General features: G+C 33.9%; 3 protein-coding genes and 1 long non-coding RNA gene across 6 annotated transcripts; 1 reads left to right on the forward strand and 3 right to left on the reverse strand.

Annotated features, from left to right (window-relative positions):
• Positions 1–20,556: 20,556 nt before the first annotated feature.
• On the reverse strand, positions 20,557–23,601 carry LOC103494910 (bet1-like SNARE 1-1). Its single transcript, XM_008456289.3, has 6 exons — positions 23,298–23,601; positions 23,009–23,113; positions 21,668–21,818; positions 21,123–21,179; positions 20,990–21,049; positions 20,557–20,898 (listed from the first exon to the last, which is right to left on the reverse strand). Exons 2-6 carry the CDS (start codon positions 23,020–23,022, stop codon positions 20,809–20,811), a joined length of 372 nt encoding a protein of 123 aa, XP_008454511.1. The 5' UTR covers positions 23,023–23,113; positions 23,298–23,601; the 3' UTR covers positions 20,557–20,808.
• Positions 23,602–45,045: 21,444 nt separating this feature from the next.
• LOC127148877 (TNF receptor-associated factor homolog 1a-like) lies at positions 45,046–47,242 on the forward strand. Of its 3 annotated transcripts, none has more exons than XR_007820075.1 (6): positions 45,046–45,273; positions 46,031–46,142; positions 46,524–46,592; positions 46,672–46,801; positions 46,969–47,080; positions 47,153–47,230. XR_007820075.1 is itself a non-coding variant. In XM_051083273.1 (5 exons), exons 2-5 carry the CDS (start codon positions 46,115–46,117, stop codon positions 46,979–46,981), a joined length of 240 nt encoding a protein of 79 aa, XP_050939230.1. In that variant the 5' UTR covers positions 45,046–45,273; positions 46,031–46,114; the 3' UTR covers positions 46,982–47,081. The 3 variants fall into 3 exon arrangements, 1 of the variants encoding a protein (XP_050939230.1); XR_007820074.1 differs by having other exon boundaries at positions 45,047–45,273; positions 46,969–47,039; positions 47,153–47,242; XM_051083273.1 differs by lacking the exon at positions 47,153–47,230 and having other exon boundaries at positions 46,969–47,081.
• Positions 47,243–50,467: 3,225 nt separating this feature from the next.
• Positions 50,468–52,934, reverse strand: LOC103494908 (uncharacterized). The gene is made up of 5 exons (XM_051083353.1): positions 52,673–52,934; positions 52,468–52,549; positions 51,909–52,372; positions 50,756–51,005; positions 50,468–50,643 (listed from the first exon to the last, which is right to left on the reverse strand). The coding sequence occupies exons 1-5, from the start codon at positions 52,898–52,900 to the stop codon at positions 50,624–50,626; spliced, it is 1,044 nt and encodes a 347-aa protein (XP_050939310.1). The 5' UTR covers positions 52,901–52,934; the 3' UTR covers positions 50,468–50,623.
• A 2,279-nt stretch (positions 52,935–55,213) lies between these two features.
• LOC127148879 (uncharacterized) lies at positions 55,214–57,297 on the reverse strand. The gene is made up of 3 exons (XR_007820076.1): positions 56,545–57,297; positions 56,392–56,460; positions 55,214–55,458 (listed from the first exon to the last, which is right to left on the reverse strand). It is a non-coding gene; the product is annotated as an uncharacterized LOC127148879 (long non-coding RNA).
• Positions 57,298–72,089: the final 14,792 nt, after the last annotated feature.

The raw sequence follows: 72,089 nt of genomic DNA on the forward strand, positions 1-72,089 counted from the left end.
ACCTTTTCCAATAAAAGGTTTTTTAGTCATTTTTCCTTCAAGACAAGATTCACATGGAGGTAATGAATCATCTTCTAACTCATTTAAATGTTCATTCTGTACCAATTTTCCGATCCAATCAGGATTTATGTGACCTAATCTTAAATACCAAAGATAGGTATTGTTATTTGGAGAAATTCTTTGCCTTTTATTTTGAGTATAAGAAGTTTAAACATCTCATGATTTAAAATTGCTTTCGCTTCATTAAGTCTTAATATGTATAAGTTGTTTTCTAACTTAGTTGAACATAAAATATATCTATTAAAGTAAGCAAAGTTGTTTTCTATATATGCTATTTTTGAAAACAAAAGCTTCACTTAAAAATAAATTAAAATATATCTATTAAAGAAAACAAGAAATAGTTACTAAAGTTCCTTTTAATCTTAGGGACAGTATACAAGTTTTCTGAAAACCAAGAATCTACTTGTAAAACACAACTTTGCATCTCCCAGTGCACGAGCTAAAAGGACGACTCTTGTTCCAACCTTTAAGCATCATTTCATCCTCCTTGAGCTACTAAAAGGAAGTAGTTTCCTATAATGAAGAATAAACATGGTTAGTGGCTCCTGAATGAAGTATTCATATATTTTGGTCATCTTATACTAAACAAAACGTATTTACCTTCTCTCACACCCTTTTCTAGACCACCTACTCTTAGCTCAAGAAGCGGTGTGAAGCCAACATTGAAGGGATAAGAGCCTTACGCAGTAGAATCAACAAGAGTTATTGGAAAAAATACATAAACTAATTTTATATGCTAAGCATGATTTCGAAATAAAAAATACAGAGAAAAGAAAATGTACTTACTCTCGTTAAAGGCTTTGAATCTACTAAAACTCTAATATTAAGGCACCACCACTTGGAGACCTTATTTTCTGAGAAAGCGATTTTAGTTTGTGGTAACCAAAATTGGAGTGAGAATTTTGCAGAGAAGAATTGAGTGAGAAATCACAGAGTTTCTAGAAAGCACCTTTGTATCTATCCTATTTTACCTCCCATTTTCTTTAGACTAAAGAAGAGGGAGGTCAAATAGAATATTGGATACGTGGAAAAACCACTCACGTTTTCTATTAATTTAATAATTAATATTCATATTAAAGTACATAATTAATTAATTTAATTTAATAATTAATTAAATTAATAATTAATTAAATCATATTTAATTAATATTTCATTCAAATTATATTTAAATGAATATGTCTCCTGTAACCTATAATTTTAATTAATTTAATTCTCCAATTAATTAATTTTAAAATTAAATATCTTATATTTAATTAAATCCAAACTTGAATCATATTCAAATATAAATTTCTCTCGTAATTTATAGTTTCAATGTGTATCATATACACGTTAAATTTTAACCTATAATTTTAATATGAATCTAATTCACATTAAATTAATATAGGAACTTATATCAAATATTTTATTCTCTCATATATTAGTTTTGAATCATATCCAAAATTGCATTTATATAATGGAGTTTAATTAAAATATAAACTTTATATTATAATGTATCAACATACATTATATTAAGGGATCTTTTAAAAAATATAACAAAGTGGCAAAATATTTACACTGTATTGAACAATTTCGAAAATAAAAAAAGTCCACAAACCCATAATAAAAAATACCAAAAAATGCCCCATCAACACGCGATTAATTTGGCACTCGCACGCGTGATATATTTAGTATACGATCTTGTACCAAGATCGTTTAGATTTGGTTATTCTTTGCTACATAATCATTTGATTTCATCGTTTGGATTTGGCTAAACAAATTTAAACGATTTGTTTTCAAGATTTTTTAGTACACAATCGTTTAGATTTGACTATATGATCGTTTAAATTTGGCTACATGATCGTTTAAATTTGGCTACATGATCGTTTAGATTTGACTACATGATCGTTTAATTTAGCTACATGATCGTGTAGATTTGGCTACACGATCGTTTAGATTTGAGTAGCTAAATCCAAACTATTTTTTTCAAGATTCTTTGACACACGATCATTTAGATTTGGTTCCGAAATTCTAAATAATTTTTCAAGATTATTTGGTACATGATCGTTTACAATTGCCTACACGATCATTTAAATTTGGCTATCCAAATCTAAATGATCATGTTTTAGGCTCCAGCAATTTTTCTCAAGATCTTTTATATTTGGTACACGATCTTGAACCAAATAATAATGTACCAAGTAATACAAGATTTATTGATTGAAAAAATAGATCATTATTTCATAAAAATATATAAAAGAAAAACGGTAGAACAAGAGAAGAAAGACGATGGAAAGAAAAAAAATAACAGAAAATGAAGAAAAGAAAGATGATGAAAAGGAATGACAAACTTGTAATATTTTTCAAAAAATGACCAGCTTCATGGGATTTTTGATTTTGTTACAAGGCCATAAATATTTTGCTAGTTTGTTATATTTATGAAAATTAACCTTATATTAATTTCCAAAGTAAATTTGAACATTTCAAATTACAATCAATATTTATAAACCACCCTTTACGAGCTACTAAAGGGACCTTATGGACCTACAGATCAGAAGTTGCAATGATATGCGATTAATTGGTTAAACTCATTAAAACCACATTAAACAATATTCATTAACTATGTGTACACTTCCTAAAACACTCACAGTTAAACTCTTCTCACGGTAGATATATTTTTGTGTCTACGATGTAGACCAATAACAATAAATTAGTCTTTCACAATTGTTCATAACAACGGTTGGGTTAAATTACTGTTTTACCCTTAGATTACTTATAGTTCTTAAATACAAGTTCTTTTCTAATGAACAACCTATTTATGGTCCAACCACTAAACAGAAACCCCTCTCGTGCCATAGAGAGGGTAAGGACTTTTGTTCAAGTCCCGAAGACACCATTTAAGGAAACACTCATCTACTTACCTCAAAGTCGAAAGGACTGAATTTCATCTTGGATGATTATGTTCATAAGTTCTCCACTCGGTCTTGTCCTTAAAATGATAAGCATATTGAGTTGGTAATCTGACCACTCTCACCCATCGAAATCAAAGAACAATCTCTCGCGAATAGGAGTTGAAAATACGCTCAGGATTAAGACTAAGTTACCTAGAATTCTATATTCTGAGAGTTGGGATTGGATTCCACGTTATTGTATATAGTCCTAGAATCTCAAATCCATGTACTCTCCACCTTGATCAAATCGAAGTATTTTAATCTCTTTTATCTTAATAGATTTTCAACTTCAACCTTATACTTCTTAAACTTTTTAAGAGCTTCAGACTTATGCTCCATTAAGTATAAATAACCATTCATTGAATAATCATCTATAAAAGAGATGAAGTATTCAAAATCTTATCAAGCTTTCACATCTATCGGACCACAGAGGTCTGAATGTACAAGTTCTAGGGCTTTTTGTCACTATATCTTTTTTCAGTAAAAGGTCTTTTAGTCATTTTTCCTTTAAGACAAGATTCACATCAAGGTAATGAATCATCTTTTAACTCATTTCGAAGTCCATTCTTTACCAATTTTCTAACTCGATTAAGATTAATGTGACCTAATGTTAAATGTCAAAGATAAGTACTATTATTTGGAGAAAGTTTTTGCCTTATAGTTTTAGTGTTAGCAGTTTTAAACATCTCTCGATTTAAAATTTATTTCGCTTCATTAGATATTAATACATACAAGTTGTTTTCAAGCTTAGCTGAACAGATATGTACACCATTCTTAGAAATGAACGCGTCATATAATAGAAAAAATATTATGGAATACAGATGTTCAATAAGATAAGAAAGGAAAATTAAGTTCCTCTTAATTTTACTTAATTTTAGGAACTATTTACAAGTTTTTCAAAAACATGAATCTATTTTCAAAAAACAACTTGGTCGCTCCCACTCCACAAATTGAAATAACGTCACTCGTTCTAACTTTGAGCGTCATCTCACCCTTCTCGAGCTATTGGAATGAACTAGTTTCCTCTAAAGAAGAACAAACATGGTTAGTGACTCCTAAATCAAGTAACCAAACATTTTGGTAATTTTTCACTAAAAAAGTTTCTAAGACAAGTAAATCATATTTACCTTTCTTTCCTTTTTCTTCTTAACAAGGTACTTATGTAGTTTCTCTTTCAATGTCCATCCACATTGCAGCGTAGTTTCTCTTTCAATGTCCATCCACATTGCAACAGAAACGTTTCACCTTGACAGCTACCATAGTCTTCTCTTCGCCCTCAGCAGCAGTAGTAGGATCCTTCCTCTTTCCTCATTTCTTCTTCTAGATTTTCTTAGATCCAGAAGATGAAGGTGTAAACTTGGTTTCAGAAGATGAACTCTTCTGAAACCTCTTGGAATAGGCAACATTTGCCTCTCATTCTTTTTGTCCCTTAAGAGATTGAAAAGTCTATAACTCGTTTAGGAGAATAGTCAAGTTGTACTTTATCTTGTTCATTACTGCATTGCTATGGAATTAAATAAGGCTCTTCGAAAGAGATTTCAAGATAAAAGATACTTGACTCTTCTATCAAAGATCGCTCCGTTCATTTCTGCTACATTGGAATGGACTATCATGTTAAGAACATGTTCTTTAACAAATTGACCTTTATTCAGTGGGCGGTTAATAGCCTCTTGCCAGATTTCAGTGGGCGGTTGTCCAAACATCTTACAGAGGGAGTTCATGATTTGACGTGCACTGACCGTGGTCTCGTGTTTCTTGCTCAGTATGTTAGACATACTAGTCAAGATGTAGACGCATGCCTTGTCATTGGCCTTTGTCCAGCAGTCATATGCATCCTTGATAGTCTAGGATACATTTCAAGTAGGGGAAGGAGGACATATTGAATCCTTTATTAATTGGTTGATATCTAATGATTTTTGGGTTAAACCTTAATATTAGATGCGCTAAGCGCAATGTTAAAACATGATTTACTTTATGACTTCAGAATAATTCTTTAGCATAATTATTCTATTGAATTGTCTTTAATTGTCAATTTGAAATTTCTCAAAACAAAATTCCTTTAGATGGAGGCATTCCTGCTTTAGGAAGTCTCAACTTCATTCCTTTGTTCTTTATGCAACTTTAATCAAGCATGTGGAAACTCCTAAGTTGAAAACTTGTTCATCAATGTTAGGATGAATTTTGATGCATGTCTTAGATCATTGATCTAAGGCAATTGATTCTTGGACCAATTGGTTGAGGATTAATCAAAATTGCAATGTATCCTTTTGTTTGATTTTAAGAATCTTGCTAAAACACCAAATTTCATCTTTTAATATTTAAGAGAACCTATATCATTTAGTTGTGCTAGAATAAATCCCGAAAATACTATAAAAATATTTCATTGCTTTCTTTACTTTTCTTGTTTGTGACTATAAACCCCCAATTCCATACAATTACTTGATTCTTGAAATGTTTTCTAATATTTTTTGAAATCTTAATTTGTAAAGCCTATTCACGAAATCTCTTGGGATTCGACCGCTTCTTGCTCTGTTCTACTAATCTTTGGTGTTAAATTTTTTCCATAGTAAGTTGGGTATTTTTCTTTTCTTTTCTTTTCTTTTCTTTTTTTTTTTTTTTTTTTTTTTTTTTTTGAAGAGTTTAGAGATTGTGAAAAGTTTCTTTTACCCAATTTAATTCTTCGATTTGCATTGTATCCTTTTGCTATTGTATGATATTCATTTTTGTACTATTAACTGATTTGTGAATAGAACCAATTCTTGTATTTTCTTTATTTTTAATGACCCCACCGCAAAATTCCTTTCATATTACAATGAAGAAATCAAAATGAAGAAAAGATAGTCGAAGAAATCAAGAATAGAAGGCACTATATTCTAAAATTAGAAACAAAAGAAGTTACGCCAATAATAAAATATTGAAGATAGCCATAAAGAACCTAGTTCAACTTGTACCTGTGTGTATGACCAAGAGTTTTTTTATTCAAATCTCTTACCCCAAATAGCAACATTTTAAAAATCTATAATATACTAATATTGAATTAATAAACAAGAGAGGATGAAATTTATTGATGAGAGAATTAGATTAAAGGGGTTAAAAAGGTGAAAGTTAGCTAAAAGTTACCTGAAATTTTTCAAAATTTTAAGATATTTATAAAGTGTTGGTGGTGAAAGAGGCTAATAAACTAAAAACCCCTTTCGGTAAATTTGGATATATATTGTCTTCCTTTATTTGAAAAAAAAAAATTGTGAAAATTTAAATTTGGTTATTCTCTTCCTCTTTATTTCTTGTTCTCTCCTCAGTTGACTTTATCTTCTTTTTTTTAATACTTTTGTGAAAATTTAAATTTGGTTATTGCCTTGGTCCTTTAAATATGGGAAATTTGTATGAGTATATTTAAATAATTAAATAATTAGAGATTTTTCTTTTTAAATCAAACTATATTTTAATTTCAATTCTTTTATAGATTATATATTTATCTTTCATTCACTTTTCACTAATTTTATGAAAATTTATAATTGTATGAAAATTTGTAATTGTACTTTTTAATTATTAAAAATATGATTGTTCAACCGTTTTTTAAATAATGACCAATAAAAGAAAAAAATTAAATGTAAATTAAAATATATTTTAATAACCAAAATAAATTCATTTAAAAGATAAAAGAAAATTAATGTGTTCCACAACCTGGACGTCGTCCATTTCAAGCAGGTTGTCCCCTTCGACTCTGAACTCTATTCTGTTGTGACTCCTCTTGGTTTTCTGGTTGTTGTTGGTACTCTTGTCGATCTAATACCTCTACAAGTGCTTCATAGTACAGATATTTGTTATGTTCTCCACGACCATGTCCATGTCAATGCATGTTAGAAGTTGATGGACCAACATCCATGTATGAAGACAATAGATCGATCCCTAAATCATAATATCTTGTACTGACCTAAAAATCACAATATCTTGCTCCAAATGTTGGCACCATCATCATCGAACTACAATAACCAGTTTAGTTTTGTGTCTGTGTCATAGGAGGCACTTCTTCCACATTATGGTAAACTTCATCTAGTTCAACTTCTTCCACTGGAACACTTCCCTTATGAACTAGTGGATTGTACAATAGGTAGATCGTATACATATAATGTATCTCCTTCATGTACCTCTCATTATTATTACATATATCAAGGACTTGTTGTTGATTATCTGCAACATCACGAAGTCTTCTGTCATTTGATCTCTGTGAATTGTAAAAAAAATAGAAATATTTAATTGAGTAAATAATTTAAGTAATTATAGAATATTTAAATATGTACCAGATGACCCACAACTGCTTATAGTTGAGTGATGTAGAGCCTTATAGTATATATTATTATATCAGTGGATGTATTCTTGAGTCACATCCCTATCAAATTGCTGAATCGAAGCTCCCATCGATAAATCTTCTACGAGCTTGCCATCACAGTACCAAAATGTGCAACCTTATCTGACCAATCCATAGCATTCAAGTCAATGTTGTGCAAAAGTGGCTCAATATTGCATTCTAATGGGATATTTCGTTTAAAACTGAACTATCTAATCACCCTATCAGGATAATGCTAACACCAATATGAAACATATGAGAGGATTGATGGTCCGTCATATATCTTGACTACTCTTACAAAAATTGGGTAAATTATCAATTAAATCTTTTTAAGGCTCACAAATAATTTGAAACATCATACATTACATTAAAAATAAGTAAATAAATGTATACTAATGTATAAAGAAATTGAAATTTTAGTATTGACGTATCTGATCATGTTGAAGAAAAAGTCCAACATGTACCTATACTAACTAACTACATGAGTAGCTAATCTGGTTACACAAAATTAGTTTCTCCATTTGTATTAATAGACTAATATTTTAGATTTTGAATTAATTATATCACTCATATTATTAAACTACTATTTGATCTAAATTAAAATAAAATAGCATACCGTGAACCATGTGCCCGTCCAAGTAGTAGATGATTATTTGCATGGCTAAGCTATGGAGCTATTATGGGAAATCGTTCCCAACCCTATATTTGAAGAAGTATCAATGGACTAGCAATTTCATGAATATCTCGCTTCGATGTTTTGCATAGTTGTCTATACAACCATGCCAAGCAAGCTTCACCCCATGAGTATCAACCCCCCTCATGTAAATCGCCCAATAATGGTAGAAACATATATCATATGCAAAACGACTTGATTTATCAGAAAATAGACTTCCACCCATTAATTATAAAATGTATGCTCTTATATATCTGATGACGCTTTCCTCTTTTGCATCATCATCAAGACTTGAAAAATTTTTATTGAGACCACACCAAGTAACATCTAACAAAAATTTATCCAGTCTTTCATGCACTTGACTAATAACAGGTTCTCCATCGACAGGTATTTCATAGTGCACTCTTTAGTGGGCATATGAAAAATATGCATCTCTAGGCTCCATCTTACAACAAGTGCAGTAATAAGGTGCCAATCTAATTGGATGAAACTCAATCTAGCCAACCCACAAAATCACAAAGCTTGAAGTAGATGCAATATCTTATGGTGAAGTGGGGTATTGCATTGGACTACCGTCACTCTATGTATACAACTGCAACTCACCCACCGCTCTATCGTCCCATACAATTGAAGATCGTTGAAAAGATTGATTATACAAAACATTAGAATCAATCGGTTATGGGTTTAAAGCCCTAATCTAACACATAAAATAGTAATTAGAAAGTAAAAAAAGTAGATACAACAAAAAACGCTACATAGTGGATTATATAAAATACGTTTATCGAACCACTTGGTACACATACAAAAAAATTTAAGTACATAATTTCTTAATTATCCGGTGCTCTTCTTTGTAGCAAAGGACATTTCTTTCAATTGTGACCTCGTTGACCACAAAATCCACATTGGACTCGAGCATTTGGTTTCCTCCAATCCATCTTATTATGATATCGTGAACTCTTCGATCAACTGGGTTTTCTCAATAAGAATGGGTTGGGATGTAAGATAAGCATAACAAGGGTGATCTTGAAACTGAGGAAAGTAACATGAAACATATGTGGAAAGTTTGTAGTAGTCTTCAATGAAATCTTCGTAGTTCATGTTAAATCGTGAACAGGTTTCCATAAAATGAGAGCACGGTATACCAAAAGTTTGTCATTTGTTACATGAACAGTATTGTAATTAAGCATTGGGCCTTAATATTTGAATATTTTCTCCTTTTACATTAAGGCTATGATGTTCGGTTTTCACATGAAACATGCCTTTAAATTTATATTAATCATATAACTGCATCTCATGTTTATTAGATCTTGTAGCTCATTTCAAGAGTTTATTAAGTGCGTATCTACAAAATGACTTCACTTAGTACTGTAAACTTATTTAAAACTAATTGCATGTTAGAAATTATTATCGAGTGTATTTATCTCAACACACCAATGAAACTCTGATTTGTTCTCTTCTTTTTTCAAAATAATTAACACATTTATAGAATATTTCTAGAGCAAGAGCACTTATCGGCAACATTCAGTCTTCTTTTAGAATTTCATTCATGCACTCTGATAAATTTGGCATCATCCATTTGTACCTAAATCTGTAGTCATGTGCTGGAGTCCATTACTCAATATAAATGTTGTCAAAAGAGCTCAAACAGTATCTGTTAAATCGCCTCATGTCCTCAATTACTTTATTAAATTTTCGAATTAGGAATTGACATCGAACACAATATACATAATTTTTCAATGTATTAAACTTATACTTTTTCATCAAACTGATAATGATTCTTCCTTTTTTGATATTAATGCAACCCAATAAAACTACAAATAAATATTATGAGAAATTTTGAATAAATTATTAAAAACACAAAAAAAATGAAGTACAATTTACTCATATAACAATGTGCTTCATTCTTTATGTCTCGATCTACGAAATGTAGGAGTAGTAGTATTAGAATATAAATAAAATCTATAATTAACAAAAAATAAAATATAAAGTCAATATATCTTATAAATATTTTCAAAAGTACAGTATTTTGATAAATATTTTCTAAACTAACAATATCTATCCAACTCAAAATAGGATCTATAACTAAAACAAAATTTAAACTCTATATTTTTTTTATAAATATTTTAACAGAGTACAATATTTGGATAAATATTTTCTAAAGGAGAAATATCTATCCAAATTTCTCCAAATAGGATCTATATCTAAAACAAGCTATAAATTCTATTTATTTTTAGGGGTTCTTTCAAAAAATATAATGAAACTAGAAAAATATTTACACTGTCTAGAACAATTTTGAAAGCGGAAAAAGCCAACAGACCCTCAATGAAAAATACAAAAAATGTCTCAGTCAAAACGCGACTAATCGACCACTCACGAGTGTGTAATTCTTCTTCTAAAAGATCATGATATGCGCTCATGTAGTAATGATATACGATTGTGTAGGTAGTATTAACACGATCATGTAGTTATTTTTAATGATGGAAAAAATACTTCAAATCTAAAAGGTCATGTTAACCATGCTAAATGATTGTGTTGATTATAATATGTGATCATTTAGATCATGTCCACATGATCGTGTAGTTCTTTTTAAACGATAAAGAAATGACTTCAAATTTAAACGATCATTTTGACCATGCTAAACGATCATGTTGACTATGTAAAGCGATTATTTAGATCAATCCACACAATCGTGTAGTTTTTGTTTAAACGATGAAAATGTTGGAATTTACGTCTTAAAACTCGTAGTTTGTAGTTTAAATTACATTCTATTCAATAAAGTGGTTATTGAAAATTGATTACTATAAATCTTATTAGTGAAACCAATTGTTCAATGTCTCTACTTATTAGTGAAAATTGATTACTATACTCTTGAATCAATAAACTAAGATCTTAAGGCTATCTAGTATAGACTTGAACGTTATGTAGACATATAAACATGGATCAAGTTTGACTTTATAGCCCAAACGGTCTATAATGTATGAATCAGGTTGGGCGCCTTATTCTGACAACACAATGAATACGACCCACTTTGTAGTTAGTACAAACGAGATGATCCTAAATTGTTCATGTAAAGACATGAAAGTGGGGGCATCCTATGTAAAGAGTTTACATCGGAACCATGAAAAAGTCATTTTTAAGTTATTACACCGTTGACTGTATAAAACTGACTATTTCGATTTTTTATGACCTAGATAACTTAATCTTAATCCTAAGCTAACTATGAACTTCTTTTCAAATGGTATTATCCTTAGATATGCATAAGTGAGAACAGTTCAATAGTGCTGGCCCAACAAGCCTCCCATTTTAAGGGTAAGACCGAGAGGGATTCAATTTATAGGTTGGACCTAAAACCAATTGTTCAATATCTGATCAGTGGGACTTAAAGAGCAAGATGTAATATCGAAGATAAACTATATTTTGACCCAGTCGAGATTACAAATAACCTATGAAGGACTAACTCACTACAAGAAATCGAGGTTTTTCCAATGCATAAAAACGCGTCTAAAGAAATGACGTCGAAAAATATGTCTTATCCCGACGACACTTTTTACACGTCGGGTAAAGAACTTTTCCCGACGCTATGATAGAGTCGTCGGAAAAGGTGACAAAATTTCCGACATCTGGGTGAATAGCGTTGGGAATAATAACTTATCCCGATGCCTCCTACATGCGTCGAGAATTGTCAGTCAAAAAGTTCAAAATTTTTAAATATATTTGACTTTTCCCGACACCGTACATAACGGCATCGGGAAAAGTTTATAATTTTCTAAATATACTTGACTTCTGAACGACGTCAAAAAAAGTTTAGAATTTTTTAAATATATTTGACTTCTCCCAACACCGTACATAACAGCGTCACGAGAAGTTTAGAATTTTTTAAATATATTAAATTTCTCCCGATGCCGACGGCGTCGAGAGAAGTTTATAATTCTTTCAATATATTTAACTTCTCCCGATGCCATACATAATGGCGTCGGGAAAATTTTAGGCTTTTTAAATATTTTTAATTTCTTCCGACGCCATGCATAACGGCGTTGGGAGCTTCCATTTAAAACCCATTTTTCAGATCTGTTTGACAGGTCTGAAAGAAAACCAAAAAATGAGAGAGGGAGAGAGAGAGAGAGAGAGAGAGAGAGAGAGAGAGAGAGAGAGAGAGAGAGAGAGAGAGAGAGAGAGAGAGAGTTTCCAAAGTTCCAAAAGAGGAAGAAACGCCTTCCACCATCTAATCTTCACCGTCAATCTTCGTCGTCCGATCTTACCGCCACCCCTCGCCGTCGGTAAGTGAATCCCTTCTTTTTTTTCTTTATTTTAGTTTAGATATTAGAAATATAATTAAATTTGTGATTGTTTTGTGAATTTGTATCAATAATGTTTAAATTATGTTCATTTTGTTGTGGATTTGTTGTTGATTGTGTAAATTTTGTTCTTATTGTGTTGATTTTTTGTTATTGTTCTTTATGTTCTCAATCCTCCCTTCCAATGTAAATTTTTTGTCATTTTTGTTGATTTTGTTATTGTTTTTATTATTCTTTATGTTTAAACTATGTATGAATAATGTTGATTGCTAAATTTTTCATTCGTTTGTTTAGATCTCATTCTCGGTTGTGCAAAAAAAAAACCTTCCATTTAATAATGGAAGGAATTTTTTTTTAAAAAAAATAGTGGATCTCCTGACACACAAATATAGCGTCGGGAGATCCCTTGACATCTTTCGATGCTATATTTGTGCATCGGGAGATGTTAAGGGCTCTCCCAACGCTATATTTTGGTGCATCGGCAGAGGCTCTCCCGACTCATTTCCCCTGGCGCCATTCCCGACGCGGATTTATGCATCGGAAAAAGACTTTTCGACGCTTTTCATATATATCACCCGACGCTTTTGTGCGCTCAGAGAGCTTCATTTTCTTGTAGTGATTTATTGGTCATGGTTATATCAGATGGACAGAAATATATCTATAGTGAGGGGAGTGCAACTACGGGACTTTAGTGAAATAACTAGTTAGCTAACAAATGTTGATTAGCTCGATCTAAAAGGATTTAACTAGTTCATCTCGGATCACTAGAGCCCATGATCTATAGGTCCATTAGGTTTTTTTGCTAGCTCCTCGGAATTAACTTAGAACAACATGTTGGAATAATTCGAATTGTTCAAATTAGGTAAAGAGAAAGAAATCGATAAGTATGTGTTATATAGTCTTCGGTTATAGCTTTGAGAAAGAGTTTTATATTTAAATATGATTTAAATATTAACAATATGAATACGGATCCATATTCGAAAGCTCGAAATTTATGAAAATGGTCAAAGTTGTAAAAAGTCAAAATGTTAACTTAGACCTTGAAAAGTAAAATTTTGATCAGCTTTATATTCAAATGCAATTTGAATTTCAGAAAAATGAATGCTGATTCATGCTCAGAAGATTGGAATTAATCAAAACAGACAAAATGGTAAAAAGTCAAAATGTTTACTTTTGACTTTGACTAAAATGGTCAAATAACCATTTTGTTGGATAATTCCATTAACTCTTAGTGGGCTAAGTTGAAGCTCATCGTAGTGACACCAAACCCACTAAAAGAAAATAGAATTGTGAATAAATCCACTAATGATTAATGAATTATGAGGTGTTAGGCTTTGGTGATTCAATTACATGCAAATTTTGCATGTAATTTGTTTACAAAAGAATAGTGTTTTCAAATTTAAAAAAAAAAAAATTTTTGTCACTTTTTGATTTTCACTTAAAAAAATTAAAATCACCAAAGATTTTCTCTCAATTCTTCCTCCAATTTCCATCCATCTCTCTTTATTTCCTTAATTGAACTGATCCCATAACTTGGTTCTAAGTTTGAAGAATAGTGAGTTAACACTATTGGTGGTCCAGCTCGAGTTCAGAGGAGATTGCGAGGATCGAGAGGCTCCAAAGGTGAGTTTTTAATTAACCCTAATTTCGTTTTAATTAGGGCATGTTAGTCACTAATTAGTTAGTTGCAATTAGGGTAAAAATCCAATCTTAATTATGCTGCACATGTACCGTATTCCATCAAGAAAAATGGCATTAAATGTAATACACAATCGTGTTAACCATGCTACACGATCTTGTTGACTAGGTAAGCGATCGTTTAGATCATATTAAAGTGGGATTTAAACGATCTTGATATTCTGGAAAAGAAGTTAGAAGAAAGAAAGAGGAGATGAAGAAAGAAAGAGAAGATGAAGAAAGAAAGGAAAAGAAGATGAATAAAAATATAAGAAAGAAATTCTGAAAGATGAGCTGAAGAAATCTAGAAGAGAATATGAATAAATCGCAAAGAATAAAAAGAAAAAAAAAGTTACGAATCATCCACAATATCAAGGTAAATTTGAAATTTCTGAAAATATTTTACCGCCTTTATGACCTTTTTTATTTTGTTACGTGAACCGTAAATATTTCGGTATTTTAGTATATTTATGAAAATTAACCTTGTTTTTAATAAATATTTTCAAATGTACAACCTTTTGATAAATATTTTTTAAACTAATAGTATCTATCTAAATTTCTCCAAATAAAATCTATAACTGAAACAAAATATAAATTCTATATTTTCTTATGAATGTTTTAAAAAAGTACAACATTTTGATAAATTTTACATCAGAACGAACGATAGTCGTTCATGGGTCTAGTTGGTTTCCTTTGTCTGATTTACAATCTCTTTTTAATATTTTTTTTGGTTTTCAAAACAAGACATACTCCTTTTTTTTTTTAATATAGATCGAGTGTTGTACACCCAACCTAATAAAATCTATAATATTTTAATAAATATTTCCAAAACTACAACAAACTTCTAAATATTTTTCTCATTTACTATATTAAAATAAAACACCCCCTTTCTTTTTATCTCACTCTTGAAGAAATCATGTCAATTGATTGGTTGAACTTTGAATCTAAACTCTTTAATTACTCAGTGTAATACAATTTAGTTTCAAGCCTAGAGCCTAATCCAATTTACAGTTTAAAGCCTAGCCTAATCGATTGCAATCCATCCTAAGCTATCATTGTAATTAAATAGCTAGAAAAGAGATACTTGGCATTCTTGTCATCGGTTGTTTATATTTTTATTCTTGTCGTTCGTATTTTTTTTCTCTTTATAAGGTATTGTTCATAATTTTTTCCTCTTTAAAAGATATTGTAATACAACTTAAAGTGGAGATTTGAATCCAAAACTTAGTTGAATTAAACTCTCGTCGACTTTGTTGTCTATTTGTCTCCAAATAAAATAGATTTTTCTTTTTTCTTTCTCTTTTTTCTTTTTTTTTTGGGAAGATACGACAAAAATTGATTCGCTAAAATTTCACATACAAAAGACCATCACTTATGATTCAAAATCACAAAAGTAACTTTAAACTTCATGGTGTGTTCGGGGGGAAGTGTTATAAAAGGGATGGTTGGGTTTGTAACTCAATCTTCGTTTGGGGGAAGGGTTATCATAACCCTAGTTTTACCCCTAACTCTCCCCTCAACCCTTTCTCAACCCTTCTTCAACTCTTCTTGAACTCTTCCTAAATACACATTTTTTTTCTCATTTATAATTTCTAAACTTATTAGTGTTGTTAATTATATTTTCTTTCTCATTTATAATTTCTAAACTTATTAGTGTTGTTAATTTTAATCTTTTTATTTTAAAAACATAGTTTGTTTTTAAGTTATGAATCAGATACAATTACATTATTAAAATTTTAATTTCTTCATTTACTCTTGAATTAGGTAATTTATTATGATTATACAATTAAATTAAATTTAATTATCACTATGTTTTGTTAATTAGCTTAAATATAGGGGTCTTTTTAAAAATATAAAAAAGCGGCAAAATATTTACACTCTATAAAATAATTTCAAAAACGGAGAAAATCCAGAGGCCCACTGTATAAAATACCAAAAATGCATCGTCAACCACGCCGTCAATGTAACGACCCAACTCCTTATACTGAATCGAAGTCATTACTAAATATAGAACAAGTGGTTTAAGTCATAAAATTTATTAAAAACGCGTAACGTTTAAGAAATTTTATTTATGAAATTTTAAACAAGGTAGTTATGCAAAAAGGTGTAATGCGTTCTAAAGTCCTACTCGGGCCCTATCTACATAAAAAGATGATAAGTAATGAAAAGTACTCAAACTAAAATACGAAAGTCTAAAATAAGGATAAGCGGAAGCAGTAGCCCCTATGGCCCTCCACGGTCACTTCGGGTCGCTCCCAGCTTGCCCTTGCCCTTGCCTCGTCCTCTACCTGAAAATATAAGATGAAGAGAGTGAGTATAAAATACTCAGTAAGGGACCCACTACTAGTCCCACTAGGTGCCTGTTAACTTCCTGTCAGAGTCCTGTAACTGGTACCCAATTTCTGGCACGTTCCCGAACACGTGCAACATGCGCTCCCGTAGGAACGTAACTCTGGTCTTCGGTGACCCGGGGGACACCTAGGACAGTCGGAATGCGAGGACCCCGTCGAGTCACTCGAGTCATATCTATATCCATGCTAGACTGGTGTCCCATCGGACCACACAGTCCTCAATAGGTGGTGATCCCGAAGGACACCCATGCAGGTACGACTCTAACAGATTAAGCTAACAGGTACCCTAATTGCAGTATACATACACATGGCATCAGCATATAACATATCACATAAATCGTCTCTACACTTTCCGTCTCGACATTCGTCGTATAGCCATAACAGCTCTCGCCACACATAACAGGCTATAGTATAACCATATCGTCAGTTGCATCATACTAACATTTATTTCAGGCATCGTACTGTCTAATTCTTAACATGAAAAATTTGAGCATACATAGTCTCATACTTCTAGACATGAAGCTAGTAGTAGAATCTCTTACCTGGAGATTTACTTGTCGAGTCCTAACCGCGAGGCAGTACGCTTTCCAAGCGACGAGGTCCTAACTGTTTAATATGCCAAAATTCGTAATTAGGTCGCCAACGACTAACGGTTCAAGACTCATTTGAAATAACTTACCCTAGAAGGAGGTTGCAGTGCTCGAGCCCCTACTGAAGAAATCCCGCGCTGCCGCAATTACTTGGTCCAAGACGTCCCTTAAGGAAAATAACTTAATTTAGTCCCAAATTAATTTAATTAACGTCCGAAGCATGGAGTCTTACTGGGAAATGCCACAATAATTAATTAAATTACCAAAATTTAGGTGGATGGAGCCAAATTAGTCTTGGCGGCTCGGCTGGAAGAGGACAGGGACCGGCTCGGCTTGGCGCAGGCGCGGCTCGGCTCGGTACAGGGATTTACGCGTGCGGCTCGGCTTGCAACAGAAGGGAGACGCGGCTCGGCTACGCAGAAGCGCGCGGCGCGGCTTCACGCGCAGACGCGGCTCACACGCGGATTCGGCTCCAGGTTCGGGCGCGCGGATGTGGAGCGGCTCCGGGTTCGGGTTCGACGGCTGGAGGCACGCTCGGCGTTGGCTGCTGGGCTTCAGTCGGCGCGACGGCTGGCTGATGGACGTTTCGGCTGCGTCAGATCTAAGCGGCTCCTTTCGGCTTGGTCGGAGCGGCGCGACGCGGCTCGGCTATCCTCCTTAGATCGAAGCGGCGCGGCGTCGGCTGTCCTCCTTAGATCGAAGCGGCGCGGCGTCGGCTGTCCTCCTTAGATCGAAGCGGCGCGGCGAGTTTCGGCTTCGGCTGGCGGCTGCGGGTTCGGCTTTGCGATGGATGTCCGGCGTGCGCGGATCGGCTTGGACGGATTTCCGGCGCGGCTGGGAGGGTGGTTCGGCTTCTACTGCGGCCGGCTCCGGCGCTTGTGCTTGAAGCTGGCGGCGGCGTGCGGCGGCGGCGTGCGGCGGCGTGGAGAGTGGCGGCGGCTAGGGTTTTTCTTCTTTGGGGAGATGAGGAGTCTCACGTCTCCCAATGCCTCCTTTTTAAAAGAATTTAAAATAATAAAAGAATTTAATAAACCCTCTTTTCTCTCTCTTCAATTACCCTATTTTCTCTCTCTTCAATTAAACCACCCTTGACCCTTTCCAAAGCAAATAATTAATTTGCTAATCATCATTAATTAAACTATTTCCCCCTAACTTCAATAATTAAAAAAATAACCAAGGAAAACTTTACCCTTACATTAAGCATAAGGTCTACAATAATCAAATCCATAACAATTTGAAGAAAAGAAAAGAAAGAAAAACTCTAGAGGTGAAACTCTATGCTGGGGCGTTACAGTCAATAACGCGCGCGTAATATATTTGCGATCGTTTAGATTTGATTATTGTTTGATACGCGATGTGATCGTTTAGATATGGCTACAATTTATACTCTGGCTATAATTTATACGCGATCGTTTAGATATGATTTTTTTTTTCAAAATTTGGTACACGATTTTTTTAACTCTTTTGGTACACGATCGTTTAGATTTCTTTATACGATTGTTTACTTTTTTTTACACGATCGTTTACATTTGGCTACTCCAATCCAAATGATTTTTTTTTCAAGATTCTTTATACACGATTTTTTATTTTTTTTACACGATAGTTTACTTTTTTTAAACGATCGTTTAGATTGGCTACTCCAATCTAAATGATTTTTTTTCAAGATTCTTTATACACGATCTTTTTTTTTACACGATCGTTTACTTTTTTAAATGATCGTTTACATTTGGCTACTCCAATCTAAATGATTTTTTTTCAAGACTCTTTATACACGATCTTTTATTTTTTTTACACGATTATTTACTTTTTTACACGATAGTTTACATTTAGCTACTCCAATCTAAATGATTTTTTTCAAGATTTTTTATACACGATCTTTTATATTTTGCTATTTTTTGTACACTATGTAAAAAAAAAAGGAAAAGAAGAGAGATGATGGAAAGAAATCGCAGCGAAAAAAAAAAGAGGAAAATAGAAAGACAATGGAAAAGCGAAAAAAAAAAAGAAAAGAAGAAAAATAAAGAATTGAAAAATAAGAATGATGATGGAAAGAAATTGCAGAAAAAAAAAGGAAAGAAGAAAGACGAAATCGCACGAGCAAGACAATGAAAGAAATAACAAGAGGAAGACGAATCGCGAAGAAGAAAAAAAAGATGGAATGGTAAACCTAGAATATTTAAAAAATTGCTAACTTTATGGACTTTGTTATATAGGCCGTAAATAGTTTGATGTTTTGTTACATTTACAAGAGTTTCTCTTAGATATTTAATGAATGTCAATTCAATAAAAAAATGGTAAATTTTTATCAAACTACCTTAAATTGATTACAACAATTAATTAACAAACTATAAGGACTATTTGATTAAATTAAAAATTAGTGGAACTGTAATTTCAACAAATCTATTATTTAGAGGTGGTTTGTCTATATTTTACCACTTTCATAATGTTATTTTAATTATTAAACTAAGTTTGGTTAAATTAATATAACAAATCTTTTATTAGAGACATGGTAGGTTCATGGATTTTTTATCCAATAATCATTGCACAATGACTAATATAAATATTTTGAAAGTATATAATCACTATTTAAGAATATAGATTAAAGTTAACATTTTAAAGGTAGACAACATAAAACTAGATTCATCGTAATTATCTATACTAAAAAACAAAACTAAAATTGGTAGAAACCTTAATTGTTATTTTCTGTTTACATGTTTACGAGTGCGTGTCACATTCTTAAAAATTAATTTATTGAAACGTGATGTATACTTAAATAAATGTTGAAATGATCGTCTTAGTTAAATAAATTAAGGCAAATTTTTTTTTACGAAAATTCGGACAATTTTATATATTAAATATACAAAACTTGTGTATTAGACAAGTTTTAGAATATACTTTTTTTAAAAAATAATTATTTAGACGTAATGATTACTTAAAAAATGTTGAAAATGAATATCGTTTTTTTCAAAAAAGGCAAATTATTACGAAAACGGCAACAATTTGATAAATTAAATATATAAAATTTGTATATTGGATTTATAATATGAATTAAAAATATATATATAAAAAGAAATTCTAATACCGCATAACTCTTTCTCTTAAAGATATCTTATCATAACACTTCTCCCAAACACATTTATCGTAACACTTCTTTCATAACTCTTCCCCCAAATACATTTTATCATTAACACTTCTTCCATAACCGTTCTCCCAAATACATTTTATCATTAACACTTCTTCCATAACCGTTCTCCCAAATACATTTTATTATTAACACTTTTGTCATAACCTAGGTTTATCATGACATTGGAATTATCATGACACTAAATCTATCATGACCCTAGGTTTATCGTGACCCTAACCCCCATAACTCAACGGTCACTCAAACTTTACCCTTTGTTTCAAAATTTGTAATATTATCTCATTTTCATTAAACGGTCAGGATAATTTTGTAACAGGAAAAAAAGGAAAAGAAACAAAAACCAAAACAAACTCTCTTTCGATCATTCCAGCATATCGGAAATTATGTATCAGCACTCTGGTGAACATCATGGCTTATCTGAGATCGATAATAAAATGGTAAGTTGCGTTTGAATCAAATAGAGAATATAGGGAAGGCAGAGATACTAAACTCAAAATTAACAAACTGGTTTGCTGATTATATATCTCTCACCATCAACAATATCAGCTGAATGGCGAGCAGCAGATGATATTTGGTTTCAAACTCATTCAACTTTAATTTGGTACAAGAAAACATATTCACACAAACCATCAACGGAACATCTATCCCAAACTTAACAAGTAACAATACTGATAGATCTAAGCGCCAAAAGTGATTCATCGTCTTCTAGGCAAGCTCGAGTTCTTTCCATACCCATATGGAGGAGGGATTACCTTGTGAGATAGTACACGATGAAGAAAATTGTCACGAAAAGTGCGACTAGTGAGAACATCTTCGGCCTCGACTTGGGATCAAATACCTAAACAGATCATATTTAATGTCGAAAACGATGAAAACGAACGTCAAAATAGTGTGGGAATAAATTGTTCTTGAGTAAATAATGGTCATACCGTCTTGAATCGATCCATAGTGCCCGACAACACTCCCCTTGATGAATCCATATCATTACCCTACATCAAAATGTGCAAGAAATTTAGCCTCAGTAATTACACGAACTATGTAAGATAGTTGGAGCTGACATACCATCCTATCAAGCATGCGGTTGTGACTCTCCACCTCCTCATTTATGTCACCTGTCAACTGTTACAATAACATCTTTCAATTCGTTTGCGATTTGGGAAAAAATATATATACAGACACACACATACAAGATCAGACTATCATGCATTTTTCCATACTTCAAAAATAGCAAAATTGTACGTTTTCCATTAATAACAAATATTTAGTTAAAATTTCTCTCATGCCTTTTTTGAACAATAAATAGTCACACGTCAGAAAGTCTTTCATCCTCTACGCTGTCAGCAATAAATTGCACCATATTGTAGAAGCAAAATTTGTTCTCAACAATAATTGCAGCATATCGTAGGTGCAGATTTCATTCTTGACAATTATTGCCTTATATTATAGGCAAAAAACCCATTCTCAGCAAAAATTGCAGCAGATTATGGGTGCAAAAAGTCGTTCTCGAAATAATTGTGGCATATTATAGCTGCATAATTTTTTCACTATTTCTGTCCGACACCCGAACATCTAAGATTAATGACGGAGAAAGAATAAGAATGTAATACCCTCTTCAACAGGAGGACTCTGTCTTGCAAGCCTTCCAATGCTGCTTCATTATCATGCTCCTCAATTTCATGGGAGGTGTAGGAAGGTGAGGCCCTAACACCACCCTCCTCAATGCCATCAAAGAGAGCAACTCTATTGTTGCGGAGTTCCCTGCACTCCAAGAAATCATATTACAAGAAGAACGATCAACACTTAGGAAGATTGACCTAAAATTCATTTGATAAAAGTCAACTTGCAACTGTGAACACATATTCCTCCATTTATGGGTAAATAAAAAGGACTTTCAGAGTTATCATCCAACTTCGAGGGTGAATTGTACTTGGAAACATAAAAATTGAAGACCAAGGCCCATAACCATTTCGTTTTTTGTCTTTGAAAATCAAGCCTATTTTCTCTCCATTTCTTAACATGATTTACATAAGTCATTAAGTACAATAGTTGAATTCTTATCCAAATTTTTAATACAAAAACTATTTTCTTTTAAATATCAAATTTTGGCTTAGTGTTTTACAAGATTGGTAAGAAGTAGGGTAACAAAGCAAGAAATTTAGAGATGAAAGGGGTCTTCATGCTTATAAGCTTAACTTTCGAAAATTGAAAACCAAAAATTAAATGGTTACGAAACCGGACCTAAAGAATTAAAAACCAGTAAATGACAATATGCCTACCATACTCAGTGCCAAAGATCAATTAAGTTATAGGAAATGAAGTTCATTTCCAACATAAACATGCCATCAAAATTAATCTGTCCTGATAATTCAAGATACTAATTCATTTCCAGCATAGCCAATTATCCAAAATGTTACAAGGTGTTAATGTTGAATCACTTAACAATATGACTTATTGAGTACAGGCAAAGAAAGTCAAAACATAGCATAAAGGGCAAAATTAGAGACCTTGAAGTTCTAGACAATATCAAATTGAAGCATCACAAAGAGAATGAAGAAATGCTTGAAGATAAAATAGAACCGGAGCGCAAAATTGTAAAACCACCTGCTAATAGAGGAAGTATGTGCAAGACAAATAAGCTAGAAAAGTACTCTTCAGATGTAGCAACTTTGAAATGCATAAAAAATTATGCAAATCCCTAGATTGAAACGTTTATATTCAGTTCAAAAAATGAAACCCCCCTACCAAATACATACTCATAATTCATATAATCATCGTCTTATTATGATCTCACTACTCTATAATAATGCAACCCGACCATGAATCATAAATGTAAATTTCCCACAAACTAATAAAACCCAGTAGAATTTCTGAAAAACAGCGGCGACCCTCGAGGATTGCCTAATAGGAAAGAAGCATAAAAGGGAGTATTGAAAGATTCAAGAAAAAACCTTCTCGCGTTCATGACTCTCTCGGGACGAAACAGAATCCAAGTTCAGGCGTGTACGTTCTTGGATTCGCAATCGAAGGTTTCTCGATCTGTTACAAACGCTTCCCTGTTGAGGAATTGAACTGTATTAGAGTAGAAGTTGATCGGAGCAAGTGAAATTAAGGAAAACGGATGCAGTGGGGAAGAATCGAGAGAGAAAAAGGAAGAGAGATTCGAGAATCCATCAAGGAAGATCATAATTGAAAGGTGAATTTGAATCGAAGAAGGAAGGAGGAGGAAGAGAAACATACCGGAAGGAGTTATCGGTGCAGCTGAAGCGTGAAAGTTTGAGAATTGACGGAGGAAGACGATCTGCAAATCCTGTCGAAGGAGTAAGAGATATATATTGAAAATTTATTTCCAAATCTTAATGTTTTTATTTTATTTTCATTTATAACCTTGGATTATCTAACCCAAAAAAAGAAAAAAGAAAAACCGTATCAGTAGTTCGGAAGACTTTAGGTTAGAAATCGAAAATATTATAGGTTGAGTTGGCTTATGATTAAAAAAATGACTACAACAAAATGCTCTTGTTAAAAATATTAACTTTTGAAAGGTTTAAAGATATAGTTGTTGATGGAATTGGGTCGTATTTTGTTTAAAATACCTATGAACTAAATGATTCATAAGTACCCTTCAGCTTAAGAAAAATTTAAAAAAAAAATACTCTCAACCAATATTTTAGGTTAAAACTATAGTTTTATATTTATTTGACTATTAAAATAGAACGATGATCATGAACACAAACAATCTCAATAGTTTTATACAGTTAATTGTCAAATAAAACTATTAACACACGATAATAGTATGATAAATCTATTAGTGTGTATTTTTTTATTCGACTAATTATCCTTCAGTATGTTTTCGAGATAACTTTTTATTTTAAAATTTATTGAGATTTTGTGGAATTTTATGTTTTAACTAAGATTTAAAATATCCATGTGGATGAATATATTGAAACCTTGATTTTGCATAAATTTTCGATTTAGATGGATATTTTTGGAAAACTTATAAAAACAAAAAAAATTCAAAAAATAAATTTAAATTAGTAAATATATATTTTATTATTTTCAAATAAGTAAACATGTTTATTATTTATATTATGTTTATATTAGTGTCATTTTCATGTTTATTTATTTGTGATTCGTAAATTTTTTTAAGTGTTAGAAATATCAATTCATCCCTTCTAGCAATATTGAATCCATGAAAATGTGAAATAATTGATAGCAATATAAATATATCAATGTAAATTTATATTATGATTTTAACTTCAAATTTTTATTTTTATTTTCAATGCTAAGAAATTTGATGTAAATATTGGATTGATGAGAGCTTTTTTTTTTTTTTTTTAACTCTTTTAAGTTTGAGAGTATTTATAAAACTTTTCAATAGGCTAGGAGTATTTTTTAAAACAAAACTTTAAAACTTTCATCTAAAAATAATGATAATTATATTTTAAACTTTTTTCGACAATTTAAGATCATTTTTTAAATTTTTGAAATTTTTGGATATTTTTTACACAAACCATAAAATAGGGAGGCATTATTTATAACTTACTCAAACTAGCATGATTTATTATTAATTAAAAAAAATTCTGGAAAATTACTGTAAATGACAAAACTGTTGAAGATACTTACAAAATAGAGTAAATTTTTAGTTTCTATAACTAATAAACTAGACTTTTATCAATACATATTAATATCACTAATAGACATTGCAATATCAGTGATAGATCTAAAATTTTGCTATATATTTTGTAAATAATTTTTCTCATTTTGTTATATTTGAAAATAGGGAAACTTTCATAAATATAACAAACAAGTGAAATATTTACGGCCCGTGTAACAAAGCCCATCAATTCAGCCATTTTTTAAATATTCCAAATTTGTCTTTCCATCCTTTTCCCCTCTCTGCGATTTTTTATCGTCTTCTTCATCTGTACTCATGCGATTTCTTCCATCTTTCTTTTTTTCCAAATCTATTTCTTTTTATTCTTGTTTCTTTTTATTCTTTTCTTTTTTTTCCATTGTATCGTCTTTCTTCTTTTCTTTTTTAAACAGATGATGTATAAAGAATCTTGAAAAAATTGGTTAGGCATTTAAACTAGATTAACCAAAAACTAAAAGATTGTGTATAAAGAATATTGAAAAAATTGTCTTTTTTCTTTTCTTTTTTACGCAGATGGTATATAAAGAATCTTGAAAAAATTGGTTAGGGAATTTAAATTAGAGTAACCAAAATTAAAAGATCGTGTATAAAGAATATTGAAAAAAAATCGTTTATACCAAATTTTGAAAAAAAAAATCGTTTAGATTTGGGGTAGCCAAATCTAAACGATCGTGTAGCCAAATCTAAATGATCGTGTAGCCAAATCTAAACGATCGTATACCAAATTTTGAATTTTTTTTTTTTAGATTTGGAACCTCAAATCTAAACGATCGTGTAGCCAAATCTAAACGATCGTATAGACAAATCTAAACAATCGTGTACCCAATTAATTAAACGATCGTGTATCAAATCGCATTACCAAATATATTACGCGTATTGTTGACGGGACATTTTTGGTATTTTACACGGTGGGCTTCTAGGCTTTTTCCATTTTCGGAATTGTTCTATACAATGTAAATAGTTTGCCGCTTTTTTATATTTTTTAAAAGACCCCTTGAAAATATCATTTTGTTTGTAATTATGATACTGTGTACATATATATATCAGATTTAAACCTATGATGTCTAGGTGATAAACCAGTTTTATTACTTCGCATCTCTCACGCATGTTCATAAAACTAGGTTAACTAGGCTCAGGAACCGACTACGATCTCCAAAATTGATTTCAATCTCTAGGTAGCAGGTGTTCCGTAAACTATCAACTTAAGAACCTCTAATTACCTTAGTCATCTTATCTGACTTGTTGACAATATCGAATAAAGTGAGCCTCTTCTAATAAGTTTTACAAAATATTAACCTATTTATATGAAAAGTTTGGTAGATATGGTTTAACCTAAGTGAGCATGCAAGTTATCTTTGTTATAGATTTTAAATATCTATTCGATTTTATAACTTTTATAAAATTATAGACTAACCTATATATATAACTTCGGTTAAATGGGTTAATTTACACATTTATAACAAAACCTAAAACTATTTACAATCCATATAAGAAAAAAAGCCCAAGAAGCGCACTATTGTTTTTCTAAAATTTCAGATTTGCTCTTGTCAATTCAAATTAATCACTTTGACTAATTGTTTTTACGTATATTATAAGAATGAGATGAGTTCAAAAAAAGAAATGAAATGTCTCAAACGATTCATCTTTCTCGCTCTTTCTCATGCTGATAGCGAAAGGAGAAAGGATGTTATGAGAAATGCATGCAATTCAACTATGATTGAAGCTTCACACCTCTCCTTGTAGCTTTGATATCATCCCATTAGAAGCCAATTAGCCAATTTCACTTTTTCAACTTGATTGACTTGAACTTATCCACAAGAGGAACCCTATAGGAAAAACGAAGAGACGAGTCTCCAAACTCTAAAGAGTTAGCAAGTTTCCTACCTTCTTTCTCGGCCTTGCTTTCTAGCCACTTCTTTTTTGAACTGGTGTGTGTAATTCTTTCGATTGGGGTTTCGATCAAAGTACCATTCATGGTATGACCGATCTCACTTTATACCTTTCTTTCGAATTCCTATGGATGGATCTCCTTACAATTGTGAACTCGAGAAAGTCAAAAGAAATGCTCTGTCACGCCTCACTCCAAATGCCATACCCTGCGACCAAATTAAGGGTGTGCCACCTAGACATTCATCGCGTACTTCTCACGAGGTAACATGTTGAACGTCTAGTAAGCGAAACAACTCTCTTTTCTTTTACAATGGAAACAAGTTGAGAAAACAACACACACATGTAACACGACGAAAACTTGAACTCCTTTTTTTATTAACTCAAAGCTTACAAATTACAAATACAAAATACACTTTTTTTTGCACAAACTAAACCCTCTGGTCTTCTCGCATCCTTCTACTTCCATCAAGGCACGACCTTTCATGCCACAATGGAAGAGACTTGGCGGAACTCTCTTGGCACTGATACTTGACCTCTGCTTTAATTATTGCTCATTTCTCTCTTTTGCCTCTTTAATTGTCTCCATGAGGTAGGCACTTAGAAGGGTGAAGCTTCTCTTTCTCTTCCTTACCTCGTTCACCCCGCAACTGCGGATTGGATAATAATCATTAGGGCTTCCTTGCCCTGTCTCAGCTATTCGAAATTCTCACACGTATCTTCCCTTCATAAATGAGGTTTGGGCATTAAGAAGCAGCAACCTTACCAACCGACTCCTTGAATGCATGATGAAATGCCATTGCTAGCACACCATGTAAGACTATAGATACATTATGCTTTCCCTCCTTAGCTTGGCTACGCAGCCTCAAAACTACTATTCTCATGGCCTCAACGCCTAATAACTTGGGGAGGGGAAACACTTAAAATGTAAGTCAAATGGACTTAGTGAGCGACAGGTTTTAAGAAAACCTTTAGGAAAAATCACAACGAATCCATAATAAAATAAAATAAAAAGTCACAATACATGAATTTTATCGCAGCTAACAGTTAACACATCTCGCATAACCACCACAATTCAATAGAAACACAACAAGTTACCAACTTACAACAATTGCAATCGCAAGGTCATTCTGAGACCTGGAAATCTTCCCTCACTGACTTGAGATTTGCTCTCGCCAGTATCACACGAGTTACCTAGGATTTCCAACAGTGTCTTCACCACATTCACATTCATAGACCTAGGAGTTATCCTCCACCAATGTCTCATCATCATCTATCTCACAATGAACGCTACAATACCATATGTTGGAACCATCTCACATCAAGCCCATTCCAAGGCCTAGGAATCTCCCCTCGCTGACTTGGGCTTCGCTCTCGCCAGTATTACACGAGTTACTTGGGATATCTATCAACGTATTGCCATATCTTTCTCGCAACTCGCCTTAACCTTAAAATTCTCCCTCACTCTTTCCAGTATCACACAAGTTATCTTAGATTTCGTCCAACATCATGCGATAGATCAAGCCACAACCATACAACATAGTACCACTGCTTACTCATAACACAGATCAACACAATCAATAATACATTTCGTAATCATCAACACAGAGAAAGAATACCCAACATGCATCAAGAATAAACACTATTTTTCTCAAAACAAGATCAACCACGGTTTAGAAATCGTATTCAAAATCATTTACCACTACTTATAAAACATGTTTTCCCATCTTCCAAAGAATACTCAGGTTTGTGGAAACATCTACCCCTTTTCATCTTACTTTTAGAAAACGTTCACAAAACGTGTCTTAACAGTCGTAGAAATAGGATTCATACAACATACTTGATCATTCAAATAATGGTAATAAACCACATCCATTTTTTTTTAACAATGCTCGTAAAACAAAACATTATAACATTATTCACAATACATATGTAAATCATTTTTGTCACTTACAAGCTATTGCTTGAGTAACTGGACACTATGCTTAGATAATAGCTTTAAAACAAGGTGTCACTCATACAAAATTCTTTGACTTGGCTTCTCCTGTTTCGGCTTTCAACTTTCTCTTCTTGTCCAACGGCTAGAGGATCCATTTAGCATTCGAAACTTTTCCCTCCTTCCCTTATCATGAAAATCTACAGTTTTTCTTTTTTGGAAAACTACCATTTTCTTTGGTTTTTCAGTCCTATTTATAGAGGCCTTTCACATCCAAGTGTCACTTATATGCCTTACACGTGTCGCCTTAGCACGCACCGTATTATGCTACCAATCCAAACTTGACACTTGGGTGTCCGTCGGTGGCGATTTGACTTTCTCTTAAGAAACACACCTTATCTCGTTGGGAAGTCAAACTCTTAATTGTCCAATTGTTCATGTTCTCTTCTCGAAGAAGCTACGGTCGTTTCTTTTCTCATAGCAAGTTGTCATGTCACTCGGAAAGACGTTTACTTCCTATCCTCAATCTCTCGATTACTGATACTTCTCACGGTATCCTGCCAATGCCTTGTTTAGCACATTGCCTTTCTCGCTCTCTATTCTTATCACATTACTCACCTTCGTGCAATATAGTCCTTTGGCTAATGCTTTTCTCTTCATGTTGTCTACTTTCTTTCGCATCCTTTCTTGTTGAATGTCTCAACACTTATCCAAACAACTTTCCAACAAGGCTTCCCTAATAGGACGTCTTTTTTTAGATCAAGGCCTTACATGCTCTTAAGAGTTGTAGATGTTTCAGAAGCAACGTAGCATATAGAGTTAGAATTTCCACTTCTTTTGCTGAGCACCCCTTGAATAGCAACGGTCTTAAACTAGTTAATTGGCATATTTGTTTGATCAGAAGTCCCCCCTTAAAGAGCAATTATATATGTCTATTAAGATAAATAGAGATAGAATTCTATCTATGACTATCTCAGATAGACATAGATAGTAGTCTATCTCAGATAGAGTTAGAATTTCCACTTCTTTTGTCTATCTCAAATATATTTATTTATACTTATTACTTTTCTTTTACTTAATTATCTTATCTAGAAAGTTATATTATTTATCATTAGTGAATCGTGGACAGAGATAAGCATCTATTTCTTTTTATCTGTGATAGATAAACATTCTAACTGTATCGTTGCATTGTGATTAGGATCATCATCTATTTTTCTTCTTTTATAATGCATCTTGACAGGGGTATAGATAGAGATAGACATATAGCTTTTGTATATCTATAGATGTATATCTCTTATTATTTATCTTTTATAATGAATTGTGGATAAAGATAGGTAGAGATAGACAAAAATATAACTCTAGATATATATCTCTATCTATCTATCTATCTATCTCTCTCTTTTTTTTTTTTTTGTCTTTTATAATGAATTGTGTTTAGAAATACATAAATATAGAAGTCTATTGATTTCTATCACCATTGTATAGTTAATTTACTTTCTTACATAATCTTGTCTTTATTTGACATAATACAATATAATGTTTATACCTATACTTGTTAAATTTAACCACTAAACTTTCAAAATTAAAAATTTAGTGACGGAGATTTCAAATTTTTAAAAAGTTCATGAAACTACAAATAAAATTGAGAGTTTTAAGTTATATGATACAAAATTTAAATTACAATCTAGGTCTAATTATGCATAATATTTACAAAAATGTCCTTTCTTTAAATGAAAAAAATCACATTATTATCTAAATTATAGACCTATATCTGTCTATCTAGGATAGACAAAGATAGAACATTATTTCTGTCTATCAGGAATAGACGCTTTCTCATCCCAAACTACTATACAAGTTTTTAAAAATTCTTAATTTTCATTATACGCTTGCAGATAGAAGAAATTGAAGTTCAAGAAGATGAAAAAGCCGAAATTGCTAGAAGAATAAAAACAAAAACAAAAGGAACATAGATAGAACTATATCATTGTCTATTCAAGATAGACATAGTGATAAAATTCGATGAACTTTTAAATTCAATTACTATTTTGACCTATACAATGATAATTACAACATCTTGATGAACGTTTAAATTTGTCTACAGATGAAATTCTTTGTTTTCTACGTCTTCAAGCTTGACGTTTGACAATAGGAGATAATGTTTTCATGACACCATTTTCAACTCTTCAATCCAAATGAACTTCAACTGGTCGAACACAACCAATATATGTTGCTAAAAATGTTTCTTTATAATAAAACTTAACTACATAATAATAGGTTTCTAAATTAAGCATTTGTAGAGGATAATAGCATGTGCACATGAAATTTCCAAAAAATCTCATAATTGACAACTACATAATCCTAGATCTAGTTCACTATGAACTGTTCATTTCCATCCATTACCTTGTATTTAGTAGTATTGATGGGATTAACCTAATAGATAAGATAAGTAAGAGAAAAGTAACAAGTATAAACAAATATACTTAAGATAGACATAAATAGACTGCTATCTGTGTTTATCAAAAATAGACATAGTTAGAATTCTATCTATGTCTTTCTCATGTAGACACGAATAACAATTTATCTATGCCTATTCGAGATACACAATTAGTACTCCTCATGTCACGACCTGTTTGATTTTTTCACTCTATGCGATGGAAGAAGACACGACCACCTAGACATTCTATGCAAAACTCTTCGCAAAGTGATCAAGAAGAACGTCTAGTAAGCGAAATTAAAAGAAAATCGCAAGAAGCTTAATATGGAATGTAGACTTGACGAACGTAAATTTCATTGATAATACAAATGTAGGTACATCGAGTACTTTTACAACATCTTCCACAAAATAAATAAACCTGACACAATAAGACTTGGACTTCCTTTGCCTAGCTACTATATGCTATGTGAGCAGACAATGACCACTATAAAAATGATGCGATTAAGGAGGCATGGTAGACAATCAAGACTGCAAGTTCAACGTCGGATGTCCTTCGCTACTTGGAGGGGATAAAAATAAACATCTGGAAGGTTAGACGAAAACGCCTAGTGAGTGGGATCTTTTATCAAACACTTTAAATAAATTAAGCTTGCCTTATCGCCATATATTCATTTACTAGAACATGCTTTATAACAGAATGAAAATCAGCTATTTCAAAGTTTATCGCATCGTATGCCTTTCACATACTAGATGTTTGTCCCATAGATTCATTCTGCATATTCGATTATGTTTTCGTGTACCCTCTCCTTGGCTTAAGCGTTTACCACATTCTCTTGCCAAGTTATAGTCATGTGAAGACATCTCAACGCACTGGCAAGTACTATAAATTTTCTCACATATAACACATCTTCCAATGCCAAATCACACAACAAGCAAAAGACTTCCTATTCAAGACTACACAACATGAATAAGGCATTTCATTCCAGATCACACAGCAAGAATAGAGCATCCTATCCTAGATCACACAACAAAGATAAGACATTATATCATATAGGGTACAATATATTCTCATTTTAGTGTTTTTAACATCACATAAGCATTTCTATCTTCTGAATAATACTAACATCATAAATATCCTAGGTCACATGTCACCTGTTATGACATATTTACCATATAAGGTTCAGAGGAATTGGTTTTCAAAATATTTCTTTTTGTTGGAAGTTCAAGTACTATTCCACATAAGTAATTTATTTCCTCATTCTAGTTTTTCAGTTCATTCACGTGTTACCCATTTTGAGAATGTGAGAGATAGTGGGACTTTATATAACCATGGTTTTTATACAAATGGGTTTAAGGATTTAAAAACATTTGAAAAAATCTTTTTAAGAAAACCACTCACAATCATTGTCGACTAGCTCCTATCCTAACTTCCTCGACCAAAAGTCTTCCTTACACTTCTTGAAATCCTTGTTGGAAATGAGCTTGTTTCACTTCTTGAATCCTTGGATACTTCTTCAGTTCCTCCTTCAACAAATTCAGGGTAAAAGCATCTTCAAATGACCCAAATTTCTCTATTTAGATCTTTCTAACGAGTTTTTCCATGCCAAAATGATTTCTCTTGCTGGTGGCGAGAAGTGGTCCAATCTCAAAACGCCATGTGCCTCTGTCAGCCCATTGTTTTGAATTTGGATTAGGCAGTCAGCTCTAATCAATCACTGACTTACTGGCATTTGGGTCACATCACTGTTTCTAGGTGAAGTAGCTCAACTTGCCCACTTGTTTGTCGTGTAACTCTCTTCACATAGAGGTCTTTCATCACATAATCTTTTCGCAAAATGCGTTTACCAACATAAGTCTCTTCGCACATTATCCTTATCGCAGGGCCTTCATTGCGATGGTGGTTGCGGGCAGGGCATTACACCTCAAGCATAATCAGAGTCCACTGTAGTTGAGGGCAAAGTTGTAAATTTTGCCTCAGTGGCATTTTTGCTATCATCTCCATCTTCTTCTTTTAGGTCTAAAAATAGTAAAAAGAGAAGAGTGGAAAAAGAGATAGGTAGTTGTATAACACATATGGAGAGAGAAAGTAAGATTTCATGCAAATCTAGTGAAAGAAGTGTTGGGTTTTTCATTCGATGAGTGTAGCCGAAGTGGGTAGACTCTGGTTGGAGTGAGTATCGGCTGTAGACAGCGTGCGTTGACTCTAATGGTCTATTTTTTGCTGTGGATAGCGTGGGTGTTTTAGATTTGACGAGGGTTTGACTTCAATGAAGAAGATAAAGAAGAAGGGTAACTCCACAATTTGTGAAAATACAATGTGTGAACTTCAATGGATTTTTTTTTTTTGTTATACGGATCGTAAATAGTTTAATATTTTGTCATATTTGTAAATTAACTTAGAAAATATCACGTAAAAAAGTGTAAAACCATTATAAAAATGATTATATGAAAATTACTTTTAATGAATTACTCATAAAAAATATTTTTATTAAAATATCATTTCTAAATATGGTCTAGTTGGTCCCTCACAAAAATATAATTAATAACTAAACCTACTATTTCAACTATTAATTTAAATAAACTTTTGAATTTTAAAAAATGTTTAATAACCTTTAACTTATTGTCAAATAGGTTGTAAACTTTTTAACTTTAACTTTATGTTTAATCGATGGAAAACCTATTTAATATTTTATAAAACACCATGAACTCAACAGGCACAAAATTAAAAGTTAAAAGATTATAGTTAGATACAAAATTTAATTCTATAAATATTGAGATTGGTAATTTTAAATAAAGTTGAAGATACCATAAATCTAATAAATAAAAACTTAAAATACAGGGCTGTTAAATATTTTCAAAATTCAAATATTTAAATATTTGTTAGAAGACGTTTTTTAGCTCTATAATTGTGAGAGTAGAGATCAGACCTTGAAATAATAATTTGTATTTTAAGCTACGATGAAATTAACATCTTTTTAGTTAATTATACAGGATTTAATCAATTTAGCTAGGTTCGAAACAAATATTTTAAAAAACAACTATGATGAGTTTCATATTTTCAATTGTTATCATAAAATATAGACTTGACATACAAATCGTAAATTAAAAGGAAAGAAATTAAAAAGATTGAAAAATCATTTCAATTTCTAAATATTAGCATATATTGACAAAATAAAAGAATACAAAAATTAGGTTTAATTGACATTAAGTTTAGTAAAGGGAAATGGATAAGATCAAAGAGAGTTCCAATATAAATAAATAGTCAGTGGATGGGGTTGGTTGGACCTGCACTCACCAAGGAACTATCTACATTTTTTAAAATTAGATATTGTTGGAATGGGATCGAATTATCTAACGTGATTGGTGCTTTAAATATTTAATCCTACTATAAATAATAACATTACAAAAATTTTAGAAATGCATCAAATAAATTGTTGGCCTAATTCAATTAACATTTATTGCTATATCTAGAAGGAATTTTGTTTTCATTTAGATTTATTCTAACACAAAAGTTTGGGTCGAGATGGAGCTCTATATGGTTATCCCAATGCTAAAATCTTTCAATAGCATTACTTCAACTAGGTGTATTATTTTTTCTGTGCCAACGAATTATGCATCGATATAGCTTTATGTAAGTTCTTAAAATTATCTAAAATTTTGTTTTGAAACAATACAAATGGTATTAGAGCACATTGTATACTAACATTTGATACACACACGTCTTGAAAATTGTTGGGTAGGTACAATCATAATGGGAAAAGATTAATCTTAAAACTTTTATATATGCTTCTCCTCGTCTATTTTCCAATAGATGTTTTGAACATGATATAGTTATATGGATCTGATATAGTTATATAGTTAATTTAACATTCCTAAGCAATCCCAATCTGCTCTATGATTCTATAATTTAGTTGAAATGAAAACAAAAAAAATGTGTCGAATTGTGTTATCAGTGCAAAGATATAATGGACTTTAAAACTAAAAAATACAGAAATAATAGTTCCAAGCCTCTTGCCCACCATAGTCTACAACCTTCACTCTCCCTCCCAAAGATAGGTAAGTGTCTTAAAAGATGTTTTGTGAATGAAAAAAAAGAAAAAAAGACTCCAATGCACCTAAAGCGGGTCAAATGCACTTCGCCCTCCCTCTTGTACTTACTCAAGTGTCTTAAAAGTGCATGCCAAAACGTACCACCCTAAATCAACCTAGGATATTATAGAAATGAGATTACTTAACATTGATGTAAGATGAGACGATGAGACTTAAATAAGATAAGACTTCTAGTTCTCCTCCTTTTCTCTTTCATTTCTCAATTTTCCATTTTTCACATCTCTGGATAGAGGATCGGGAAAAGGGGTGTTTGGGAGGTATACTTGACGTTTTCAAAATAGGTACTCAACCGTCAAGTATATTCCGATCATTATTTGACACCAAAAGAACGTCAAGTTATATATTTTGTGACATATTTTTCATGTCAAATAAGATGTATGTTTGACCTTTTTTACATGTCAAGTATGATGGTATACTCGACTTTTTTTCCATGTCAAGTAAGATAGTATATTTGACTCTTTTTACATGTCAAGTTGGTAGACTCTTGACGTTAATTCCATGTCATATTTAGTTACTCTTGACATTTTATTTATGTCATATATATGGATACTTGACACGAAAGAGTGGACACGTTATTTAATTATTGACATGTTTTTTGTGTCATGTATACCTTTTATATCAATATTAATATATTAAATTTTTCATTTTTCATTTCCTGCATAATAAGACAGATTCATCAAGAAAATTAAACAGTTGTGCATTTGAAGTTAACCTTGTTGGTTTTTTTATTTTGTTCTACAATACACTACAAGAAATTGACCTTTTGCCGATGACAAAAATCGTTGGCGTATCTTCAAAAATGTGTCGGCTTTTCTTTTGCTAACGATATTAAGCCGTCTCACAAACCATTGACATAGCACCATCGAAAGAGCCTCCGTCGACGACGAAAAAGAGACCTTTGGCATATACTATCCCGACACTTGAAATTAACCGTCGTCGAATGGGATATTCGCCGACAATGAAAAAGGTTTCGTGGTCATTTATTATGCCGACGGTGTAAGAATGTCGTCGACATATCCTCGTATTGCTAACAAAATTTATTGCCGATGATGTAGATCTGTTACACTGCCAGTCATGGTTTACATCGGTATATCCATGAAATGTCGATGCTTTAAAATAGTAGCGTGCACAAAAGCCTATTTTTAAAAAAAAATATTTTTTTTATATTTGTATTGTTTTTTCACAATCCTTTTGGTTTGTACCTAAAAACAATTCAAACTATAGAAATAGAAAATACTAAAATTCATTTAATGATTCAATAAAAGTTATAATTGTACGTTTCTTACAAAATTAACATAACCAAAACAGTAAATTCGTCCAAAATAACAAAAATTAGAATAAACAGTACATAAGCTTCTAATTTGCTTGCCATGAAATAATCTCCATTTAAAGTTGAACCTGAAAAACAAATAAAAAAAAATAAATATATTCAATAAACTAGTATATTTTGCACTTTACATATATATATATATATATATATATATATACACAAAAACTTTGCATACTTTAATTTCTTGAAAAATAAACTTAGATTAACAACTTGCATACTTTTCTCTATAAGCAAAACAACAACTTACATACTAAATAATCCAACTTTACTTAACCAAAGCAATAACAAAAACAATAATAACTTACAAAACAAAACTATATTTCCACATAAGTCTCAATCTATATTTCATCCCACATCCAAAAAACAAATCTAAACTTAAAATCTAAACCTGTGTTCACGAACTTTTCTCTACAATAAAAACATAACAACTTACAAAGAAAACTCCTTAATCAAACTAGTAAACCTACAAATACCTACATTTTCCATTTAAAAAAATATCTACTAAGTCGCAACCTACAATTTACAACCTACAATCATAAAAACAACATATAGACTCACATTTCCTACTACATCTAAAATTATACTCACGAACTTTTCTCTACAACCAAAACAATTAAAACTTATAAAACCAATGACAACCAAAACCTACATTCTACATTTTAGAAATTATCCACATAAGTCTCAACCTATATTTCATCCCACATCCAAGAAAACAAATCTACATTTATATTTGAGTACATTTTATACAAACTTTCATAATAAATGAAAACATCTCTTCAAAAAACATCTCAATTGCTACCATAACTGCTGAATAGCAACAAATTCAAACCATGGTATTTGTAAGTAATCCCTAAAATGTTGATGTATTACAATTGCTACCATAACTGCAGGATAGCAACAAATTCTCAAACAAATGTCATATGAAGAAAATGATAGTGCATATCTATTTTCAAGTTCCTTCTTGTGATGCCATAAATTGCATAATTAATTCTTTCAAATCGTCAACCTCTGCCTTTGTTGGCATGAGCTCTTCCTTTGTTGCATTTCTTGCTTCCCTCTCTTCTTGAATCTCCGTCTTTTACAATTTATATTCCAAAACTATTTTCAATCATGCATTCTAAAAAAAAATTATGTATATCTCATAAACAAAAAATTCACCGAATTGAAGAGATTAACCCACACAATATACTATAATTTCAATCTACAAACTATAATCTACTATAATTTTAATCTCAAAACATATATGAACTAAATCTCAAAATAATCTATTATAATTTTCATCTAAAAACATGTAAAAATTAAACTAGATCTATCATTTTTTTTTACATTTAAAAACATGTAAAAAAATCCTAGATTTAAGTTATACTTACTTATGATGAAAAGAAAGAAAAATGGGGGGGTTGTAGCCATCGAGACTCTGTCCAAAAAAAGAGGGGGCATTGGTCATCGAGATTGTGTCCAGAAAAATGCGGGGGACAGCGAACGTCTGTTCGTAGGGGAATGTTCAAGGAGGAGAAATCATGAAGGGGAAAATGGTGGGCAACAACCGTACGTTTGCGGGTGAGTTTACATTGAGGAAAAAACATGAAAGGGAAGGGAAGGGGTGGGCGACATGTGTGAGAGGGAGAAAGATGAGAAAACATTGTGAAAGGGAATAGGGAAGGAAGGTGTTGGCGGCAGCTGTGTAGGAAAAATAAAGAGATTTGGAAAAAAATAAACTATGGTATTTTTGTTTTAAAAGAACTGCCGATGGTCTATTAAATTCCATCGATGTTTGTCCACTTAAGCCATCTATAATAATAAACCATCGGCATATGTCTACATATGTCGGCGGTACAAAAATATGACGTTGGTAAAAACCCATCTACCTAGAAATTCCATTCTTTTAGTACTTATTATATATATACGAACAACTTCAATATTTACAATAATATCTCGATCAAAGCCTAACAAGCTCTTTTTTTGTTTTTGAAGGCCACCAGACAAGTCAAATTTGGCTTGTTCGAATACCTGGAAAAATGTAAAAAGAAAGAATAAAAAAACTCAAAGGACTAAAATGCGTCCAAAGAAAAAAAGACTCAACTAACTCGTAAGGAAAAGATGAGCAATATTAAATATATATATATATATATATATATATATATATATATATATATAAGAATGCGAAAGGGAAGAAAATGATGAGACTTTAAAGCCTCTAACTATATCACTTGGGACTCCTTGAGATAAAGCACAGGCTCATAATTAACCTCACAAACTTTTTCTATGCATGGTGGAGGATACACATCATCATCATCGCTAAATGGATAATCTGTAAGGAACTCGACTTTAGTGATATAGATAATAGGTAGGTTTGTAGGCTCTCTATTGACTACACGGAATCTTGGCCTATAGTTTGAGGAGTTAGCTACCGATAACTTATAAAAATACAAGTTATTATAGCATCTTTTATAGAATAGCGAGACCAAAATATAGAAGAAGTGTACAAAAATACCTTAATTATGTTGAAAAAGCATAAGTATTTAGAAATATACTTTACAGAAGCATCCATGTCTGTTTTACCATGATTAAGTGTCTTAATACAGGATAAAGCAAAAGAAGAGATTAGTGAATCGCAGAGGATATTGCACAAGAGTTACACGAGAAGAACCCATATGGTGAAAACAAATGCTAGGCAAGAAGCTTCATCAATACGCGAGGACGGTTCACTAAAAGACAAGAATTGGAGTTGGGGATGATGTGACTTGACAATGGCAGCTTTCGACGCTGACATGACCAGAAGAATAAAAGTTTTTCGTCGAAAGTTGTTTATATAAAGGACCCCATCACCATCAAGCAAAGTAGGCCTGGATAGGCCAAAGTGGCCGGTTGTGTGTAAAGTCATATGTTGATCTCCGACCAAAGTTTAGAGAGTGGTAGAAAGGAGTAGCCTTTTCGTCATCTGTAAAAAGTCATCTTCTTCTTCTCTGACCAAGCTGTGAGTTAAAGGTTAGAGTTTGAAGGAAAGTAAGTCAAATTTCCACTTCCCCTAACTTGTAAACAATTTTCATACTCTTTTCTTTCCATTTTTGTATTATTTGTAATATATGTTGTTCATATTGTACAATGGTTGAAGGCCTACATTCTTTAACATATATTACATGTTTATACCATCCATACATCTCTCTATTATTCATCTGTTAATGTGTTATTTGTAGTTTAGTCTTATGATAAGTTCTTGATAAGTTGCTTTGCTTATAACTCTTATCGCGTTAGTTGAGCTATTTTCATCACTTTGCCAGTGTTTATCGCCAACTACCTGAGAGGGCAAGTAGTAAGGATAAGACTAATGCGCGTCAGGAGGAGTTTGGAGACCAACTCTGCCTCGGTGAGATAACTTTCATTATTTATGCCTCGACAGGAGGACAAGTGTGGGCAACAGGCGCCGAGAGGTCACTGTCCTTAATCGCGAAGCTCTATACGTGTCATAAGTAAATTCTTCTAGATATGTCTCACATAACTAGGTTGAGTCATTTGTACCCTAAGAGTCGGGCAAGTGTGGTGTATAAAGACTTTGAGAGGAGCTTGCGTTAACCATAAACTAGATATGAAAGTCATGCCGCATCAAGCCTTTCATGGTCTAATCGCCTAGTCATGCATAGATATTCGTTTACCCTTTCTCATACAAGTTAGTTCGCATCTCCATTTTGCATCCATCTAGTTCCCCTTTAAAGAATCTCTAGAGTACATAAGTAGTTTTAGTTCAGTTCACATTCATTTATTCATTATTCATTATTCTTTTATACGGCTTAATTGATGAGTAAATCTTAGAACTAATCTTTGAAATCAGTTCCCTTTGTTCGACTCTGGATCATCCAGATAAACCTACTGTTTCGCTTGTACTTGGGCAAGCAATAGGAAAACTTGTACACGACAAAGACTTAGTTCACAAAATCAACACAACACAAGAATCAATCCCACCAAGTCAATCGAGTCAGTTGCTCAACTTAACAGGCGATGTCGATTACCTCACTTCTACAAATCTCATTAGTCTAACAGTTCCAGCCTTTGATTCAGAATAAAGTCCATCCTACTAGAAGCTTAAGAACTCATGTTGCTTTCGGAGAGGTTCCTACTGAAACTCAGAAGAGTTGTTAGAAAGCTCCATAACTAACTCCTCTAAAGACATACCTGAGTGGGGAAAGGGAGCATGCATCGGCACGTTAAATACGACAGGGTATGATTCATAGTGGCTCTTGCACCATCCTAGGTTTTCATAGTAAAAGGACTTCTCCTATCTAGGTTGATGGAAATCGTAAGCCCTCCTGTCACATCTCATTCCAGAGCACCTTTTCATTAGCTAGGTCTATGATGTGGCATGACGTCGACTGAAATCATTCTTCTTCTTATGGTACCTGTCAACCCTGCTTAACCCATAACTTTTATCTATCTCTTTAAATACTTATACATAAAAGTGCGAAAAAGAAAAATGTCTCAACTTGAAAATGTAAAACTTCATCAAAATCTTCAAGTTTTCATCCAACCAATGGACAACCTATTAAAACAAATCCTATATAGACATAACTAAATTTAGAGTCCTAACCACTCATGCCAATACAAAACATAACTCAAAATGACTTGTTAATCTACTACAGACAACCATTAACTCCTTTACTAGTTAATTACAGAAGGGATGAAAGCCCTTTGCATAGCGGAACAATTACAGAGACCTTAACCAAAATTTAATTGAAACCTTAAAATACCAATACATTGGTAAAATTTAAATTAATTATGGCTAGCTCAACATGTTTTCAAGAAAAAAATACAGAGAAGAACTTACAATCGTTGACGTCTCTGAATCTACTAAACACCAATTTGAAGCACCATCACTTGAAAACCTTCCTATTCTCTAGATTGAGATGGTTTGTGGGAACCAAATTGGAAGAGAGAATTTTTTAGATAGAAAAAAATTTCAGAGAGAATGGGAGGTACGAAAAAATTCACAGAACTCGCTTCTTTATATCGTATCAGTAACTCCCTCTTCTTGTTGGAAGTCGAGAGAAAAGTGGGAACGTGGGAAAACCACCCACGTTCCCTATTAATTAAATAAATAAATATTAATATTAAAATAAATAAATAATTAATTTAATAATTAATTAAATCATATTTAATTAATATTTCATTTAAATTATATTTAAATGAATATCTCTCACATAACCTATATTTTTAATTTAATTAATTTAATGAAATCAAATTTAATTAAATCGAAATATATTAAACTATTAATTAATTTTTAAATTAAATATCTTATATTTAATTTAATCCAAATTTGAATCATATTCAAATATAAATTTCTCTTATAACCTATAGTTTTAATATGTTTCATATACACATTAAATTTAACATATAGTTTTAGTATGAATCTAATTCAGAGTAAATTAATAATTGATTATATCTTATATTTACTGATAACTTGTAGAAATACAAGTTTTTGTAGTCTTTTATTTAGAGGAATAAAGTCAAATTAAGATATAAGGTGTTAAACTTAAGCAAATTGGTATAAAATTATGTACTATGCAAACACAAGTTCACAAAAGTTTATTATGCATGTTCTTTGCAAGTTTTAATGTTTGAACGCAGGATAATGAACAAAAAAGAGATAAAGTAAAGATATTAGTTGCGTAGAAAGAAAAACGAAGAAATACGGTGAACCAATACTTACATTTGATTAGCACATCAAGCAACAAACCATGATATCACGTAATGAATAAATAAAGCGATGAACCACAACACGACATAGGTGGTTGTAACCGTCCAATCAGCAAGTTGATAGCTGCCAAAAGCTATTTGTCAAATCCAATGGACTTGTGACTCAATGAAATGACGCAGATCGGTACGGAATTCAATGCTAAGTGTCATAACCAAATCAAACGAAGATGCTTCAGAATATACCGTTCAAACACCTACAAATAGCCCAATAGAGTTCCACATTATGCATGATCTCATATTAGAGAGCTACACTAAGCTGAAGCTCTTCCTCTCTAATTTCATTGAAGGTTTTGTTGAGAGTATTAGTTAATTCTCTTAAAATGAAGATGAGATCCATCTAACTGCAAAAGAGCTAAGGGATACAAGAGATGTATCCCGCCACTTGACGCAATTTCTATTCTCCTCATTTGTATTTTGATTTAGTTTGTATTTGTGTTTTAAACTTAATTGGTCAAAAGATCAATATTTTATTATATAATATAAATACTCTTCATAATCCATCTATCATCTTCTTATTTTCCATAATATGAGCTCTTTAAAGTATAAAATGAACTAAAAGGATAAGAGTTTTATTTAAAGAGTATATATGAATAAACATTCATAAACTCAATGTCTAATTCAATCGAGAGATTGAGTTACGTATTGATAGTCAACTAATAAAAAAGTAATTGACTTAGACCACATTAAACCAAATAAAGAGTTGTGATCTTTAGAAATAAAGTTAAGTTTTTTGGTTTAGACCCTTAACATGCATTTTCCAAAAGAAGAACGCTTGTGATATTAAGACATCGCAAGATTTAACATGAACACATTATTCGTATCTACTTAAAGAAAAGATATTAATTTAACTTCAATATATATATATATATATATATATATATATATATATATATATATATATATATATATCCAAAGATGTGAATACGTGTGGTGCTATGTATCGAAAAGTTGCCCGCCTTAGATAAAAGTTATATACGATGTTTATTCTCATTTTAAAAAAAAAAGTTGTCTTTTTAGTTCATAACTTCCTTAACTAGGAAGACATTCCTTCACTTTTATTTTAAGTCTATGATACCATAGTTCATCATCATCCACACTCAACCACCTTCCACACCTCAATATTCATCGCATCTCATTTACATGTACATTATAGTTTAGTGAGTCTTTAGTTATTTACTGCACATATTGGATATTGTATAGTTCACCGCAAGAGGCATGACATTACATAGATTTATGAAAACCTTTAAGTACCTAAGTTCGACCCTGGCTCATTTAGAGAACCTTTATTGATGCTTGCTATTGGGCAAGACAATGAAAAACTTGTGTGCAACTTAAGAGATGTTTTAAAGTTAAATTAACAGGCATGAGCTAGCATCATTGTCGCATTTTTAGTGCATGCGTCGACTCAAAGGCAATTCAATCACATACTCAGAACTTCAATGATAGATCCACAAATAAAGGAACTTCATCACGTGTGAATTAACCATAGGATGTAGTCATCCCATATTGCATTATTGCATCTCTAAGTGTAGAAATCATATCAAACCCAAGCAAATTAAACAAGTTTTTGACATCATTCTCAGGGGTTTAGCAACGAAATTTTCAAATGATGTGTGTTTTTGTCTCTTGTAGAAAGTTTAGTTATTGGCGTATCGTGTACTTACCGAATAGTATATGAATAATTTATGAATGAATGATTAGATCTAAGCTTGTATCTTACCCGAAAGTAAACAAACTTTGCGGCAAAGAAACAAAGAAAGAAGACACACTAGAAGAAATCTAGCCTTTAATGTCGGTTGGAAAAAATGAAAAATGAGCTTTAATGTCGCTTTTTAAAAAGCGGATGTTTAATGTCGGTTTTAAACCGACATTAAAGAGGGAGCTTTATCCTCTTTTTGAAAAGCAGCATTAAAAATCCTTTTTAATTTTATTTTTATTTTTTTATTTGTAATAAAAACTAACTATTTCTCTCTCTTACTTTACTCTTTCTAAATGACCCACACAATTTCTTCCTTCCAATTTCTTCTTCTCTTCTCATTCTCATCTCACAGTGTTCCCTTTCTTCTCCGAACAGTCGCCGCCGCCGCCACCACAGTCGTCCCTCGTGCCCATCCCGTGCCCGCCTCCACTGTTGTCACTCTTCCCTTTCTTCGATCGTCTTTGTGCTTGCCACCACCATCTGTAGTCCTTTTCTTCGACCACGTTCGTGTCCAGCCCTCACCACCACCGTTGCACGTCCACATCTGTCTCACAGGCTCAAATCTAGTCTGCTTGTGGCTAGATATGTTGCAAGAGCGCCGATTAGCTGTCATCCGAAAGGTTCAATAGGTATCTGTAATAGATCTTTAAAGTATTTTCGAATTTATTTCTAGTATCAGTTACATTCTTTTGGATGATGAATTGTTGTTTTTTTTTGGATAAAATGTTCATTAATATATATATATATATATATATATATTTTCTTTTCAGTCTGTGATGCTTCCTAATGGAACTCCAGCGTCGGTGGCAGCCGCAGCAAGGCTTAATCAACGACAGGGGTAGCATAGTGTATTTTGATCATATAGTAGTAAGTTCTTCTTTTGCTTTATTTCATGGAGTCGAGAAGTTGTCAAGTGGTTGTTTAAGAGTACTGGGTTGTTATCCTTTTGTTTAGGAGGTGTGTTTCTAGTGTATAACTCTTTATTCTCTTTAATCATTTCAAATTAGCCAGAAACAATTTTCCATGAAGAAGATGATTTACATTAATTTTAGGTTATTAACTCTAGCTCACATAATAATAATACTAAGAAGAAGGTGGTTTAATAATGATACAATATTGTAAAACAAAAAGTTATTTTGTTTGCATATAAATCTGGTATGGATGATGATGACTTATTTCTTATACTTTCATTAGGCTTTTCGACTTGGTATGGTGCTTCTTGTTTTGAATGCTTCTTAGATATTGTCATTTATCTTGTTTGTTAATTTTCAGATTCTTTTCTTGGGTTTGTAGGCTACTTTGGCTGATTCCTTTCTAGCATATCTTGATGAACTCTCTAATGTAAACAAGTTTCAGGTTTCTAAAGGCTTTTTACTTCTCCGTGTAAATGAAGTAATAACTATGTTGGTTGTTATGTAAGTGAAGTCTTTAATTTGTTTGGTTTACTTGATGACTTTAATTTGTTTTGTTAATTTGATGGAGTTAATTGTTGTAATGTTTATAAGACTTGACCTTAAACTTAGTTTTGTAGCTATTTTTGTTAGTTCTTACTATAGCAAAAAACTCTCTTATCTTAAAGTTTTGATGAGAAATTTTCATGAGCTAGTTTTATTTTGACGATTGTTTATTTTAAAGTACTTTTCATAACTTAGTATAACCTTTTTGTTGTAGTTAAGGTGTTTGAAAAAATATCTGAGAGATCTTCACTAGATTTTCATATTTACTAATGTGGCAGCTATTGGGTCTCCATGGTTGTCATTAAAGTTTAACTTTATTTTGAGATGTATTTACGAAACTGTGAGCTATAAAATATGTTTTCTTGTCATGTTTCATGAGTAGAAACCTTCATGGGCTTTTTAAACTCCTAAAGATGGCTTAATGGATTTTGACAATACTAATCTGCATGAAAGTGCACCAACTGGTGTTTCATATCAGTCATGTACATGACCTAAACCTGAGGTTGGCTTATAATTATTGGAGTAAAATTGGAAATTTTAACTGGGGTGGTGGATTATTTTATTTCACCTTTATTGTTTTTCATATTTATTTCATGTATCATGCTCTATCATGCTCTCTATTCTCTAATGATAGTTGTTCTGGGTCTATTGAATCTACCACTTGTCTTTGTACTATGAAAATATGTACTTATCTTTCTATCCTATATCTTTGTAGGACCAAAACCTTCAGATTTGTATGGAAAACATACATGGAAAATAGAGAAATTTTCTCAACTTACCAAACGAGAACTTCGAAGTAATGCTTTTGAGGTTGGAGGCTATAAATGGTACGTGGATGGGTATATCTTTGAAATAAATTCTGTCCCTTCTAATATTTTTAACATTTTTTGATCTCCTTGTCTCCAAGTCTCGTGCATTTTTCCATGGAATTCCAAGCCAATATCTTCACATCTTTCTACTTACATTATGAGTTTTATCCTTTCTGGAATTATCTTTTACTCTGGGGATGATATATTGATATTTACTTTTTTGGTGGGGGTTATTGATGAGAAAGTTTTGACGTCTAGGTTTTTCATTTTCTTTTTATTATTATTATTTTCTTCTAGATGTTCTTTTCTTCCACGTGATAATGGTTGGGATAGATCCATTAGTATTTTCAAAATTGCGTATGCATTTTTTTTTCTTGTTTCTTGTTTCTTGCAAAATAGGTTGGAGCCATTTTGCACAGTTTACAATAGCAGTGGTGAATAAGGATCCAAAGAAATCAAAATATTCTGGTTGGTTTCGTTATCATTGCTTTTCAAGTTGTTCTTGGTACAACTTAGCATAACTTGTGAAATAAAAAATTTTGTACAGATACATTACATCGGTTCTGGAAGAAAGAACATGACTGGGGATGGAAAAAATTCATGGAGCTCTCAAAAGTGTTAGATGGTTTTATTGACGCTGACACTCTCATAATAAAGGCACAAGTTCAAGTGATTAGGTACTTTCTGATCAAGATTCATAATCATTGTCTCTAATCTGGTTTTTTCTTGATTGTTTTGTAGGAGGCTGCTATGCTATTAATTGTCTTTCTTTCAAGTATTCATGCGTGTTTTTTAAATTGTATTATTCCTTCCTAATGATGATATTTTCCTTGATTTTTGGCAGATGGCTTCAGTGATTGCTGCAAATCTTTTAACAAGCATAAAACTCATAGATTTGTTATGCGTTGTAGTGACGTGGGTGTTTTCTATTATAAAACTTTATGCTAGATTTGCAAGTATGTTATCAGTCATTACAATTGCAATCTCTCTTTGTATCTCGGTTTTCTTACTATATGCAATGTTTTCAGGACATCACAAAAGCAAGAAAGATACCGAAGCGTGCTTTGCCTATTATTTGCTTCAGAGAAGTCAGCCCCCCATTGTCAGATGCTTCAAACACTTCCATTATAGATTCAGGTTATTTGACTTAGCTATAACTTAAAGCAAGCTTCATTTTGTTGTTCTAGTCTGCTGTCTTAGCCTTGTGTTTGACTTTGAGCATTTTATCTCTAAGATATATATTTAGTAACATGTTCTAAGGTTGTTTTACTTGGATGTGGAAAGTGTTGCAGAAGAGCTGATCATTTCAGCAACAGACATGAGGCTCAACTTAACTCAATCAGATAACTCTAGTAATGTCAGTGGGATTAGTTTGATGGGCTTTGCTTGTCTTGGTTCAATTCCTTCAGCTGCCCTGCATGATTAATAATTCTAAACTTCTGATTTTGAGACTGAAGAGTTGAATAGGGAGCGTTTTGAATTTTTTACCTCTTGAAATGATTTCATTTTCATTTCTATTTTGATCTCTTAGAAGCCAATACCTCTGGTTTGTTAGGACTTTGTCTGCCTCTTCTTAAATATATTAGTGATTGAAAGTAATTTTAACAACTTGTTTATACATTCAGCTCATCGTCATATTGGAGAGACAAATATGAATTTTAACAAGTAATTTTAATTTTAACAAGTAGCTTTTCTTTCTCTTGAATCATAAAGTTTTTGTTTTCATTTTGATTCATCTCCAAGTATCAGCAGATAATGAAGTTACTATAACTGAGCTTTACTTTTCAGCTTATTGTGTTGATGTTGCTTATTTCTTTATATATTGATATTGGTTTTCATAATAATGTTATGTAAAAAAATGTTGATCATTCATTTGGTGGGCAATATTAAGAACTTTTCATCCTTTTCTGCAATTTCAGTACTTCAAACAGCTTTGTTATTCATATAAATGGTTTATTTGGATATTGTTTGTAGATAATTGAAGTGATATCGGGTTGAAAGCTAAGCGATTGTGTAGAAATGGTCAAGCGACCGTTGAAAATTGAAGACTGAGAAGGCATTTAGGATTTTTAATTATTTAATTCTTGTATTAGAATCTTTTTTCATGTACTATTGTAGAATGTATATATAAACATAATATTAATATTTTATTTTGTGTATTCAAATGTAAAAGACAAATGTTATAGTTTCTAACATAATATGAATTTCATTGATTTGTTGGCGTGTGAAAAACATATTTATCTACATTGACCCAATGTCGGTCTATAGGACAATAATGTAACAATTAAATAAAAATAAATTTGTAAAAATGAATAAAAAAACTAGGCTTTAATGTCGGTTTTAAATCGACATATCAGAGTTCAACCGACATTAAAGGGCTTCAATAACACTATCAAAGATGTCGGTTGAAAACTGACAAACCGACATTAAAGAGGGCTTTAATGTCGTTTTTAAACCGACATTAAAGCCCAACCGACATTAAAGGGCTTCAATAACACCATCAAAGATGTCGGTTGAAAACTGACATTAAAGGCCTTTAATGTCGTTTTTAAACCGACATTAAAGAGGCCTTTAATGTCGTTTTTAAACCGACATTAAAGCCCAACCGACATTAAAGGCCTTTAATAACGCTCACAAAGATGTCGGTTGCCAAGTGACATTAAAGGCCTTTAATGTCGGTTTTAAACCGACATTAAAGGCCAAAATTCTTCTAGTGACAAAGGAAAAACCGAATTCGCAGTATAGCTAATAACGACAAGTAGAGAGTGTTATTTTTCTTTTATCCCTCTACAAACTCCCTTTACTAATAGATCTTAGGCTCCCTTTTAAGATAAAGAATATCTTATCGTGACTGAGTCTTAAGCTCCCCTAAGAATGAGAATCATTTCTGATTAGGCTCCCCTTAGACTGAAATAATCTTCAGTATGTATTACAGACAACAGTTGAAGAACTTCCAGTGAAACATATTGAGCAATGAGCAAAAACACAAGGGCTATGAAGAATAACTCTTGTTCTAAGAACAATTGCAACTTGCTTGAAGAACACCTCTTTTCTTGCACAATAAACAATTTCGACAACCCTAAAATGAGTTCCATAATTTACTTTAAATAATTTAATCCATAAAGGGAAGTAATACACATTAGGAAAAGATAAGCCGCAAACCCAAAACGGAAGAGATATCAAATAAAATAATATAGTCGCATATTTCCAAATAAGGAACATGTTCCGAGGAAAATTTTCTAATATTAAAACTGGATGTTAAGACTTTGTGCGAGACATGGGAGGAAACCATTACCTCTCGAAAAATATAATGTCAACCACTGAAATGTCTAACAATACCAAAATAGTAATTTGTCTCTTCCAAAGTAAAGCATAGCTAAATAAGAATCAAAGAGTTGCTCCCTTTCTCTCGCAGACATATTTTCATTAGAGCAAAAATCGCATTAGTATAATAACGTAGTTCTTATGACCGAAGAACATACAATCCAACCCATCTAAGAGTGAAGGACTGATTTCTCATTTTAGTTTGTTTACTTATTATTTGATAACTATCTTGTTTGTTTATTATTTTTCCTTCTTTCTTTTGGAAAGAAAAATAAAAAAAATATATGTTTATTAATCATTTTATTTTTTTTAGTTTCTTTGTTCTTTAAAGTATTACATAAAAAAAAAAGAAGGTAAAAAGTGGTTTTCCAATATTAAATTTCCCGACCATTGTACATTTAGTAATCAAATCCAAAATATTTAGAGATCAACAAAACAATTTTAAATTTAGTCCTCCAAGTTATTGAGAATCCCACGTTAGAAAAATCAATGAGACTTAAACTCTTTATAAGATAGATGTGCTACTTTTTTCATTTTCAATTGATTTTGAGATGAAACTCGTACTATCTCTTCATAAGATAGCTAGATGTATTACTCCTCTCGTTACAAAATCTTAGATTATCAAATACAAGATTTATTATCACAGTCTATCATAGATAGATTATGATATTTTGTTATATTTGTAAATATTTTCAAATTTTTTGTCATTTACGATACTTATGGTACAATTACTTATATTATATTTATGGTCAATTTCATAAGTAACAAAAAAAAAATAATTGTTTGCTTTTAAGAAACGAAACTAGAAGCAAAGAAACTTTGAGTTCTTTTGTTGAAAACGTTTCTAAGAAAAACGTTTAACAAACAAGTAGGAAACGAGAAAAAAAGAAATGAAACGTTAGCAAACAATCCTAACCGAGTGATATTTTATCTTAAGATGCCTTTTTTTTCATCTCAATCTCGACCTACGAAAACCCGAAAAAACAAGAATCACCTTGCTAAAACTTGTTAGATGATGGTTTGAGTTACAATCAAATTGTTATTTCAAATGCATATTTTGCATACATATTTCGAAGCATTTTTTACAAACAAATCCTCTGGTTTTGAATAGAATCTACAATTCACATATAGCAAGCTGATGAAGGCATTGGAGATCATTTGTCTTCTTTCTCCTTTCAAAGCTCTAGCACAACAACTGTTCATTCAAAGCAGAGAAGGAAAGTCGAGTCAGTTCCTCATAACTTTTTTGTTCTATAACAATTTTTTATAAGTGATCAGTTTGATGAAAATGGGGATTACAATCTTACATTCAGAATCTGTAGTGATCCAGCTTCCTCTTCTTGGATAACACTGATTGATTTCATTAATGGCTGTGGAATTCAGTGTAATGGAACAGTTCTTGAAGGGAGCTGACACCGCCGACATCGATGAGTAAGCTGAGGAAATGGAGGAGCAGCTTTCAGCTTCCCATCTGAAACTGATCTTTGGGGAGTCGTTACTCTCTTCATCATCGTCCAAGCCTGCTTTAAGAGTTGCTCGGTTTCCTAACCGTGAAACCTGAAAAGAAGTTGCACAATTTCAAGCCATTATTATCATGTGTCTCTTCAATATTGTATCATTCGTACATAAATATTTTAGGCTTGTTTGGAATAACATTTCAAAATGTTTAGAGCTAAACACTTAAACTAAAAAGTCATTCTATAGCGACCCCTAAAATCGGCCACGGTTAGAGGATACAACATTAAATTTATCTTTCCCCATTAGCTTAAGCTTTTGGGTGCACCAATGATTTAAGATGTTATCTGAGAAGCTATTCAAAGAGGTCCTATGTTCAAGCCCCTACCATGTTATTTCTAGTTAATATTGATTTTTACTTGTTAGATGTTTTTCATATTTCAATCCTACAAGTGAAAGGAAGTGTTAAATGATATGGTATAAAATTTGTCTTTATCTATCAACTTAAGTTTTTCATTCATTCCGTGATTTAAGAGTTAGCTATTCATTATTAAGGATATATATTGGTAGCTATAATGGTGATAATAACACCAATGACTTGTGCTTTGGTTTCTTGCATATCCAACATGGATACAGATCAGAGTCACCATTCAATACGTATTTGGTAATGTAAGAAAATACCAATGAAAAAATAAAATTTACTTGAACCTAAGAACTTCTTTTGGATTTATAGTTTAATATCATATCAGAACAAGAAGTCCTAATTCGACTGATATTGATACAATTCATGTTTTGGGTTCCACAAATCAAGTTAATCCTAAAGCCCATACTTAAAGATGGTATTAAGAGTATATGTACCTAAACTCTTAAGCTTAAACTATTGAGTTATGTGGTAGTTTAAGTAGTAAGTGATGCAAACCAATCGAACATTGTAAGAATAAGAGATTTCCAAATATCCAACAAACAAGAGGATGAGTTATTAAGAAGTTAAGAAAATCACCTTGCCAGTGATGAACTTCCTCCTTTTTCTGATCTTGAAGCCATAGCCCATCTCAAAAGTTCCTTCATTCTTGATTTGGCTTTGGTCTTATTCTCCCCATTGGCCAAAACTTTCTTCTCACTCTTATTGCTACATTGTTCTGCTAAAGTTGCATCAGTTATAGGCAAGACTTTGGTGCCTGCATGAACAGAATCTGCCTTTTGACCGATCTCTATAATTCCTCTAGCAATATCTTCTTTTTTCATCTTTTGAATCCAATACTGTTGCATATTATCAAAGCCTTGCGTTCTTGGTCTTTTTATATTAATTGTACTATAAAAACAAGACTTTGCAATATCCTTTCTGCACAACAAAGCATATGATTTCAACTTCTTTAGATCAAATTTCCTCCCTTCAAATCCCTTTGATCCTTGAGAATTCCCACAAGGACTAGACACCACTATCTCCTTTGTTCTACCTGTTCCTTTATCTGTCAAAGAAACAAAAAAGAGTTTCATAACACTTCAAACAAATCATTGCCACTTTGACATTTTATCAAACCGGTACTGTGCATTTTTCTCTTACCACAACTTGTCCCCTTCTTAGTAGATTGTGTCCTTTCTCTTTGTTTTTCATTTGTTTCCTTGAAAACCCATTGCAAAACTTGCTACAATTCATCAAAACAACAGATGCCCATTAAGCTTTAACAGAGAAGAAGATACATTTCTTTAAGGAACTTTTCACAAAGCAGCAAGAAGTCTTTTTTTTTTTTAAAAGAAAAAAGCCTTACCTGCATGACTGTGAGTGATAAAGTGAGGTTTTCTTTATAAGGGGTTATGCACATGTCAAAGAAAAATGACAAAATTTGAGTCAAAATGGAAGAGATCTGTTCTGTGCTGTCTCTTTGCTGAAGATTCCCTGTCTTCACTGTGGAAAATGCTGAAGGGAAAAATGAGAATGAGAATCTAAGGAAGACGGTGAAGACAACCAAGCAATGAGTACAAGAAAGAGTTGGCATGTGAATGTGAGTGATTTATAAAGAAATGTTGTAAAGGGACTAAGGAATATGATTAAATTATTAGATGCTAAAAGATTGTTACCATGTGGTTGGAGTTGGGACAATTTGGAAAGTTAATTAATCGAACAAAATTGTGCTCCAAAACCCGAATTTGTATTATTAGACGTCAACTACAACTTCGTCAAGTGACATATGTATATGCTAAAAATCAAGAGATTTGTAGTTCAAATTCTCACCCAAAATTTATACTTAACAAATAAAAAAGGAGATGAATTTTAAGCGATGTGGCACTTGTTTTAACCATACACTTGGATGGATATGGATTATTGATTTGGATCGGTCCCAATTACATGGGCCTATGGCTTTTAAGTTGAGACTATGATTCATGTCTTTGGGAAAGAATGATTAGCATTTTTTGCATTGGAGGAGTTGGTTTATTGATGAAGAAATATGTCTGTGTAGACATGATCATTTATTGATGGGTTTGGAAAAGAGAATGTCCTAGAAGGTGTTTTTCCAAAACATATGTTTATATGAGAGAATTTGAATGTCTGCTTGTTTGATTCATTATGGACCATATTTTTTATGGGAATGATAATAACTTAAAGGTTAAAATAATATTTTGATAAGGTAATTTGAATTTCGCTCCATTTTGGTTTCTTTCATTTTTTGGAATAATCTTTAGAGCAGTCCGTTAAGTTAGTTTATGGTTGTTTTTTTCAAAAAAAAATTGTGAAAAATATGATCACCTTATATAAAAATTATTGTTATTATTTAACAAAATTTAATAAAAATTAATTTTAAATAACTAAATTTAAAATTTATTGAAAATACCTATGGTTACGGTGAATTTAAGATTTATGAAAAGTATATGAACTAAAATTGAAAATTTTGAAATATAATTTAACATATATAGAATATAATGAAACCTAAAGTGCAAAGACCAAAAACAAAACAGATATTTTATAATGTCTATAGATATTTCCGAAAAGATTCATTTGTTTGATACTCTTTAAGCTAAGTTATGAAAATATCTTTAAACGATGTACTTTGTATAAAAAAATATACTTAAACTTTTAAAAGTTTCATGTTATTTTTAAACTTTCAACTTAAACGTTCAAAACTACCTATCCTTAATTTTGGATTCAAACCATTAGAACTTTGCAACAAAAAATACATTTGAATATTTAAATATTTCAATAATACTCCTAAGTTTTTTAAAAGGAAAAAAAAAAAAAACTTATCTTTAGGACATGGATGGAAACAATTAATATCCTGTTTCAAAATTATACTTAAACTTTCAAACGTTGGATTGATACTCATGAGTAAAGTGATTAATTTAATTTACTTGAAATTGTCTTGAGGGGAAAAAGAACCAATTTAAAATATTTATTAGATGTCATATTGCCATCATTTTTTTTTCGTATAAATACCCTCACTTTTTCAATTCTAAAATCAATTTCTTTAGCAACCAAATATAAACCAAAATTCAAAATTCAAGGTTAAAGCATAAAATTTCACAATATCTCAACACCTTTTCTAAAAGGTTAGTAAAATGATATATATCTATAATCTGTTTCTATCTATACTATATTAGAAGAGAGAAAAGTAGGAAAATTTTTAATTCTCTTTTTATCCCTACGATTTTTGTAAGTAACTACTTTTCTGTTCTACCTTTAGGGCACGATTTTCTAATTGGTGTCTATTGAGCAATGTTAGAAACACTAAATATGCAACCTTTATTATTATAACATATTGCAACAAACACCTAGACTTGATAGGTTACCTTTTATATGGATCCCTTCGATCAAAAGTTGCTCTCATTGCAGAAGTGGTTGCTCTTGTTCTCGTTGCAGCTTAAGCTACTTCCCCTACCAGTGTCGCCTCAATGGAAACTACCACAGAATCAAGAAGAACTGGGACAGTGGATCTCAATGAACTTCCCTTCAAGCATTTCTACCTAAAGAATTGAGATGGAAATTGTTGTGGCCTTGGTTTCATTAGATTTTCTTGTTGTCAAATCCCTAGTTGACTCTGAGTTAGTATCTTCACTCTACAAAATAGATTTATTATATGTGAAAGTTAAAAGTTTGAATAAGTACGTAATAATATTTAGATTTCGTTTGTGTTACATTTGGAATATTTGCTAATTTTACAATTTTTTTAAACTCAAAAAGTGATTTTGTTATATCAATTAAAGTATAGAGTACTATAAATTATTTCAGTATAATTGTAACGACCCGACTCTTTATGCTGAATCGAAGTGGTTACTAAATCTAGGATCAGTGTTTAAGTCATAAAATCTGGTGTGAATAAATGCAAAGAAATCTAGCAAATTTATTTATGAAAGATAGTTAAAGTAACATGTAGAAATACGAGTTAAGTTTAAAATCCCTAAGCGGGCCCTATCTACATAAAGATGGTAAATAATGAAAGTACTCGAACTCAAGTGCGAAAATCTGAAATAAAGATAAGCGGAAGCGGTAGTCCCTATGGCCCTTCACGGTCTCACTTCGAGTCGCTCGCCAGTTTGCCCTTGCCCTTACCTCGTCCTCTACCTGAAAACATAAAATGAAGAGAATGAGTATAAAAATACTCAGTAAGGGACCCACTACTAGTCCCACTAGGTGCCTGTTAACATTCCTATCGAGTCCTGAGACTAGTACCCAATCTCTGGCACGCTCCCGAACACGTGCAACATGCGCCCCGTAGGGACATAACTCTGGTCTTCGGTGTCCAGGGGACACTTAGGACCGTCGGGATGCGAGGACCCCGTCGAGTCGCTCGAGTCATATCTATAGTCATGCTGGACTGGCGCCCCGTCGAGCCTAACAGTCCTAAATAGGTGGTGATCCCGAAGGACACCCATGCAGGTACGACTCAGATAGGAGAAGTTAACAGATACCCCAATCCCAACATACATATGCATACGTCATCAAATTATCATCAGAAAATAACCACCATCTCATCCCCCACTACAGCTATCATCAAACAGTCACTAATAGTCCTCACTATACAGTCACCTACGTCATAAGTCCATCAGTCTTATCATACAGTCACATACATCATAAGTCCATCAGTCTTATCATACAGTCACATACATCATAAGTCCATCAGTCCTATCATACAGTCACATACATCATAAGTCCATCAGTCCTATCATACAGTCACATACATCATAAGTCCATCAGTCTTACCATACAGTCACATACATCATAAGTCCATCAGTCCTATCATACAGTCACATACATCATAAGTCCATCAGTCTTACCATACAGTCACATACATCATAAGTCCATCAGTCTTATCATACAGTCACATATGGTTCGAGGGTTCTCATTACTATAATATTATGCCAAAGTATGGCCATGTCATTCGTCAGATCATGATAAAATATTATCATGCATCGTAAGCCCAACCATCATCGTATGTCACTGAAGGAACATGCAACATCAAATTCTCACATGGGGCTAGTAGTAGAAATCTCTTACCTCGAGATGTTGCTAGATGAGTTCCTACTGAGGAAGTCCTAAGCTGCAGCAGCTATTTGGTCCAATTTGCTTCTTGGGGAAAGTAATTAAATTAGTTAAATTTCCAAATTAACTCATTTAATTACTGGGCAGGCTAGGGAATTTGGAAATTACCAAAAATTTAGGTGGAAGGAGCCAAAACAGGCTTGGCGGCTCGACTGGAAGAAGACAGGACCGGCTCGGCTTGGCGTAGGCGCGGCTCGGCTCGGTACAGGGACTTCGCGTGCGGCTCGGCTTGCTACAGGGAGGGGGCGCGGCTCGGCTACGCGGAACGCACGGCGCGGCGCGGCTGCACGCGGGGAGAGCTGGGCACGTGTGGCGCGGACGCGGGTTTCGGTTTCGGGCGCGCGGGCGGTTCCGGGTTCGGACGCGCGGGTGGTGGTTCCGGGTTCGGTTTCGTCCGTCGGCTGGAGGCAGGCGCGTTCGCGGCTTCGGTGCGGCTCGGGTGTAGGCGCGTTCGCGGCTCCGATTTGCAGACGCGTTCGGCTGGCGACGCGGCTTCGACGTGGAGATGGATCTCGGCGACGAGTTTCGGCTGATCTGCCTCGGATCGAAGCGGCGCGAGGGGTGGCTTCGGCTTCCAGTCGTCTTGCAGACGCGTGAATGGACGGCTTCGACTCGGCTTCGGCGTGCGAGGAAGCTTGGACGAATTCTGGCGCGGCTGTGCGTGTGGCGTGGGTAGGCGGCTAGGGTTTCGCGACGGCGGCGGCGGCGGTGGCTCGCGGCGGCGGCGGCGGCGCGGCTAGGGTTTTCTTCTCTCCCTCTTCTCTTTTCTTTTCCTTTTCTTTTCCTTTTCTTTTCCTTTTCTTTTCCTATTTATAAAATAATTTCCCTCTTTTCTCTTCTTTGATAAATTCCAAGTTTCACCCTTCTCTCTCTAAAATTTCACCCAATTTCTCAACAAATCCCTCCTTTCCCTCAACTTTTAAATACGTATAAAAATCTTAAATACCAAGATAATTTCATTTGGAGTTTACTTAATACTTTAAAAAAGAAAAATCCAAATCTTAATGATATAAGTTCCACTATTTAATTATAAAATAAATAAATAAAATAAAATAAAAAAAAAAAAATACTAAGAAAAATGGATACAAGATCATTGGGGCGTTACATACTTCCCCCCTTAGAAAGCTTTCGTCCTCGAAAGCTCTAATCCTCGAACATTTCTGGGTACTGGGCCTTTATGTCCTCTTCTCTCTCCCACGTGGCCTCTTCAACTCCATGGTTCTGCCAGAGGACTTTGACTAGTGGAATATCTCGACTACGAAGCTTCTTGACCTCTCTTGCCAAGATCTCGACAGGCTGCTCCTCGTAGCTCAAGTTCTCACTGACCTGTAGGGGCTCGAAGTCCACGATGTGCGTCGGGTCTGCGACATACCTCCTCAACATGGAGACATGGAATACGTCATGCACTGCTGAGAGGGATGGGGGCAAGGCCAAACGATAAGCCACAGGGCCAATCCGTTCCAGTATCTCAAATGGCCCCACGAAACGTGGACTCAACTTCCCCTTCTTCTCGAACCTCAGAACGCCCTTCATCGGTGCTACCTTCAAAAAGACCATATCTCCCACTTCAAACTCGAGGTCCTTACGTCGTACATCCGCGTAACTCTTCTGTCTGCTCTGTGCGGTCAGCATACGAGCTCGGATCTTCTGTATGGCTGCATTGGTAGTCTGCACTAACTCGGGGCCTAGCATCCTCTGCTCTCCAACCTCGCCCCAGCAGACAGGGGATCTACAGCACTTGCCATACAGAGCCTCAAACGGAGCCATACCAATGGTGGCCTGGTAACTGTTATTATAGGCGAACTCCATTAGATGCAGGTGGGAGTCCCAACTTCCTGAAAACTCTAGCACACAGGCCCGCAGCATATCCTCCAAAATCTGGTTCAGTCTCTCTGTCTGACCATCAGTCTGAGGGTGGAATGCCGTGCTGAAGTCCAGCCTCGTACCTAATGCAAGTTGGAGCCCTTGCCAAAATTTCGAAGTGAAACGGGCATCCCTGTCTGAAACGATGGATACTGGTACTCCGTGCAGTCTTACTATTTCCGTCATGTATAACTGCCCCCACTTGCTGGCAGTGTACGTGGATTTCCCTGGCACGAAGTGGGCTGTCTTCGTGAGTCTGTCGACCACAACCCAGATCACCGTGTAGCCCTTCAAGGTCTTGGGCAGTCCCGTGATAAAGTCCATCGACACACTCTCCCACTTCCACCCTGGCACACTCAAGGGTTGCAACAACCCTGCTGGATGCTGCCTAGGTGCCTTCACCTGCTGGCACACCAAGCACCTACTGACGAACTCTGCTACATCCCTCTTCATGCCCCTCCACCAATAGACACTCCTTAAGTCCTGGTACATCTTCGTACTCCCAGGGTGCATGGTAAACGGGGAACTGTGAGCCTCAGTCAAAAGCTCTGTCTTAACTGCGCTGTCTTCCGGCACACACAGGCGTCCCTCAAACATAAGGCCATCATCAGAGGATATAGAGAACTCTTCACCTTGCTCCGTCTCTACCATACGACGTTTCTCTGCCAAGTAAGGATCACTCAGCTGAGCAGCAATGATCTTTTGCCTCAAGGTTGGTTGAACTGTCAACTGAGCCAACTGTGCGGCAACCTCACCTACTGAGACTGCAATCTCGGCTCTCTCCAAATCCCTGAGTAAGGGGGTCTGCTTCGTGATTAGCGCTGCTGAATGTGCAACCTTCCTACTCAGCGCGTCAGCCACTACATTTGCTTTACCTGGATGGTACAGGATCTCGCAGTCGTAGTCCTTCACCAACTCGAGCCACCTCCTCTGCCTCATGTTCAACTCCTTCTGAGTGAAGAAATACTTCAGGCTCTTGTGGTCGGTGTAAATCTGAATCTTCTCACCGTACAGATAGTGCCTCCATATCTTCAGTGCAAAGACTACAGCTGCCAACTCCAAGTCGTGGGTAGGGTAGTTCCGCTCATGGTTCTTCAACTGGCGTGAGGCATACGCAACTACCTTACCTTGCTGCATCAGGACACCTCCCAGTCCTTTCTTAGAGGCATCACTATAGATCACAAAACTTCCCGACCCATCAGGCACTGTCAGGACTGGTGCCGTCACTAGCTTCTGCTTAAGCTCTTGGAAACTACTCTCACATGCTGGGCTCCAGACAAAAGGGGTTCCCTTCCTGGTCAACTGGGTCAATGGGCTGGCTATGCGTGAGAAGTCTTCTACAAACCTCCTGTAGTATCCTGCCAGACCCAGAAAACTGCGAATCTCACTGACTGTAGACGGTCGAGGCCAGTTGGTCACCGCTTCGACCTTAGCTGGGTCCACCGAGACTCCCTCACTGGAAACCACGTGCCCTAAAAATGTCACCTTCTTTAACCAGAACTCACACTTGGAGAACTTGGCGTATAGCTTATGAGCTCGAAGGGTCTCCAAGACTTGGTGCAAGTGCTCTTCGTGTTCGGCCTCAGTCTTGGAATAGATCAAGATATCGTCAATGAAGACTATGACGAATTGGTCTAGAAAGTCCTTAAACACCCTGTTCATCAAATCCATGAACACTGCAGGGGCATTAGTTAAACCAAAGGACATCACTATGAATTCGTAGTGTCCGTACCTCGAACGAAAGGCCGTCTTGGGAATATCACCGTCCCTAATCCTCAACTGGTGATAGCCTGATCGCAGGTCGATCTTGGAAAAGACGGTGGCCCCCTGTAACTGGTCGAACAGGTCCTCGATTCTGGGTAAGGGGTAGCGGTTCTTAACTGTCACCTTGTTCAATTCTCGGTAGTCAATGCAAAGGCGCATCGACCCATCCTTCTTCTTCACGAACAACACTGGGGCTCCCCAAGGTGATACACTGGGCCGGATAAAGCCCTTGTCCAACAGCTCCTGTAACTGGACTTTCAACTCCTTTAACTCGGCTGGGGCCATTCTGTAAGGAGCTCTAGAGATAGGGGCGGTGCCGGGCTCTAACTCGATGGCGAAGTCTACCTCCCTAGGAGGCGGAAGTCCTGGGAGTTCGTCGGGGAAAACGTCAGGGTACTCCCTTACTACTGGTTCGGAAGATAGGAAAACTTCTGGTTCTGCCACATCTACTACGCTTGCCAAGATACCCCAAGTACCCTGGCTAAGTAGCTTACTCGCCTTCATTGCTGAGATGACCTTGGGTATACCTACCATGCCTGCTCCTCTAAATTTAAACTTATCCCCTGAAGGAGGGTTAAAGACTACTTCCTTATTGAAACAGTCTATGGTTGCATGGTTAGTGGACAACCAATCCATGCCTAAAATTACATCGAAATCTTGCATATCTAGCACCAGTAAGGTTACATCCAAGGTATGGTTTGCTATTTCTACCCAACATGCCCTTATTTTTTTCCTTAGTCAAAAGGGCCTCTCCAGAAGGAGTAGAGACAGACAAGGCACTACCCAACGGTTCTACTTCTAAACCCGCATGCTTGACAAAAATAGAGGATATAAATGAATGCGATGACCCCGAGTCAAATAGTACCAAAGCATAATGCCCCAAGATTGGGAGCGTACCTGTCACCACCGTACTAGCTCGCTCGGCCTCCTGCCGGTTCGTGGCAAAGACTCTCCCTTGCTGGGGAGCAGAAGGCTGACGTGGCGTCGTCTCTAAGGGTTTCCGAGGACACGCATCAGCGGTGTGCCCCGGCTGCCTGCACCTGAAGCAGACTCCACTCCCCGCTAAACATTGTCCTCCATGGACCTTCCCACAGGTAGTACAAGTGGGTAGCTCTCTCAAAGTTCTCCCAGCTGCTGCCAGCTCCCGACGGTGTCTCTGGAAGACACCTCCTGACCTCGGAGTCCGCTGTGGTATTACGTCGGGCTGCGCCTCCGCCTTCCTCTTCTGTCCCGAGGCTGACCCTGTGCCGACAACCTTAGATTGACCAGCTCTCTCATGCAGGCTCAGATCCAGTGCTATGCGTAGAGCATCCGCATGAGTGGTTGGTCGAAGAGCTCGTACAAAACCCTGGAGGTCTAACCTGAGGCCATTAACAAATCTCTCAGTCCTGGCGGCCTCATCCCTTACCACATCAGGGGCAAAACGGGACAACAGGTCGAACTCGGCATCATACTGTTCCACGCTCAGTTTGCCTTGCTCCAAGTTTAGGAACTCTTGGAGCTTGGCGTGCTTCACGTTGGCAGAGAAGAACTTAGCATAAAAGCTCTCCCTGAATTGCTCCCATGTGATCTTGCTGGCATCTCCTCCCAGCGCCCTCTCAGCAGTCTCCCACCAGGCAGTCCCCCTATCCTCCAAACAGAAAGCTGCACACTGCACCTTCTGGTCTTCTGGGCACTTCATGTACCTGAAGATCGTCTCTATGGATGTCAACCACAGCTGGGCTCTAAAGGGGTTGTCCAAGGATCCGTCGAAAGTCTTCGGGTTGTACTTCCTAAAATCCCTCAAGTGCTTGGCCTCAGCTGACAGTTGTACTGGCACCGGCTGAGCTTCCACCGGGGCTGGAGGGATGACGGGCTGGTCCTGAACAGGGGCTGGAGGGACTACAGGCTGGTCCTGAACAGGGGCGGCCTGGTTCTGCTGAGCAGCGAGGAACGGCGCTAGAGCAGCTTGCAGCATGGCCTGGTAACGCTGCTCCATTGCGGCGAGATCCGCCTGAGTGACCGGTGCATTAGGGTTGACTGGTACGTCGGGGTTGACTGGCGGCGCGGCAGGTTGCTCCGCCGGTTGGCCACGACCGGCTCCTCTGCCTCCCCTGCCACCTCCTCGGCGTGCACCTCTACGTGGCGGCATTCTTCCTAAAATTCACCACTAGAGCTCAATATTCTCTCTCTAAGTCTAATCTAATCAGGCAACATTATAATCTTAATATTTGTAAAGCTTTAGGCATACCTGGCGAGTGACGAAGGACCGTATAGCCATAGGGTGAGGTAAAAATCAAAACAAAATGACTTACATCATAAGTCAGTCTACAGGACCTAAAACACTGCGCTCTGATACCAACTGTAACGACCCGACTCTTTATGCTGAATCGAAGTGGTTACTAAATCTAGGATCAGTGTTTAAGTCATAAAATCTGGTGTGAATAAATGCAAAGAAATCTAGCAAATTTATTTATGAAAGATAGTTAAAGTAACATGTAGAAATACGAGTTAAGTTTAAAATCCCTAAGCGGGCCCTATCTACATAAAGATGGTAAATAATGAAAGTACTCGAACTCAAGTGCGAAAATCTGAAATAAAGATAAGCGGAAGCGGTAGTCCCTATGGCCCTTCACGGTCTCACTTCGAGTCGCTCGCCAGTTTGCCCTTGCCCTTACCTCGTCCTCTACCTGAAAACATAAAATGAAGAGAATGAGTATAAAAATACTCAGTAAGGGACCCACTACTAGTCCCACTAGGTGCCTGTTAACATTCCTATCGAGTCCTGAGACTAGTACCCAATCTCTGGCACGCTCCCGAACACGTGCAACATGCGCCCCGTAGGGACATAACTCTGGTCTTCGGTGTCCAGGGGACACTTAGGACCGTCGGGATGCGAGGACCCCGTCGAGTCGCTCGAGTCATATCTATAGTCATGCTGGACTGGCGCCCCGTCGAGCCTAACAGTCCTAAATAGGTGGTGATCCCGAAGGACACCCATGCAGGTACGACTCAGATAGGAGAAGTTAACAGATACCCCAATCCCAACATACATATGCATACGTCATCAAATTATCATCAGAAAATAACCACCATCTCATCCCCCACTACAGCTATCATCAAACAGTCACTAATAGTCCTCACTATACAGTCACCTACGTCATAAGTCCATCAGTCTTATCATACAGTCACATACATCATAAGTCCATCAGTCTTATCATACAGTCACATACATCATAAGTCCATCAGTCCTATCATACAGTCACATACATCATAAGTCCATCAGTCCTATCATACAGTCACATACATCATAAGTCCATCAGTCTTACCATACAGTCACATACATCATAAGTCCATCAGTCCTATCATACAGTCACATACATCATAAGTCCATCAGTCTTACCATACAGTCACATACATCATAAGTCCATCAGTCTTATCATACAGTCACATATGGTTCGAGGGTTCTCATTACTATAATATTATGCCAAAGTATGGCCATGTCATTCGTCAGATCATGATAAAATATTATCATGCATCGTAAGCCCAACCATCATCGTATGTCACTGAAGGAACATGCAACATCAAATTCTCACATGGGGCTAGTAGTAGAAATCTCTTACCTCGAGATGTTGCTAGATGAGTTCCTACTGAGGAAGTCCTAAGCTGCAGCAGCTATTTGGTCCAATTTGCTTCTTGGGGAAAGTAATTAAATTAGTTAAATTTCCAAATTAACTCATTTAATTACTGGGCAGGCTAGGGAATTTGGAAATTACCAAAAATTTAGGTGGAAGGAGCCAAAACAGGCTTGGCGGCTCGACTGGAAGAAGACAGGACCGGCTCGGCTTGGCGTAGGCGCGGCTCGGCTCGGTACAGGGACTTCGCGTGCGGCTCGGCTTGCTACAGGGAGGGGGCGCGGCTCGGCTACGCGGAACGCACGGCGCGGCGCGGCTGCACGCGGGGAGAGCTGGGCACGTGTGGCGCGGACGCGGGTTTCGGTTTCGGGCGCGCGGGCGGTTCCGGGTTCGGACGCGCGGGTGGTGGTTCCGGGTTCGGTTTCGTCCGTCGGCTGGAGGCAGGCGCGTTCGCGGCTTCGGTGCGGCTCGGGTGTAGGCGCGTTCGCGGCTCCGATTTGCAGACGCGTTCGGCTGGCGACGCGGCTTCGACGTGGAGATGGATCTCGGCGACGAGTTTCGGCTGATCTGCCTCGGATCGAAGCGGCGCGAGGGGTGGCTTCGGCTTCCAGTCGTCTTGCAGACGCGTGAATGGACGGCTTCGACTCGGCTTCGGCGTGCGAGGAAGCTTGGACGAATTCTGGCGCGGCTGTGCGTGTGGCGTGGGTAGGCGGCTAGGGTTTCGCGACGGCGGCGGCGGCGGTGGCTCGCGGCGGCGGCGGCGGCGCGGCTAGGGTTTTCTTCTCTCCCTCTTCTCTTTTCTTTTCCTTTTCTTTTCCTTTTCTTTTCCTTTTCTTTTCCTATTTATAAAATAATTTCCCTCTTTTCTCTTCTTTGATAAATTCCAAGTTTCACCCTTCTCTCTCTAAAATTTCACCCAATTTCTCAACAAATCCCTCCTTTCCCTCAACTTTTAAATACGTATAAAAATCTTAAATACCAAGATAATTTCATTTGGAGTTTACTTAATACTTTAAAAAAGAAAAATCCAAATCTTAATGATATAAGTTCCACTATTTAATTATAAAATAAATAAATAAAATAAAATAAAAAAAAAAAATACTAAGAAAAATGGATACAAGATCATTGGGGCGTTACAATAATAATTTACAATTGATATATTAATAAATTTCCAACGTTTTCGCTAAACCTTTAATATATAAAACAATAAAATTATAAATCACCACTAATACAGAAATTAAATTACTTGACGTTAATAAAATGTCAAGTAAACATAATACTTGACGTTTTAAAAAGTGTCAAGTAATCGACTATCAAGTATAGTCACATTACTTGACACTACAAAACCGTCAAGTATTCTATTTCTTGACGTCATTTTGTATTGCATTTGACGTATTTTATGAGTCAAGTAAGATGTTGAGCTTGACAGTTTTTGCACGTCAAGTAAGATCGTATACTTGATACTATTTGCAAGTCAAGTATAGTCAAGTAAGACGATATACTTGACATTATTTACCCGTCAAATAAAATAGTATATTTGACATTATTTACCCTTCAAGTAAAATTCTTAAACATGTGCATCGCCCGTGAATCATTATTAGTATCAATAAATGTGGTAGTGTAGGAGAATCTTTTGTCTTCTATTTTATCTCTAACCTTTTTTACTACAATCCTATTTTGCTCATCTAGATGGAACATGACTCTTCGAGTATAGGTGTCCAGTAAGTAATTGGTCCAATAGGTGCAGTTGGTATTATAATAGTTATAATTGATATCGACGAGATGATTATTTGAGTGTATGTGTTTGTTGAGTTCAAGAAACACAACTAATATTAATAGGTTGTGACTTGAACTATTACATTGTTTAGCTTACGAGTGGATATATGTATGATAAAAAAAATATGTGTTATTTATATTCCATAAATTGAATTGATTGTATATGATTTTTATATGTCATATCATGTATCTATATTTGATTTTTTTCTTTAAATTGTTGAATACTATTTTAAAACATCAAATCTAAACTTTAACATTTTCATGTGTAACACCTGTGAACATTACGAGTATAGTCAAATACAAAAAGGACTCATAAAATAATATCGTGTTAAGGTGAATCTTCCTAACCATTAACAATAAATATAGTGATTTGAATCACAAAAAAGGATCAATAAAGTCTTCATAGTTGATATAGCTTAACAATTAATACAAAGTAACAAAATCAATAAAAAGATTGAAAAAAAAAAAGAAAGAGAGATTCAATGGACAATAGTAACGAAAAGGGAAGTAAGAGGGTTTTGAAAAGAAAGAGGGAGGAAAAAGACAAAAAGTGAAAAAGTGTTAATGTAACATTGATGGTTGATCATTCGTCAACCGGAGTCGACTTTTTGATAAAATTGTCATTAACTAACCATAGTCAGTTTAATAGTCAGTTTAGTAAATGTTCAAATCGACCTCGACATCGATAAGTATAGAGTTAATCGTCAGTATGTTTTTGTTGGTTTTTGTCGATTTTTGTCAATTTAGCACTTAGAGATACTTTTAGAAAATTTTCGATTTAAAACTTTCTGAAACCAACCCCCAATCAACTCCTCTCAGTTTCCAACCGACCGACTTCAGTTTGGTCAATCAACTCGATTTTTCAGCCTATCATGCTCACCACTAGTAACACCAAAAAATTTAAAGTAATTTTATTACTTAATTATCTTGAATAATTTATTATTAGATTATTATGGGTGTTAGATTAATTGAAATTTGAAGTTAAGGAATTTATTTGGTGCTAGATTGATTGGAATTGAAAGTTAAGTAATTTATTTGGTGTAATGTGTTGGATTAATTAAGTATACATATATGGATATGTATATTTATTTAAAGATTTTAGATTTTTGTGGGATATAATATTAATTATTTGGTTAATATGGAAAAGTAAAGTTAATTTTGTAATGGAATATAATTATAATTGTGAAAAAATAAGATAATTAATAAAGAGATGGATGGTTGATTTGATTAATGAGAAAAGATATGAACTTCATTAGAAGCGGGAAGAAGGGGTTTAAATAAATAAATAAGTATAATATATATATATATATATATATATATATTATATAGGGACGCTCGCAAAAATAGCAAAAAAATAATATGATAATAGGACACATGTGATCACTACATTTTCTAAATTACAAAAATAACAAATTTAAAAACGGATAGTCTTTTGATAACCTTCTCATAGCTCTCTAATAGTTTTCTGATATTATTAATTACTAATCATATTTGTCATATTCGCAATATGCAAAAAGAGGTGATATAGGCTTTTTTTTTCCTAAAATTGTTTGTCATATGATGCAATTTCCCTATATATATTTTGATGAGAGAATAATAATAATAATAATAATAATAATAATAATAATAAACTTTATTATTATAAATGGTTATAAATGTCTAAGGTTTGAATTTGATTGAGCAAAGAGAATGGGAATTTATATATGTATGTATGTATGTATGTATTTGTATTATATATATATTGTAAAAGCACTACTACAAAACTGGGTTTAGTTGACACTTTTTACCTGTTAAGTATTGATTTACTTGACGCTTTTCAATATGTCAAGAATAAGGGGGGTTTACTTAACAGTTTTTAAGCGTCAAGTATAATTATATTTGACAAGTAAAAAGCGTCAAGTTTATAACTATACTTAACAGTTTTTATGCGTCAAGTAATTCGGTGTTAAAAATAAGGGGGTTTTATTTTTTACAGTTTTTACGCGTCGAGTGAAATTATATTTTACAGTTTTTTGGTATCAAGTATATAAGGTTTTTTGACATTTTCTACATGTCAAGAATTTGTTTACTATCAAGTTTTTTTTTAAATGAAAAATTATATATTTTAAAATATTCATATAATTTATCCTACACCTATTTTGAAGTCCAACAACAATAAAATATACATTAATTGAACAATTGAAAACAACTCAAACTTTCCATCAAAGAAATTGCACATATATATCAATGAACCATACATATATTAGTTGGTCATTACATACTTCATTACAACCTATATATGTGGAGCCCAAACTTCTAACAATGGCCTAAACATTCTATCAATATGTCGATATAAACAAAATATATGTGTAGCCTAAAGGTATACCATATCAAAACTTGTCTTTTACCTATATCCACTATCAATAAAATATCAACAAAACTAGTTCACTTATATCCAGTATTAACAAAATATCAACAAAACTAGTTCACTTATATCTAGTATCAACAAAACTTGCTTATCTAATCCAAAAGATCAATTGTGGATTTGGACTCCAAACAGAACTCATTTCTAGTAAATCTCGAAAAGAACGTTAGACTTCCCATCATCGGAATCCCCAATCAGAACAATCTTGAACAAATAGTCATACTCGTGGTCTACCTTATGAGCCATAGCAGTCTCTGACCTAGATTTCTCGAACAAACTTGATCCAAAAACATCATATTCAACAAAGCGGCAAAATATTTACACTGTATAGAACAATTCCGAAAACGAAAAAAGCCCACAACCTCGCAATAAAAAATACCAAAATGCCCGTCAACAACGCACGTAATATATTTGGTACACGACCATTTAGATTTGGCTATTGTTTGGTATACGATTGTTTAGATTTGGTCGTTTAGATTTCGATAGTCAAATCTAAACAATTTATTTTTCAATTCTATAATTTAATTTGGTTAGACAATCATTTAATTAGGTTAAACAATCATTTAGATGTGGTTATAGGATTGTTTAGATTTAGCTACACAATCATTTAGTACACGATCATTTAGATTTTGCTAAACGTTTTTTTTTTCAAATTTTGGTACACAATCATTTAGATTTTGCTAAACGAAAATTTTCAAGATTCTTTTGGTACACGATCGTTTAGATTTATTTACATGATCATTTATTTTTTCAAGATTCTTTGGTACATGATCATTTATATTTGGCTAAACGATTTTTTTTTTAATTCTTTTGGTACACAATCGTTTAGATTTGGCTACTTCAATTTAAATGATTTTTTTCAAGATTCTTTATACAAGATTCTTTATACGATAGAAAGAAATCAGTTTTGGTTACCCAAATCTAAACAACGTAAAAAAACAAGAAAAAGAAATACGATGGAAATAAATCGCAGTGGAAAAGAAAAAAGAGGAAAAGAATAAAGACGATAGAAAAAGTCTAAACGTGAAATATTTAAAAGATGGCTAACTTTATAGGCTTTGTTACATGGACCATAAATATTTTAGTAGCTTGTTATATTTATGAAAATTTACCTAAATATCACTATTATTATTATGTGGATTTAAGAATGTGTAAATTGAAAAGGGAAGGAAAATGAAAAGGTTTTTTCATCTTCTTCCTAAGATTAACCCTAGTCGCCTATGCCCCTACAGTAAAGAGTTATCCACCGTCACTACCTTCTGGCGTCGTCGCTCACCAGCCTTGGTTTAGTGATTTTATGTGAGTGTTTTGGGTATTTATTATGGGATTTTAATACCCATTAAAAGTTAATTCAAACTTTAAATTAATTTTATTTTTTTGGATTTTGGTTGTATATTTTTGGAAGGTCCCTTGGCAAAACTTGAGGGTTTAAGTCGTAAATTTTTCCATTAAGGTTGAGAAGATTTTTAAAATTTTATTAATTAAGGTTATTAAAAAAAAATTCCTTCTTGTTTAGGATTTGATTTAATTGGAAAAAATTTACTATCAACCAATGACTTTCTTTTTAGCTAATCCCAATTTTAAAAGACTGCATGTATTGACCGACTATGCTTTGACAATAGGTAAAATGCATAGATGAGTTGTAAGAGATTTTACTACTGGACATTCGAACTAAATTGAGAACGTACATGTATTTATTAATTAGGGGTCTTCCTACAGGATCACTCGCTCAATTAGAGGGGTTCCTACGAGATCACTCGCTCGTTTAGAGGTGTTCCTACATGATCACTAGCTCGATTAGATGTATATTACTGATCATTCGCACAATTAGTGGTGTTTCTTCGAAATCACTTGCATGATTAGAGGTGTTCCTACAAGGTCACTCGCTCAACTATGCTCCATCAACACACGACATTATTACTTTATGGTACCTCCTAATGGGAAGTTAACAGAGTACCTAGTACGACTAGTAGCGAGTCTCTTATATTTTTATATTCAACCTTTTTTTTATGTTTAATATTTGAGGCAGAGGTAGAGGATATGGAAAACTAGGCAAGTGATAGGAAGGTCTTACCCTTTTAGTTTATGTTTCTGTTAATGTTTTTAAAAAAGATAACTAGATGTGTAATTACTGCAGGGGCTTGGTTATGAAAATTTTGGGGTCGTTAAGTCATAAATTAAAGAAGATGGGAGAAAGGAAATTGAAGAGGGATGTGATAAAGTGTAGATAATCGGTAAATTGGGGTCGTTATTTTTTTACCTTTTTCTTTTTATAAGTTGAGAATGTTGAAGACAAACTTTTTAGAATTCAAAAATAATTTGTAATGAGTATTAACGATTTCTGGTCATAGAGTATTTTTATATAAAGTATTCTAAAATAAAAAATTAACGAAAAGTGGTTGTTTCTTTAGAACACTTTTAGAAGGTTTTAGTTTTTTTTTTTTTTTTTTTTTTTTTTTAATTTTTTTTACAAAAAAGTTAAAAAGTCCAATGTTTTTCTAATCAATATTTTAGATAAATCTTGCAATGGTATCGTTTATGATTTAGCTAAAGACAGGCTCTTATTAGTGGGACACGATGGTTGGTTGGTTGTTTTCTTTACATACATACATACATATATATATATATATATATATATTGAATTTGTAATTGTATTTATTTACTCTTAGGTCCTTGTTTTATGTAATAAATATGGCTTCATTCATTCGAATATTTTAATTCGTGACATTTTCCATTTATTCTAAAAGTTATGTCGGTGAAATTGTTCATGTAGGGTTGAGTATGTATAAACTCTGAAAATCATGTGGTGGGAACGGCACATACACCGAATTTGATGGGAAAAATGGGTTTTTATTTTTACATGTGCGTTTGATTCATATTCTGATGTGTTTAAATTTGTGAAAATTTTGTTTTTGAAAAAAATTCATTTTAGAGAAATCAATCAAAACTAACTTTTTAGAAAATGAATTATCAAGTGATTGACTAAAAATTCATAATTTCTTTTATCTTATATTAAAATTACAAAAATACCCTCCTCCTCCCATCTTTCTCCCCCATTTTGACTAGGCAATCTCGGTCGAACTCAAGCCTGAGATGGCCCGAGAATCCTTAAATATCCTTCTTTGTTCCCGGTCTCGCTAGGGAACTTACCCAAGTTGGCCCGAGTTCAACAATCACTCTATTCTTCAATTCCACCGAAAAAGCTCTAAGATATGCCCCAGGATCTATATTCTTAAGCTTTCCTGCCTTTGATCTCAGCCAGTCATCATCGGGATTACATAATTTGGCTCAAGAACTCTCAAAACTGCCTAGGATTTCCTTACTTCCTCCAAATGATGAAACAAATTATGAGGACGTCAATGAATTAGAGGTTCAATTTGTGAAATGGAGATAAATGAAAAACGTGATCAAATTGCACAACTTCTCATGTCTAGTTGGTATTATATTATTCAAGAAAATTTATTAATATTATGTTTTGTCGTTGGAGATTAATAATAGTTTTTATATTATAAATTTAAATATCAAAATACTTCTGCTTCTAAAATGAAATTGTCTAAAAAATTTAATAAGAAAAAAAAAATGTTTAGTTTTAACTTTAATAGTTTCAAATTTCTAAAACAATCGATAGTTTCAAACTTTAAAGATATCATGCTATTAATTTCAAAATAATTTTTTTCTAAAAAAATCAAAAGAAATTGAAATTAGATCGTAGTGTTTAGTAGTTTTTATAGTAATTTTACTTAAATATAAATATTTTTTGTATATGACGAACCAAACATATGCATATAAATACTTATAAAAAGATCTAACCAAACATGTCGGTGTTTAAATTCTGAATTCATTTTCAAATTAAAAGGGAAATGTACTCTTCAAAGACATTTTTTCATAATTAATACAAATGCATCTAGTCTTCAAATGAGCTGGGAAGACAAATTTTAGATTTTATAATATATATATATATATATATATTGTCCATCATATTCTACTATAGTTTAAATATTAAAATATATATACACGTTATTGATGGGTAAGTTTAACCAAAAAGACCAATGATGGTGAATTTGTATTTTAAAAGAGGTGATTTATAACCAAGAGAATTATCATCGACGTGGTGTGTGCCACAACCATTTTGATTTCAAGTCAATAATAATGTGGAAGATGGCAAGTCCTTTTGGCAAAAGAATTCGATTTAACTTATATAAGATTGTAATAATGTATTTAGGATAAGATAA

This window comes from Cucumis melo, chromosome 4, assembly GCF_025177605.1.
Source record: "Cucumis melo cultivar AY chromosome 4, USDA_Cmelo_AY_1.0, whole genome shotgun sequence".
NCBI lineage: Eukaryota > Viridiplantae > Streptophyta > Magnoliopsida > Cucurbitales > Cucurbitaceae > Cucumis > Cucumis melo.

Bases quoted from the DNA above. Each gene is read 5' to 3' on its own strand.
- LOC127148877 (XM_051083273.1), top strand. From the start codon at position 46,115: ATGCTTTTGAGGTTGGAGGCTATAAATG. The intron at 46,143-46,523 runs GTACGTGGATGG...CTTGCAAAATAG, and splicing joins GAGGTTGGAGGCTATAAATG to GTTGGAGCCATTTTGCACAG. The intron at 46,593-46,671 runs GTTGGTTTCGTT...AATTTTGTACAG, and splicing joins AAAGAAATCAAAATATTCTG to ATACATTACATCGGTTCTGG.
- LOC103494910 (XM_008456289.3), bottom strand. The intron at 21,050-21,122 runs GTATGTCAGCTC...ATTTTGATGTAG, and splicing joins ACCGCATGCTTGATAGGATG to GGTAATGATATGGATTCATC. The intron at 20,899-20,989 runs GTATGACCATTA...TGATCTGTTTAG, and splicing joins CTATGGATCGATTCAAGACG to GTATTTGATCCCAAGTCGAG.
- LOC103494908 (XM_051083353.1), bottom strand. From the start codon at position 52,900: ATGCCAACTCTTTCTTGTACTCATTGCTTGGTTGTCTTCACCGTCTTC. The intron at 52,550-52,672 runs GTAAGGCTTTTT...GATGAATTGTAG, and splicing joins TATCACTCACAGTCATGCAG to CAAGTTTTGCAATGGGTTTT. The intron at 52,373-52,467 runs GTAAGAGAAAAA...TTTCTTTGACAG, and splicing joins TAAGAAGGGGACAAGTTGTG to ATAAAGGAACAGGTAGAACA.